This window comes from Rhineura floridana, chromosome 1, assembly GCF_030035675.1.
Source record: "Rhineura floridana isolate rRhiFlo1 chromosome 1, rRhiFlo1.hap2, whole genome shotgun sequence".
Taxonomy (NCBI): Eukaryota; Metazoa; Chordata; class Lepidosauria; order Squamata; family Rhineuridae; genus Rhineura; species Rhineura floridana.
The window spans coordinates 68,722,557-68,794,645 of NC_084480.1; positions in this window are offsets into that span (position 1 = coordinate 68,722,557).

Genomic DNA, 72,089 nt, shown 5'->3' on the forward strand with positions numbered 1-72,089 from the left:
TGTGTGTGTGTGTGTGTGTGTGTGAGAGAGAGAGAGAGAGAGAGAGAGAGAGAGAGAGAGAGAGAGAGAGAGAGAGACTGTGGGTTGGTCACACTACCTTTGTCCATGTTCACTTCTGCTTTGACCATACCTTAGACATCTAGCCAAAAGGGAGTGCAATTCTTGAGCTGAAAAAAAAATGCAACCTCTGTTGTAAAGTAATAATAATAATAATAATAATAATAATAATAATAATAATAATTTTATTTATTGGTGGCCTATCTGTCCAGGTTAATGGACACTCTAGGCAACTTACATTAAAAAACAATACATCATATACAATATACAAAATAAAACACAGTCATAGTCAATTTAAAATCAGTTTCCAATTAAAACATCATAAAACTAACCCTCCCCAATCCCACAGGCCTGCCTGAATAGCCAGGTTTTTAAGGCTCGGCAAAAACCTGTCAGGGAGGGAGTATGTCGAAGATCAAGAGGAAGGGAGTTCCAGAGGGTGGGGGCCACAATCGAGAAAGCCCTCTCTCTGGTCCACACCAGCCTAGCTATTTTAACTGGTGGGACCGAGAGAAGGTCTTGTGAGGCTGATCTTGTCAGGCGGCATAATTGGTGACTCTGGAGGCGCTCCTTCAGATAAACTGGGCCGAAACCGTTTAGGGTTTTAAAGGTCAATACCAACACCTTGAATTGGGCCCGGTAGACAACTGGTAGCCAGTGAAGATCCATTAACATCCATTAAGTATGACAACAAAGAGATACTAGGAATTCTAATTGCAATTTTTCTTCTGTATAAAACATTTTTAAGCTTAGCGACACATTATTGTTGCAACACCTTCAACTTTCACTGTTTCATTGAACTTTTTCCAGTTCCATTTAATGATTTAATGTCCTGCCATCTTTGTGAATGCCCAATAGCTAACCCCATATGCTGCAGACAATCATGTAAAAATATACAGAGATAATTCTGATCATTCATCTTTTGACAAATAGCAACCAAAAGTGTCATTATGATACTAAATATTACTTCTGATTATTTACTGCCTCAGATTTACGAGTAAGGACCCTTCTCTTCTACTGAATTCACTCTAAAAGCCAATATACCTGACGCAATTGAATTAATCAAACTGGATGAAAGCAAAATTGTTGTGTTCTCATCATGGAGTTTGTCATAAAACATGGGAAGTTAGATATCGCTTTATGAAAAGTAATAATAGAATGGCATTCAGAAAAATGGAAGGGATATACTAAAATACTGCAGTATTTGTACACTCAGGCAGAAGTCTTGGAATTATTGCTGACCTCTAAGTAACAGAGAAAAGGACTCATCATTCACCCTTGAATGAGATCCCTGATGTAATTGATGGGACTGCCTGGAATGGCTTTGATCATTAGGATTCCAATGACTAAATTAAGATAAAATGAAGGATGCATGTCATGGTACTAAAGCAATGAAAATGCATTCCTTCTTGGTGACAGATAAAAACAGATCATTTTACAAGGAAGTGTTTTACTGAAAGTGTTGCAGCACTGTAGTTCCCAAGGAAAATGAAGAGTAATATAAAATTGGACAAGATGAAACTAGTTGTTTCATTCCAGATATTGACTGCCCAAGTCATTTTCAATATATCTGCCATTTATTGTACCTAAGGTAGTAGTTTGTTAATGTTACAAAGGCTATACAAAATGTTCAGTTTGGTTAGATCATTTTGGAGTATCACAAAAATCTCAAAACTGCATTTTTGGTATATATGTTTTCCACTTTTTAAAAGGAGAAACATGAGCTAATAGTATCTGTAGGCCTGGATGTGTATAAGTGTGTGTGAGAGAGAGAAAGAGAGAGACAGAGACAGAGACAGAGAGAGTTTGGTTTGCACAATCCTGAAATGCACAGTATCAGTGTAACTGAGAAGTAAGGCATCTCAATATGAAGATGTTCAGCAATCTTTTTGGGATTATGGGAACATTTTCAATCTAGAATAACTGTTTTGGGCATCACACAATCATGTGTATGCCCCCACAACCCAAACCACTCATTCTCATTGCATTTAAGCTTCTACTAGCTATAAAGAAGGCTTCTTTCAAGCCTAATTGTGGTGGGGAGCATTTGAAGGGATTACAGCTATGGAAGGGAAAAATCTTCCTCCATACCTTAATTAGGTTTAGGGAAGGTGTACTACTCACCAAGGGAACTTTATGTTATGGAGCAGACCTAGATTTGAAACATTTGGGGTCTCCTTGATAGATAAGATATTCTAAATGACTATGCCCTAGACCAGTTGGTCATAGAACCGACCAGAGGGATGGCAACCCTGGACTTAATCCTCAGTGGGGACCGGGACCTGGTGCGAGATGTAAGTGTTGTTGAACCGATTGGGAGCAGTGACCACAGTGCTATTAAATTAAACATACATGTAAATGGCCAATTGCCAAGAAAATCCAACACGGTCACATTTGACTTCAAAAGAGGAAACTTCACAAAAATGAAGGGATTGATAAAAAGAAAGCTGGAAAACAAAGTCCAGAGGGTCACATCACTCGAAAATGCTTGGAAGTTGTTTAAAAACACTATATTAGAAGCTCAACTGGAGTGCATACCGCAGATCAGAAAAGGTACCGCCAGGGCCAAGAAGATGCCAGCATGGTTAACAAGCAAAGTCAAGGAAGCTCTTAGAGACAAAAAGTCTTCCTTCAGAAAATGGAAGTCTTGTCTGAATGAAGAAAATAAAAAAGAACACAAACTCTGGCAAAAGAAATGCAAGAAGACAATAAGGGATGCTAAAAAAGAATTTGAGCAGCACATTGCTAAGAACATAAAAACCAACAACAACAAATTCTATCAATACATTCAAAGCAGGAGACCATCTATGGAGGCGATTGGACCCTTGGATGATAAGGGAGTCAAAGGTGTACTAAAGAACTATAAGGAGATTGCAGAGAAGCTAAATGAATTCTTTGCATCTGTCTTCACAGTGGAAGATATAGGGCAGATCCCTGAACCTGAACTAACATTTGCAGGAAGGGATTCTGAGGAACTGAGACAAATAGTGGTAACGAGAGAGGAAGTTCTAGGCTTAATGGACAGTATAAAAACTGACAATTCACCGGGCCCGGATGGCATCCACCCGAGAGTTCTCAAAGAACTCAAAGGTGAAATTGCTGATCTGCTAACTAAAATATGTAACTTGTCCCTCGGGTCCTCCTCCGTGCCAGAGGACTGGAAAGTGGCAAATGTAATGCCAATCTTCAAAAAGGGATCCAGAGGGGATCCCGGAATTTACAGGCCAGTTAGCTTAACTTCTGTCCCTGGAAAACTGGTAGAAAGTATTATTAAAGCCAGATTAACTAAGCACATAGAAGAACAAGCCTTGCTGAAGCAGAGCCAGCATGGCTTCTGCAATGGAAAGTCCTGTCTCAGTAACCTATTAGAATTCTTTGAGAGTGTCAACAAGCATATAGATAGCGGTGATCCAGTGGACATAGTGTACTTAGACTTTCAAAAAGCGTTTGACAAGGTACCTCACCAAAGACTTCTGAGGAAGCTTAGCAGTCATGGAATAAGAGGAGAGGTCCTCTTGTGGATAAGGAATTGGTTAAGAAGCAGAAAGCAGAGAGTAGGAATAAACGGACAGTTCTCCCAATGGAGGGCTGTAGAAAGTGGAGTCCCTCAAGGATCGGTATTGGGACCTGTACTTTTCAACTTGTTCATTAATGACCTAGAATTAGGAGTGAGCAGTGAAGTGGCCAAGTTTGCTGACGACACTAAATTGTTCAGGGTTGTTAAAACAAAAAGGGATTGTGAAGAGCTCCAAAAAGATCTCTCCAAACTGAGTGAATGGGCGGAAAAATGGCAAATGCAATTCAATATAAACAAGTGTAAAATTATGCATATTGGAGCCAAAAATCTGAATTTCACATATACGGTCATGGGGTCTGAACTGGCGGTGACCGACCAGGAGAGAGACCTCGGGGTTGTAGTGGACAGCACGATGAAAATGTCGACCCAGTGTGCGGCAGCTGTGAAAAAGGCAAATTCCATGCTAGCGATAATTAGGAAAGGTATTGAAAATAAAACAGCCGATATAATAATGCCGTTGTATAAATCTAAGGTGCGGCTGCATTTGGAATACTGTGAACAGTTCTGGTCGCCTCATCTCAAAAAGGATATTATAGAGTTGGAAAAGGTTCAGAAGAGGGCAACCAGAATGATCAAGGGGATGGAGCGACTCCCTTACGAGGAAAGGTTGCAGCATTTGGGGCTTTTTAGTTTAGAGAAAAGGCGAGTCAGAGGAGACATGATGGAAGTGTATAAAATTATGCATGGCATTGAGAAAGTGGATAGAGAAAAGTTCTTCTCCCTCTCTCATAATACTAGAACTCGTGGACATTCAAAGAAGCTGAATGTTGGAAGATTCAGGACAGACAAAAGGAAGTACTTCTTTACTTAGCGCATAGTTAAACTATGGAATTTGCTCCCACAAGATGCAGTAATGGCCACCAGCTTGGACGGCTTTAAAAGAAGATTAGACAAATTCATGGAGGACAGGGCTATTAATGGCTACTAGCCATGATGGCTGTGCTGTGCCACCCTAGTCAGAGGCAGCATGCTTCTGAAAACCAGTTGCCGGAAGCCTCAGGAGGGGAGAGTGTTCTTGCACTCGGGTCCTGCTTGCGGGCTTCCCCCAGGCACCTGGCTGGCCACTGTGAGAACAGGATGCTGGACTAGATGGGCCACTGGCCTGATTCAGCAGGCTCATCTTATGTTCTTATGTTCTTATGTTCTTATGTTCTAACTTAACAGGGAGAATACAACTCTAGTGGTATTGTTATAGCATTATATGATGCTACAGTTTTATTTAGTTGTAAACCACTCAGAGTAATGCTTAGGCACTAGAAGAATGGATAGACGTTTCTGTATAAAAAACAGATAAAATGAATGTTTGCTCAGAAGTAAGTTTTCTGAGTGCATGAGATTTACTCAGTAGAAAGTGTGTTGCTACCTTACTCTTTTCTATTTTCGCAATATATAAATGAAATTCAGGGTTTATTATATATTTATGGGGGAAATTCCATACCAGCCCTGATGTTCACTCACCAAAGTCCCATTAACTTTCATTAAAATCAGGTGTCACTACAAAATGCCATTTCTGTTTCTGTGTGCTGCTTTATATCACTTGTTTTGCAGTTAAGAAAATACTCCACAATCTATTTGCCCCCATACCCAAAGGAAGACTCAGACACATGAGTTGGAATAATGTTATATTTATTAAAATATAACAATTTTTGGGGGGGGGAATTGCAGGCCAAATCAATCAAATTAACTGAATTCAAACTGTCCAGGCAGGTGAACTGTAGCTAACTGTGGTGGGGAAATATCCCCCTCCAACCCCCTGGGCATGTAACCTGCCACAAGCTGTGCCTCCCTAGTCAAATATGAAGGGGAAATACCTCCCTCCTTATCAGGCAAGGTTTGGGTGTGAAACCAGACTGCACACCCAGGCACTGCTGTTCTGACATTCACCCAAATGCACAAGCCAGGCCACAAGGGACAACCCCCAGGTCCACCCATGCCTGAAGCAATGGTAAATGCCTAAAAGGTGCCCACAGCCCCATAATGCCTCACCCCAACCTCTTTACCTACCTGGGTTCCACACCAACAGGCAAGCAACCACACCACTCCAAAGCCAAACAAATTAAGCCGCGCAGTATTGAGCAGGCAAAACAAGAGGGAGACTAAAACGCAAATCCCACCAAAAAAATCCTACTCAGCCCCTAAGCGGCAACTAGCAAGCCCATACTGAAAGGGCGAGAAGGTGGGTGCAGCAAAAAGCCAAGAGGGTGTTTGGGACAGAGCCAGCTTTTAAACCTGGTTCAACTGTTCCAAACCTGATTGACCACTGGGTCATGTGACCTCCCCCTCCCACTGGGCTAAATCATCTTCGTCTCCTTCCAAAAGGAGGGGGTGGAGGCAAATGTCCCCGGATAGGAAATGGACTGCTTTCGAGTTGATCCCGACTTATGGCGACCCTATGAATAGGGTTTTCATGGTAAGTGGTATTCAGAGAGGGTTTACCATTGCCTCCCTCTGAGGCTAGTCCTCCCCAGCTGGCTGGGGCCTGCTCAGCTTCCCACAGCTGCCCAAGCCAGCCTCTTCCTTGTCCGGCAACTGCCAGCTGAGGGGCAACTGGGTTCCTTGGGACTATGCAGCTTGCCCACGGCTGCACAGGTGGCAGGACATGTAACGCCTGAGCCACTCACTGTGGGGGTGATCTTTAGCTGGCCCTTGACAGTCAGGAGACACGGGCGGGGATTTGAACTCACAGACTCTGGACTCCCAGCCAGATCCTCGCATAGAATGGGAACCATATTCTTCAATGAAACACCTTCCATGTTTTCTTGAAATAAAGCTCTCTTGCACAGTGATCTTGATGTGGCAGTCCCTAAGGGCTGTCCTTAGCTTAACTACAAACACATTTTTAATCAAGTTTAATTGTACTAGTATAAATCAGCCTTCAACCACTCTTAAACAAGAACTAGCTCATATAGTCACTTCTAAGAAAATGCATAAAGGCAAATGTTATTGTCCTCCTTACAAAGTCACACAATAAATTTATTTGATGTTGCATCAGTTATATTTAAATAGCTGGAAATGCCAGCTTTGTGAATGAAGGAAATGCATGGCAGTGACAATTGGTGTTATCAGCATGACATCTTATGGGAGGCAAATGGAGCAGGTCATTCCCACTATGGTGTCAGTGACTACTAATCTTGTATTTTATGATCCACCTAGGGAACATGCACATGCAGAAGCAGACATCCATGTGTATATCCCCAGCTTGATGAGAACTAATGATGGGTGAACTTCCCTTGGCTTAATTTGGAAATGGCTCGATATTTACAAGAAGTCTCAGAGAATTTTCAGAAAAAGCTTACCTTTTCTGAGAGTTTTCTCCAAGCTGGTAGTGGTAGCACAAGTAAGTTGATGCTGCTGCACATTATTAAATTACTCTCTGGAAACTGGAGTTCCTAGCACCAGCCGTGATTGGAAAACTACTTGGAAATTCACACCCTCCTCCAAAGAACATGGGAGCAAGAGACAATTTGCAACCTCGTAACATCTTTACAAGAAACAATCAAGAGAACTAACTTAAATAAAGACATTATCAAATGAAAAAACTACTTCGTTGGGTGGACTGGTCACATGCTGGCATTAAGCTCAAACTGGTCTCTGATGGGTGGTGCTGGTGATGTTTTATGGAAGGAGGAAAACATTTTTATGAATTTTCTGGTTGTTGGATGGCTTTAAATGGAATAAATAGCTACTAGCCATGATGACTGTACTCTGCCTCCATAGTTGGAGGCAGTATGCTTCTGAATACCAGTTGCTGAAAATAGCAGCAGGGAAGAGTGTTCTAGCACTCAGGTCCTGCTTGTGGGCTTCTGGTTGACCACTGTGAAAATGGGATGCTGGACTAGATGGCCCATTGGCATGATCCAGCAGGCTCTTCTTATGTCATAAGATTTATATATATATATATATATATAATGAGAGGCATGGAATAGCTGGCATTGATTTGATGCTGTGATTATCTATCACCTGAAGGGGCTAAGGAGATGTCTGGTCCAACTATTTATTTATTTATTTATTACATTTATAACTACTAGCTATGGTAATACTAATTACTACTGTCAGCCAGTGTAGTGCCTTCAGTGTTGGAGTGACATGTTCTTGTCTGGATATGCCTGATAACAACCAGACTAAAGCATTCTGCACCTCCTGCAGATACCTATACTGTTTTCAAGGTAGAACACAAGTTTATATGGGTGGTTATTAGAGCATGGATAACTAAGACCAGGCTATTTACGTCCAGGAATGACCATATCTGGTGAAATGGTAAGAGATGGATATAGACGCTTCTCGCCACTGAGGCCACCTGGACCTCCAGTGATAGCTTAGAATCAAGAAACAAACCCAGACTATGAAGCTACTTCTTCAGGAGCCTGATTTATAACAGGCCACCTACCTACTTCCCAGTTCTCAGTACCACCGACTCACAGAACCTCCATGTTGTCAGAATTCAGCCCCAGTTTCTTGGTCCTCATGCAGCCCATCACTGCCTCCAGATACTGGGAAAGCAGCTGCACGGCCTTCCCTGATTCAGATGGAATGGAGAAATAGAATTGGACATCATCAACATACTGATCTCCCTCAGCTCCACATCGCTGGATGCACTACTCAGTAGTAGACAGCGGAGCAACACAGGTGGGCCTGTATTGATGACCTGGCTTCCCAATGTTATGCGCCACTTCCAGTTACTGAGAGAGGGAGAGACAAGTTAGCAGGGATCTCAGTGCATCATGGACTCAGTGGTGGAAGCATTGGATTCATGCCATGCTATGGCCACACCAGAGCTTGGAAAAGTTACTTTTTTGGACTACAACTCCCATCAGCCCACTCCAGTGGCCATGCTGGCTGGGGCTGATGGGAGTTGTAGTTTTAAAAAGTAACTTTTCCAAGCTCTGGGCCACACCACAATAAGCTCCCCACTGCCTTGCCCCTCTTCCTCTTGGTAACTAGCAGCAGTGTGTGGCATTGGGAAGCCAGGTTAGTAACATGGCCCTGCCCATGTTGCTCCAGGATACCATAGTCAATGGCATCAATATCTGCAGAGATGCCAATAACAATCAAAAGGGTAGCACTGCCCTGTGTATGTGCCTACATCAGGGTGGGAAACCTCCAGTGTCCAGGCTAATCATGGCCTTTCAGAAGATCCCATTTGGCCCCCAAGGCCATTTTCCCCAAACCATGCCACATGCCCACTAGTCATGTCAACAGATGGGCGGAAGGACCAGAGCTTGGAAGATTACTTTTAAAAAGTAATAAATTACAGTTACAGTTACATGGCCAAAAACGTAGTAATTACTGTTACAATTACAATTGCTCTGAAAGTAACTGATTACTTTACTTTTCCTCCAAAGTAATCACTACATTTACATTTCAGTTACTTTAAAAAAAACCACCTACAAGGAGCTGGCCTTGGCTGCTGCACATCTAAGTAGCCTAAAACAACATTAAAAATAAACAAACACATACAGAGTTAGTAGAATAATTATTTTTATTCATAAGATAGCAATGGTGGTCTCTCCGCTGTTAAGGGTGGTGGGGAGGGAGGCAGAGGCCACTACTCAGATCTTTGCACGTCAAACCAAGTGCAACCGCCCCCCCCACTCAGCCAGCCAGCATAATCTCTCTCACTTAACCACCTCCCACCAACTAAAGGACACTCACTCAAGCAAACATATTCCCCTGAGATGCAAAAAAGTCAAAATATTGCAAATGCAGCACAGTAGCCAGAGAGGGTGGTGGAGGCCACTTTGTGTGCCAAGTGCAAACACAGTGTTCTCTCTCTCTCTCTCTCACTCACACACTCACACACACACTCACTCACACACACTCACTCACACACACTCACTCACACACACACACACACACACACACACACACACACACACACACACACACACGTCATCCTTCACCTCCACAGTTCTTTATCCATTCTGCTGCTGCCTCCTCCTCTTTTATCCATGTTCTTGACCTCCGGATCCTTTTTCCCTCCACTCCATTCTTCACCACCACTATCCGTTTTTTTAAATAATTGTTTTCTCCACTCCACCCCGTCTCACTCTCTATCGCCTCCTACCCAACCACAGAGCATGAAGGAAGAGTGATGCTGCACAGAAGCCCAGTTTGAGGCACATGATTTTCATCCACAATTCAGAGGAGCAGAAGACTTCCCCTGCTCCCCTTCCCTGCTCTGGGAAGGACATGGTTTACTCCTGCATTTTCAGGATTGTTCCAGCAGGGAACAAGGTTATGCAACTAAGACAGCAGGATTAAAGCTCTGTGCAAAAAGACACTTTGAAGCAGCTCTCATGTGTGAGGCTTTTGAAAAGGCTTTAAGATAGCTCCTGCACTTCCGTTTGCTCAAACAGGAGTCCAGGGGCTATCTTCCTGCACTTTTTTTTTTTAAGACTCCAACTTGAAAGAGACTTTGTATGTCTCTCCCCTCTCCCCCTTTAAGCCCCCATCTCAGGGACTTAAAAGGGAAGTGTGGAGACTTGGAAAAGGCTTTAGCAAGTCTCCCCCCCTTTCCCTTTAGGTCTCCAATCTCAGAGGCTGCTTTCACACATGGGGTTGATTGCATCAGTATTGCCGATTAAAATAGTAGCTCTTCTGTTCCAATTTCTAAAATTCCTCTCACACTGCAGTACCTCTTGTCTTAAAGAATACTGGCTGTTTCAGCTGATGTACCAGCATTTCATACAAATATCTTTCATACTGCTGCAAGGAACAACATCTTGTTTTTGTCCCTCACCTGTTATACACATGCTTACTGTAGTTCCCTATTGTGTAGGAGGTCCAAGATTTCATCCCATCACCTTGTGACCCCTCTCCCTTTAGCATCTGACATTATTTTTGTGAGGTGTCTTGACACAGGGGTGTGGGTAGGAGAATGGGGAAGGGGAAGCTGCTATCCATGCCTATGCTGGAATATCAGTACAATTTTCTGTTGGCTCAAGATGCTGAGTCATTCCCCATGTTGGGAATGGGTTAATTATGCACTGTAAATGTGTGAAGGTCACACAGCTGTACTGCATCAAAGGGCTTGGCTATAAAGCACAAACACAGAGTTCAGACGGGGGGGGGGGGAAGAAAGGAAGAAGTAAATGTTGGTGACTGCTTTGTTTGGCGCTCAGATAAAGTTTGTTTTGTTTGCACAAAGCCGAAGTGTGCTGGAGTGATTTCTTGCTGTCCTACTAGCCAGGCTCACTGCGAAAATGCACATCTCTGTTTTCTCCGAGCAACAAGCATCGAGTGGCCTGTTGGTTCGGGACATGGAGCCTAACATTTTCATCAGACAAAAAAAATGGTGTGCGCCTAAAGGGTAGGAACCTGAGCAACAGCAGCTACCGCAAAACTCCTGCGATTCCCAAGCTTACAAACAGATTTTTTCTGGAATCATTCATCATGGAAATGAGTGCTGTACTTCCACTATATTCCATTAGATTTCCAGAACTAACTTTTACACTGTGTGAAAAATCAAATAAAATACCCATACTACCGGGTAAGAAATGGTCAGAATAACAGAATAAAGTGCAGTGTGAAAGCAGCCAGAGACTTAAAAGTGAAGCACAAGGGATTTTGACAGATGGCTGGTCCTACCAATCATGTGATGTCATCATGATCTCATGTGATTGACTGGTGGGTGACCACACCCAACTGTCCAATTTGGCCCGCAAGGCACATCCTGATAAGAATCTGGCCCATGGAGCCCACTCCTGGCTAGGGATGTGATTCACTATTGTGTAAGATTTGTTCACTGGTTCTTTTGATCTTCTGTTCAGTTCCGTAAGCTGTTCAGCTTTGTAAGTTCATGACCATTTCGGTCGTGTTTGCTGCAGCTTCTGGGACTTTGTAATTGGTTTCATATCCTGTAGTGAATGCTTCTTTATGTTCTTTGTTTATGGTCCTTAACTAATCTTCTCAGGCATTTTATGTGTGTGTGTGATCTTTAAGCAGGAGTGCTTTGTTCTTCTCCTCACTTTACAACTTACTCCCAACCAAACTTTGTAATGCTTGTTCCATCCACATAGTAATTAACTGCTTTGGTAATAATAAATTTCCTTCATTCCCCCTTCCCCTGCCCTGTCAGACTCATCTGTGCTTCTGCAATCCTAACCATTTCTACTCAGAAGTCACTGTTCAATGGAACGTACTCCCAGATAGGTGGGTTTAGGATTGCACCCTCATAGAAATGAGAACCCTGTCAGTGTGAGAGTTTCAGAAATGGCGATCGAAATGATCAAGGGGATGGAGCAACTCACCTGCAAGGAAACATTGCAACATTTGGGGCTTTTTAGTTTAGACAAAAGGCAAGTAAGAGGTGACATGACAGAAGTGTATAAAATTATGCATGGCATGGAGAAAGTGGATAGAGAAAAGTTTTTCTCCCTCTCTCATAACACTAGAACTTGTAGACATCAAATAAAGCTGGAAGATTCAGGGCAGATAAAAGAAAGTCTTCACACAATACATAGTTAAACTGTGGAATTCACTCCCAGAAGAGGCAGTGATGGCCACAGACTTGGATGCCTTTAAAAGAGGATTAGATAAATTCATGGAGGATAAGGCTGTCAGTTGCTACTAGCCATGATAGCTATGCATAGTAGGAGATGGTATGCTATAGTTGCTGGAATCCGCAGAAGGGGAAAGTGCTCTTTGCACTCAGGTCCTGCTGGCGGGTTTCCCATGGGCAACTGGTTGGCCACTGTGAGAACAGGATGCTGTGCTAAATGGGTCACAGGCTTGATCCAGCAGGCTCTTCTTATGTTCTTATGAGTCTTGATAAAAAAAGGCTAGAGGAATAGCAGGCACTGATTTGAGGATGAGATTATCTGTCACCTGAAGGGGCTAAGGAAATGTCTGGTGCAACTATCTATTTATGTATTACCTTTATAACTACTAGTAGGGGCATACACCTAGGAGGACTGTGAGACTAAAAGTATCTACTCAGCAGTAAATCCCACTGTTTAATGGGATTTACTCCTGAGTAAGTGAGTACAGAACTGCATCCTTAAACATCTAAATTCAGTTCTTTCCTTTAAAGATGAGATGATTTCTCAATAAATATAGTATTTATAATAAATCTGTTAAATCTTTAATGTGTGTAATGAATAATTGCTGCCATCCCAACTGCAACAATAAAGTAACTTAATGCCTAGGTAACACAGGGCTCAGAAATGATAGTCGTCAGTAGCTTTGGGCAATCATTATTCCTTGAAGTTGAAATGTGTCCTAACTTAATCCCAAGCAAGTTTACTCAAAGTAACTTTTACTGTTCAGTGGAGGTTATCCTCAAGTAAATGTGCCTAGGATTTCTTCCTTTCCCCAGTCTCCCTTTCTCTGTCTGCTTATCTATGCAAGGGCCAGTGCTAATCATCTAGTCCCCCTACTTCCACTGACATTGGCAGGCAAGATGTAAAACCAGATTTTGAGGTTGCAAACTGGTCTCTCCCCCTCCCCTCCCCCTCCCCACCTGGAGTCTGGCAAATGGAATGTTTAGTCAGGAATTTTTAATGAAACTTCCATGTTCAGGAAGAGACTACCTTAACATATAAATTGTTGATGCTTATAACAGAAAAGGGCTTCCCTCCCAATCCTGCTTTCTTTAATCACCTGCTGCTTGGCAGGATTAAAAAAAAAAGGTGTCTGTCCCCCTCTAACTCTACTCTCTGCACTCTGCGCAGGCACTGGAACACTAAAAAGGATGCAAAGTACATGGGTCCCTGAACTCCACAGGAAAGTTTATATGTCCCTGAACTACAAAATAAACATTGGGATACCTCATATCATATATCCCCATGATCAGTGGACTCCCCCCTCCAAGCATAATAATAAATGTATTCAATGAAAATTATCATGCTTACAAAATGCTCATAAATTCATGATGACATCATAAAACCATATATAAAAACATAGTCTGTCCTTCCCCTCAGTGGAAAAAAAGTGTCTAGATTGTTTCGTCTTCTGAGAAAGAACAGAAAAACATGATATTATTGTATAATGAACTGAATATGAGAAATGGGAGAACATTGAATAAAACTTTTGTAATTTAGAATGAGCTCAGTTTTCTTTAGCAAGCTCCTAGGTGAGAATAATTAAGTGTTACTACCAGCCCCCACCCCATGGAGAAGAGAGCTATATAGGTAGGAGACAGATAGGAAATATAACAATGAGTGTTAATTGCTCCATTAGCACATCAATAAAACCGACTTCAAAGGAATACACATTTCACCAGCACAACAAATCTAACAAGGAGGGGAGTTAGGCAATGGCATTTGAAATTGCCATTATGTTCTTTTTTATTGCTAACATTCACTTCAAGCCTGATCAGTTCGCAAACCGATCATGAACATGCCAACAGGACATATTTCAGTATCAAATTTTATTTTTGTGAAAATTGTTGCCATCCCAATACTTGGCCTACATAAAAGCTAGCTTTGTAGGTCACAATGACTGGTGAGAGTTTCACTGAGTAGGGGGTTAATATAAATACTACTTGTGCATGTATCTTTAAAGCAGTCTGGTTGGCCTCTACCACTGACTGCACATGTGGAGAGTCTCCTGAACTGCTCAAGAAAATGTCTCTTAATCTGTAATATATCTGAGCATTATGAGCTGGGCAAATTCACATAGTGAACCAAGTAACTGTTCATTAAAAACTTTGGCAACATTACTAATGAGGGCATGCACATGTAAACCTTTGGTGTGAGCATGATTTATACCTTGATACAGCTGCCACATTTGTCAGAAAATCAGCAATCGTGCTAACTGGCTATTCAAGACAGGCAGAGGCTAGTTGGAGTTAATATCTCCTGTTCCCTTTTATGTACTGGACAGTTGGGTTAGAACTTATCAGAACTGAGCCTAAGCATTCAATGGTTAAAAGGTATTGTTACTGGCAATTTTAAATGAATTAGCAGCAAAGATATCTTACTGTTTTTGAATATATTGAACCAGAGCAGAGGAGCAAACCAGAATACACTAAAGCAATGATTCCCAAACATTGTTTCCCATGGAAAACTTGAAAATGGTTGATGCTCTTGGCAGACCACTTGATGATTTTTCTGCCTCTTGTAGCAATTGTAATGCACTGTGTTTAGATACTGTGGGTTGTATTCAGTACTAAGTCACTGGTTCCATCAGTACAAAGATTTCTTCTTGTGCAGTGGAACATTATTCTATCTCCTCCCCCGTGCACCCTGTAAATATGTTCTGAATTTCCCCCCCCCCCCAAGCCTCTGGAGCAGATTTGGGGATGGCACGGGACATGTACAGGAAGGGGGAGAAGTCCTGTTGTGCTAGTGCTAATTCTTGTGCTAGCATACTTATTTTGTTGAATACTGCCCTGTAAGACTGTTTAATTGTATTTTTGTAGGCACACTGCGGACCACCTGAGTGAAGCTTGTGGAATATTTCTGGTCTCCAGACCACAGTTTGGAATCCCCTGCACTTAAGCCAAGTAGACTGTTGTTCCCCAGATAAAAATCCTAGTCCAAACAGGAAGCCTTTTCTAGTGCTTTTATTGGGTGAACAGGGCCAGTACAGAGCCTGCATATACTTTCATGCCTGGGAAAATACTCCAAACTGCAGTCCTGGTGGGTTTATCAAACAGAATGGCCATGCAAAGCCTGGAAGGTTTACATTCTAGCCACTGTGATGTCTGACAAAGTGATTATTTATATCAGAGATTGGGAGCCTCAGGCCTATGGGCCAATTGCAGCCCTTTGGGCCTCTATATCCTGCCCTTGAGACTTTCCTAGACCATGTCCCCTATGAAGACCACACCCCTCATTGGTCTTGCCCCACACCCTCCCCAAATGCTTTTGCCTGGCTGGAATGTGTCCTTGAACTGTGATAATGCCTCTTGCTTACCTAAATGGTGGATGGAGAAGTATGGATTGGTTCGTATGACTGAAATGTAGCCTACTGTACAAAGGTAAGAGTCACATCCATTGCCTCTGGCCATGCCCACCATGTGCATGTGGAGCCCTAGAAGGCCACCTAAGAGGGAATGTAGTCCTTGGGCTGAAAAAGTTTCCCTACCTCTGTTGGAATAAAGCAACAATGCTTGTAGTTATTTACTTGAGGTGCCAGTGGGAGGAGCTAGACAGAAAGTAACATTTTGTGTTCCTCTCACTGACCACCTTGTAACTTGTTTGTTTGAGCACTTTCTTCCTGCTTCTTCTCAGACCACACATTCTTCCTTTGTGTCTCTCTGAGCTCTTACTCAGAGAGACGGTTATGTTCTTAGTGAATAAACCCTAACTTTTATTTTTCACTTTTACCCGTGGTCTTAACAGACTGATTTGTTGTAACTGCTGAGTTAACTCTGCTGACCTTCTAAGAACCTCTGCTTTATCTGTATCACCTTCTTGGTAAATTTCCTCTGGTAAATATATGTGCCATCTCCTGCATTTATGTTCCTGATTCCAAGAGTCTCCATCCAAAATCTAGCCCATCAAGCCTCTTAATCCAGCCTTGGCACTTTCCATAGTCCTTGTCCATTACCAACTTACCGTTCCTTCACTAGACCCACCCCAGTCCCTCCACAATTATCTTCGCAGCTGCAGCCTCTTTGTGTGGAAAATGCAGCATCAAAAATGACCTTTAGTCATTCAGAGGTGCTTCTGAAATGCTCAAAAGAGCTCAGCTGCTGTTGGCACTGTTCAGAAGCACTCAGAGTTCATTGGTTGTGCTTAGTCTCTTGGCAGGGCTCCTGGAAGCAGTTTGACCATGTCTTCTTCTCCCAAGATAGTTTTTCTCCTTGGTCATGTTTAAACTTAAAATCAAAATGGTAAACCAGATTAGCAGATGGTAATGGGACCACAAATGGGCCAGAGATTACTGATGGGCCAGAGATTATTGGTGGGCCAGAGACTGACCTCCTCCCCATTGTGTGGGGGGAACATTTTTGTAACTAGTTGTATTTTTCTAGTGGTATTTCAAGGGTGGTATCTAAATTACCTGTGGAGGAAGACAGAATACTGTGTATTTCTTGGAAGTGCAGGATAACTACTAAAAGGAAAAAAAATGGATCATGCATATCTCCCCTTTGCTTGGCTGTAATGTCAACTTGAACTATGGTAACTGAAAAAGTACATACAAAATGCATCTCTGAAGGATAAGGAATGACCTGAAGGCAGTGGGGACTGGTGGCTCTAATTCCACTAGGGCAGTGAATCTGCTCCAACATTTAGTCTGAACTTTCAAAGAGTGTTGAACTTAGTTTGGAAATATGTATCAGCACCTTGGACAGCTCCTTGAATGTTCAGACTAAAATCCAGAGTGGTTTCACTGCCCCACTGACATTGAAGCCATCAGCCTCCACTGCCTGCAGTAAAGGTGGATGTCACACACAGGAGAGAAAGCAGTCTAGCCTACTTGGCAGTGGCCCTATCCACTGCTGGAATGTGGCTTCCAACAGGTTTCCACTGAGGTAATCCAGCACTCATGGTGGGAAAGGTTTCCCACCCCTGCCTTATTCCCATCTATGTTGAGCTAAAGCCATAAGTGCAACAACACTAATGACTGTGGGTGGCACAGTGCAATCAAAACACATTGCTACACAGCATAACATTTAGAATTGCTTTGCAAATCTGCTGTGGAACTGTGGGAATTACCATTATAGCTATGGACAGGTGCTATTCTGCAAGCTTAATTTGAGCTCATGTCGAACTGATGCACTGTTTTCTATGACAGAAATGATATTGCAAATAGAAAATCTGAGTTTCACAGCAAAAGTCAAACACTAAGGAATTATTAATATGGATTCCAGAACCCACTTATAATGCCATTTTATTCTTCCTCTACTAGCATTGTATGAGTATTAGGTATCAATTTAGTTTCAAGGTTAGTGCAGGAAAAAGTGGAGAAGGATAAGCCTATCAGCCTTCCTCATCCTGCTCAACTGAATGAAGGGATCAACTTGCTTAGAAGTCAAATGTCTTTATCCTTTCAGACTGGCAATAGAAACTAAGGAAGATAGTGCCACACAATGTACAGGGGCTTACCAAAAACTTTGAAGTTACCATTCTAATGGCCAAATTCAAAATGATATATTTTGAAGTTCTTTCTCTAAGTAAAATAAATCAGAGGGGATTGTACATGTCACAAAACCTCCCAATTGTCCAGATTTTAACTAAAACAAGTAACAGTTCTGCACAAATTACCAATATACCAAAACGTATGGGGTCTGATGAATGGAAGATTTTGAATTTGGATACTGAAATGCTGGAGCACTATATAAAATTGATGCTGACGTATTTTACAAACTCGTCTATGATGAATTTAATTAAAGTATTTTGTGGTCTTACCAAAACATCTGACAGTTCAACCTACGTGGCTGATGAATTTACTTAGTGGATTACTAGCAGAGTTCATCTGATAAAACAAGAGAGTTATTCTTTCTTTTAATTTTATTCTCTTGTATCTTTCAGTTCCTTTTGTCCCTCTTTCTTTTATTATTTTGCTCTTCCAATTATGGATAGAACCCTAGGGTGAGAAGAAAGAATTTGGGGAAAGAAACAGAATAGGGTGAGAAACTGAAGCCTACCTGACCTCTGTATCTGGTCTTCACAACTTGCCCATGGCTACTCCCCTCACTCCAGGCCATATCATTTACCAGTCCTGCTCAACACCGTCAGTGCTTTAGCACTGTGTTTTGCACCTCTGGCTTGCCTGGGTGAAGCTATGTATGGACAACCCTCTGACTTACAAGGGTAGAGTGCAGCCTATTGCACCAAGCAGTAATGGTCAATGTGGCAGCCAAGGTGGCATTGTGTACCTGGCTTCTGGGTGCCGAGGATCAGTGCCCCGATGGGGGAGGGGCAATACGCAGGCAGTGAGGTGCATTGCTGGTGTGGTGGCCATGCAGCAGAGCCAATTTGATGCTTCTTCTGCTCCCCCTGAACCATGCTTCACTCCCGTGCCTCACCCTCTCCCTCTCAGTAAGTAGCAGCAACCCTTGACATCTAGAACTCAGGTATGCAATGCTTCCCCCTCCTTTGTGCTACTGGTACAAAGGAAAGAGTCACATCAATTGCTCCACACATGTTTGCCTCTGGCTTCACCCACCACTGCCGTACAACCCCTAGAAAGCTGCCCACAGAGTAATGCAGCCCTTGGGCAAAAAAGTTTGATATAACATACAAACATAAGAAGAGCCCTGCTGGATCAGGCCAATGGGCCATCTAATTCATCATTCTGTTCTCACAGTGGCCAACCAGATGCCTATGAGAAGCATGCAAGCAGGATCTGAGTGTAACAGAACTCTCCTCTCCTGCCTCTGGAGTAGAAGGATAAGTTAGAGTGGGATGTGTTTGTTGGAGCTAATGGTTATTATAAGTTTTAAGATAAAACTTTACCAGAAATAAGGTTTTTTATTTATCATAATTCATTAAATTGTTTTCCTTTGGTGTCTTCCATTTCTCCAGCATATAAACCTCATTCTTCTTTATTCCATTTCCAGGTGGAGTTTCTGGTATATGCAGCTATACTATTAACCCACCAAGTAATATTGGTTCTACCTACAAGGGATAATGTGCATGCATTATTTGTACTTCCTTCGTGACGATTTCCTCTTATTCTTCTTGGTCTGTTCATAGCTGTGAGGCTTGAGAAGACCACTTTCTCCCATGCTAGTGTTCCACACTATGTCATTACCAAGTTTTGTTTTTCCTTCACCATCTAACCCAAGTAGTCCTAAAGATTCTCAAATCAATGTTTAGAAACATTCAACTACTGTCATCTCTTTTAAACCTTATTAGTTTTTCCTTTCTTTTTATTTTACTTTTAGCTTCGAACTGTATGTTTAAAAGTGTCATTTATGATAGTTGACTAAATTTGCAAAGCTAGCACAATTATTCTTAGTATTTATTGATGTGCATACACTACTCATTAAGAGGTATGAAGTTTTATGAAAACTGGGTAAATTATTTACCTTCTAACTAATCTTGGTTTTCATGGGGATGAGTGGGATTGTCCTACAAGTTACAGCAATATAACATATTAATACTGATTCTTTTTCTTTGAAATTATCTCAGTTTGTATCTCATATAATCATAGAATCATAGAGTTAGAAGGGGCCTAAAAGACCATTGAGTCCAACCCCATGCTCAATGCAGGAATCCAAATTAAAGCATACCTGACAGGTGGCTTTTCAGCTGCCTCTTGAATGCTTCCAGTTTTGGAGAGCCCACCACCTCCCTAGGTAATTAGTGCCATGGTCATACTGCTCTAACAGTTAGGAGGTTTTTCCTGATGTTCAGCTGAAATCTTCCTGTAACTTGAACCCATTATTCTGTGTCCTGCATTCTGGGATGACTCTTCCGCATGACACCCTTTCAAGTACTTGAAGAGTATGATCATATCTCCCCTCAGTCTTCTCTTCTCAAGGTCCAGTTCTTTCAGTCTCTCCTCATAGGGCTTTGTTTCCAGTCTCCTGATCATCCTCGTTGCCCTCCTCTGAATCTGTTCCAGTTTGTCTGCATCCTTCTTAAAGTGTGGTGTCCAGAATTTATTTATTTATTATTTGATTTATATCCTGCCGTTCCTCCCAGCAGGAACCCAGAACTGGACACAGTACTTAAGATGAAGCCTAACCAGTGCCGAATAGAAGGGAACCAATATTTCACATGATTTCACAGGATTTCTTTGCTGCCTCTATTGCATCCGCAGAGTGCTGTCCCAGGAAGCTGTTCCAGGTGGTCCGAAGCCTGGTCGGTCCAGTCGCTCAGGAACCCCTGGAACATTCTAAGGCTTCCTGTGACAAATTGGCAAAGCACTTTGCGGATAAAGTCGAACATCTAAAGAACTCGATTCCGTACGCCGTGGATGCGGTAGATGATCCTGAGTTGGCCAGCTACAATCCGGTTTCATGGGATCTGTTTCGGCCTCTTCCTTCTGAGGATGTGGACAAGGTACTTTCAACTGTAAAGCCTACCACCTGTCTGACTGATCCTGGCCCATCATGGTTCCTTGTGAACTGTAAAGAAAGATTGGGCGAAGGGATTAGGGTGGTGGTAAATGCATCCTTGAAGGAGGGTGTAATGCCACCGGCCCTCAAGGAGGCAATTGTAAGACCTATCTTGGAAAAGTCCTCCTTGGATCCCCAAGTTTTGAACAACTTTCGCCCTATTTCGAATTTACCATTCTTGGGCAAGATCATTGAGCGAGTGGTGGCAAATCAGCTGTCAGCACACTTGGAGGAAACGGATTATTTGGATCCATACCAATCGGGTTTCAGGACTGGACATGGTACTGAAACAGCCTTGGTCGCTTTGGTTGATGATATGAGGAGGGCTATGGATAGGGGAGAATTCACCTTCCTTGTCCTCCTGGATCTCTCAGCGGCTTTTGATACCGTTGACCACGGTATCCTGTTAGATCGCCTGGGAGGGTTGGGAATAGGAGGCACTGTTTTACAGTGGTTCTGTTCCTTTCTCTCTGACAGGCATCAACAGGTAGCATTGGGGGATGAGATTTCAGACCCTTGGCCTCTCACTTGTGGAGTGCCACAGGGTTCTATTCTCTCTCCCATGCTATTTAACATCTATTTAAAACCGCTGGGTGGTATCATCAGGAAATTTGGGCTGCGGTGTCACCAATATGCTGATGACACACAGCTCTATCTCTCGTTTAAATCTTCACCAGAGTTGGCTGTAGAGACCTTGTCCAAGTGCCTGGAATCTGTGAGTGGATGGATAGGAAGAAACAGGCTGAAGTTCAATCCTGATAAAACTGAGGTACTGCTTGTGGGTGACAGGGGAAAGTTGGGTATTGTTGACCTGGAACTCAATGGGGTAAGATTGCCCCTGAAGGATCAGGTCTGCAGCCTCGGGGTTATTCTTGACTCCAAGCTGTCCATGGAGGCTCAGATTTCGGCAGTGAGCCGGGCAGCTTGGTATCAGTTACACCTGATATGGAGGCTGCAACCCTACCTCCCTGCTCATCAGCTCCCACTGGTAGTGCGTGCACTGGTCACCTCTCGACTGGACTACTGCAATGCGCTCTACGTGGGGCTACCCTTGAAAATGACCCAGAAACTACAGCTGGTACAAAATGCAGCGGCCCGTTTACTTACAAATAGCCGCCGCCCTGATCACATTACGCCTGTGTTAGTTCATCTACACTGGCTTCCAGTTGCTTTCCGGGCCCAATTCAAGGTGTTGGTATTAACCTTTAAAGCCCCATACGGTCTCGGCCCAGTTTACCTGAAGGAGCACCTCCAGTACCACCAACTTAGCCGCCTGACTAGATCAGCCACGCAGGGCCTTCTCTCAGTACCACCAACAAAAACAGCTAGGTTGGTGGGAACTAGGGAGAGGGCATTTTCAGTGGCGGCCCCCACTCTCTGGAACTCCCTCCCGTTCGATCTTCGACATGCCCCTTCCCTGGATGCATTCCGCCGAGCATTAAAAACCTGGCTCTTTGGACAGGCCTTCGGGACCTCCGGGGTGGGCTAAGCTTTTATCACTATTACTGAATGCCCGTTGTTTACATACTGTTTTATGCTGTAATTTAATCCTTTATTGTCGACTGTATTGTATTGCTATGTATTTTAAATCGTATTTTAAATTGTATTTTACTGGAATTTAATTGTGTACGTCGCCTAGAGTGGCCTTGGCCAGATAGGCAACACAAAAATTAAATTATTAATTTAATTAATTATTAATTTGGAAAATATTCTTCTGTTAATGCAGCCTAAAATCTGACCATTTGTTAAGGTTTAGGTTGAGTAAAAACATTTTTAAACAGATGAAAATTATGTTTTTGCTCCTTCTGTTTATGGGTATTCCTGATATCCATTGTAATGTGCAATCCTCAGAGCTGATTGGCTTGAGTTATAAAAGTCCTGCACATTTATTTATCAGATTGACATTCTATTTATTTCCTCTTCTGCAGAAGCAAATCAAGATTACATCATTAACTGTAAATTCCATCCCCTCCCACACATACAGTTAATAGAACAATGTGTGCAGGGCTGAACAATGGAGCACTTTAATTCTCTCTTCCTCATTGGCCATATCTACTCTTTATTGAAGATGGCTGGTATTCAGCCCCAGGGTAGCTAAACCTGAGCAGAAGTTGTTTTGCATCTTGTGGCTGAAGAAGAAAGAGAGTTTTATTCCAGGCTTAACAGACAGCAGGCAGAAATATATGTCATTACCTACTCAGAGCCTAAACAGATAAAATCATACGCTGCTATGCAATTATCCAGGTTAACTGACAGGTGGTAAAACAGTTACACAGTCATGCTGCATGATTGTATACTCATCTTATAAACTGTCTCAGTGCCTATGGGAAAAAAACCCTTCAAATGTAGCCCAAACCCGGTTGTGCACCCTCCTGGGTGACCCCACACTGTCTGCAGGATTACAGTCTAAGTCTGGATTTTTCTTTCTTCCTCTCTTACGCTCCTCCTAAGAAAATGAATTAGTGAATGAATCCTGCTTGCCTCTGCCTTGTTTGTTTTATAGCCGACAAGCCAGGAGCCACCTGACAACATGCTGGCCACAGCTGGTACTAGGTCACTAGGTCACCTGACCTCTCTCTGTAAGACTTCAAAGGCAAAATCATACTTGGTGAATGAGTCATCTTAGTCCCAAAGCTTCAAAGGACAACAGGGGGCTGGCCACAGAGGCAAGTCTGAACATGTTATCCCTCTGTACGCTTAACTTATGGTTCCCCTGTCTGATGCAACAGCCAGGGGGCTTAAATAAGCAATAGCTCTAGAGGGGAGAATTCAGCTCCTCCCCAATGACTGTAAATAAGACCTGATGGGATCTTGAGGAAGGACACCTAATCTCCTCGCCATACAATGTCTTTTCTGCAATTTCCCAATACAGCTGGTCATTATATAGAATCCAGAGTGTCCTTCGCATAGTAGTATCTATAGTAGCCTTAATGTTCTAAGCGCAACAAAGATGGATAATGTCTCTATTTTTTTAATAATGCACTTGGTAATATTTATACAATTTGCATAAACAGAAGTCATGCTAGTTAATGTCATACAGTTAAAATGGTATGATGCTATACAGGAGACAAAAACTTTGCTTGGGCGTACACAAGACATGGTGGTGATGGTATCAAAGTTCAGAATGGTGGTGGATGGGTTGGAAATGAATTCTCCATTTCAGAAAATGCTGAGCTATTCCTCACTGTTCAGGCCTGGTTTGTAATGGGTTTAGCTTTGCGCCATCATTCCTTGCCATTAGATAATCCTTCTAGTCAGCCCTTTCCTCAAACTTACCATATGAAGAAGGGAATCCAGCATCAGGGGAGTTGTGGCCGACGGGCAAAATAAGACGCAGACAACAGCAGTTATGGGTTGAACAAAGGGACACTTTATTAAAATATAACAAAACCTTTAAAGCGACCTGCAGAGGGGAAAACCTAGGTGCGGGAACTAACTATGGGCAAGCAGCTTGCCCTACAACTCTTGGGCGACCAGCCCCTTCTGGGGCAAAGGGCAACCCCCTTTGGCTTACCCCTTGCCCCGGTCACACCTTGTAGGTGAGTAGGGGGGCCTTCCCATGTCACCACCACCCTGGGCCATACAACCCTTGGGTGCATGAAGTAAGTTGGCCCCAAAAGCAGCTCATATTCTGCCCTCAGGCTGTAAAACCCTGATAGACCCTCCGGAATCACCAGTCACCTCCAAAGGTGCCTAAGGGGGCCACCTAGCTGTCCTTACCTACCTCCCTTCCCTCACCTTACCGCATCAGTAACCCCAAACCTGCCCCACTCAGGGCATCAATTTTAGCTGACCAAATTAGCCAAATTAGCCAAAACCACCTATTAATCACAACACCCCTTAACCCAATTCCCTCCCACCCTCATAGTGTGGAGTAGGAAAAAAACTGCCCGCTAACCAGGGTGGGCAGGATAAAAATTCCTACTCAGCCCCAAAGCCACCAAGATCACACCATAAAAGAGGGACGGCGGGGTGGGCATCGTGAGCTGAAGAGGAAGGAGAGTGCGGCACAGGCTTAAATAAGCCCCCTGGCACTCTGCCACTTCATGCAGCACATCGTGTGTGCCAATTATGTGCGACTCGCAATGCTGCCCTTACTTCAAATGGTGGCTGCAGCTTTTCCCTCCAGCCACAATTACCCTCCACCCACCCAGGCTTTGCGCGGGCAAGCAGAGCGGGATAAACCTCTTCAAGACCTAAATGCTATGCAAAATATCTGTGTCTTCTGGGGAACCTGAGAAATAGAGTTTCCAATGCCCTACATCAATGGATAACTTCAATGGGCCCACTGGGAATTTGATTTCCCAGTTTCCCCAGGAGCCATAGCTCCTCCTGAGATGTCTGTTGCTCAGTGTACATTTGGACCACATTTTGCATTTCAAGAGCCTTATTAATTTTCAAGAGGACCAACTAATATAGAGAATGCAATGCAATGTGATATCACCGCCCAGAGAGCTATTGCTAGTCGGGCGGTATATAAATTTAATAAATAAATAAAAAATAAATATAAATAAAATAAATAATAAATATCCGCCTCAAAGATTGAAATAAGTGAAATATTTTCAGAATTAAAAAAGGAACCCCATTTAAAGTTCCACGTCTGTTTTCAAGAAGGCTAGTGAGCAAGTTCTCTCAAACTATTGGATTATGCAGTGGCGTCACTAGAGTTGGTGTCACCTGGTGCGGTAACTCATGGTGTCACCTCCATGGACCTCCTCCTGTATCAGACCATACAGAATCCTTAGTAATGTTTTTTGTACTAATGTTACTCGTAAATCGTAATTCCCGTATATCACTGAATGTAATGGCAATAGTAGTGACATAAACAACTAGCAAAATTAAAATTACACCTTTAAATTACAATATCATACGCACAGCCCAAATTCTTGCTCTTATCACTAATGGGAGTTAATTGTCTTGCATATGCCCATAGTAAATTTTCAGATACTTTCAAACCCTCAGCAATTTTCAAGTGGTCTATGTAGAAGAAAAGTTTGGGACCCCCTCATATAAGACATCTGCTTATGTCCCTATGCTGCTCTCACCCGTCACATTTAGGTGCCTGGGATGCATGCGTGTGGACATACCTCCTTACAGTTATGGAAAGTGATTTTTAATAAGTCTCCAGACACAAAGTTACATAGGTATTTATCAGTTGTTTAGTAGAAAATTCAGAAGTGCAGAGTGCCTTCATGATAGTTGCAGCCACATACACCCTTTTTTACTCCTGGATTAAGAATGAGATCTTTGTTAATGCATTCTCTCACAACAACAATCTCTAGGAGCCAGTCAGCATGTAAGTGGAGAGTGTTAGCAATTGAGAAGAGTCTTCTCAGTGGCTGACTCACCTCATTTCACTCTGATTGGCTCCAATCAGCAGGAAAGGCAAGGAAGCCTTTTAGAAGACTCTTCTCAGTGACTCACACTCCCTTTTCATGCTGACTGTAGGATGTTTGGAGACATAGCGACCCTGCTCCCAAAAAAGCAGAGGGATTAAGATCCCCTGGGCGACTACCCTCCTGGTGCTTATGGACATGACCGTAATAGATTTTGTGATGTGCAAGTTCGATATTATTTATTAAGTGTGTTTAGGATTACACTGATGGCATTCCCAAATATGTACTTTCACACAGACTTTGGTTTTCCATAACACAATGTTTGTCCAAGCCTCCACACTTGGGGGGGGCACTACCTGCACACCCCTTCCATAAGCACATCAAAGTTGGATACACACCTGAACCAAGACCCAGACGAAAGGTCATCCAAAACAAAAAGGTAATTACAGTGGATGAGTAGATCTTGTACAGTGGTTATACTGTCTGGGCAGCCTTCACATTTTACAAAATACTTTTTCCTATACAAAGATTAAATTTCTGGACTTCCGGGAAGTGGTGCTGGCTGGTGGTTGTCTCTGAGGGAGCTCTGCCTCAGAGGAAGCTTTTTTCAGGTTAAAAGTCAGCCAAGAGGAATCTTGGACTGGCTTAAATGTTCTCCAAGGTACAGGAGAACCGATCAGATCTTCCACAAGACTTCGTTGAGCTGTCGGCGGCTGGAATTGATCAGGAAATTCCTGAGATAAGAAGGCAAGCCGATCGGCTGAAGACGGAGTCAGGATTTTCACGCAAGCTGGACTGGAATGAAGCGAAGCGTTTTTTCTTTTCTTAAAAAAAAAACGTTCTTAACCAGCGAGCCCACTTCTGCCTAAACCTTATCATTTGGCTTAAATTACTGCAATAAAAGGGATTTGTTTATGAATCAGCAATTGAGAAACCTGGGTGAGTCATACTTTTTCTCTTTTAAATATAATTAAGGAAGAAAGAAAATATAAACAACTTATTTACTTTTCTACGACAAAAAGCTGGCTTGAATTTGGACTTTTAAAGTTTAAAAACGGATGAGAGGTAATTATTATATTTTGGACTATTTTTCTCTTTGGACTATTTCTTGTTGGATGAATCCGCTGCTCGTATATGCTACTAATTGTTTAGTCTTGGCAACCAGAATTGTTTTGCATTCTTGGATGCAGATAAGGACTGTGTTGTGCTGGCTGGATTCCAATTACAGGCCTGGAATATTAACTCTTCTTTTTGGTGGAGGGAAAAAAAGAAGAAATAGACTGCCCTTAGGTTCTGAAACAGTGATTAATTTTAGAAATTAAAGGCCTCTTTTTGAAAATGACAACTAAAAAAACAACTAAGGCCCAGGGGCGAAGAGGTTCTATTGATACACAGGAAGAGGATATACCCCCAGAAATGTTTCAAAAAATAATGGAAGGGATTAATGCTATAAAACAGGAAATTAAACAGGAAATGAAAATTGAATTGACAGATATAAAAGACTATATTAAAACACAAGTGGATGAGATTAAAGGGACAATTGGGCAAATAAAGGAGGAAGCAAAAAATACTAAAGAAAAGGTACAAACCTTGGAGAATAGAACAGATATACTAAATCTGGAACTAGAAAAAAATTTGGACTATTTAGCTATGACTGAAATGAGAAATAAAGAGCATTGTTTGAGATTCCGTGCAATCCCTGAGGAAACAGGTGAAGACATTAGAGACAAAATTGTTAATGCTTTAGTAAAATTTCTGGACTTGAATGAAGATAGGATGGAATTTGAAATAGACAAAGTTTATAGAATTAACTCCAGATATGCAACAATGAAAAAAATTCCAAGAGATGTGCTTGTTCACTTCGTAAAGAAAACGACCAGAGATATGGTTTTACAGCAACACTTTAAATATACCTTTAAAATTGATGGTAAGGAAATACTGGTGATGAAGGAAATTCCTATTAGACTTTTACGTAAGAGAAAAGAATATGCTTTCCTTACAGAAAAACTTAAGCAATGCAAAATTCAATTTAGGTGGGACGTTCCAGAAGGAGTGATTTTTACATTCAGACAACAGAAATATAGATTGAATACTGTTCAAAAAGCAAGGGACTTCTTGAGAAAAGCTTCAAAAGATATGGAAGAAGATAAACTCAAAGATATGGATACAGTTCCTGGGAAACAAAGTCAACAAGGATACGCAGAGGAGGGGAAGGAAGATGATGGATCAAAAGGAGCATCAGGCAAATTTTAAAATACACGCTTAACGATGGATTACAAATACCTAACTTGGAATATAAATGGAGCCAACACGGCGCAGAAGAGAAAGAAAGTATTTCATTATTTGAAAAAATTAAAATTGGATATAATTTGTCTACAAGAAACTCATATTCAGAAGAAAGATTCTAAATATTTGATTTGTAAAAATTTGGGTGAAGAATTTATTTCAGCTGGACCAAAAAAAAAAAATGGAGTTGTTCTCTATATTAACCCACAATTGCTTCCTAAATTGGTATTATTGGACGATAGTGGTAGATTTGTGGGGGTTGAAATTACTTTACAAGGTACAAACATTTTGATAGTGGGTATTTATGCCCCCAATGAAGATAAAACAAGGTTTTATACAGGACTTATGGAAAAATTGTCAGAGTTTTCATATGAGCATTGGTGTGTCATGGGTGACTGGAATGGGGTAATCTCACCAAAAATTGATAGGCTTTCCGAAAAAAATATCAAAGAGACACAAGGTAAATTACCGAAGATTTGTTTTGAACTCATGGAACATCTAGAATTGGTGGATACCTGGAGATATATAAATGATAATGCAAAGGAATTTACTTATTTTTCAGAAAGACATAAAACATTTTCGAGGATTGATATGATTTGGATGTCAAAAATTTTAGCGAAGGATATTTTTAAAATGGATATATTACCAAAAACTTTTTCGGACCATAATCCTGTGATATTAACTTTAAAAAAAAAAATCTTGGATTTAGATGGAGACTAAATGAATCTTTATTACAGAATGATAAAGTAGTACAAGAATGTAAGAAGAAATTAAAGGAGTTCTTTGAATATAATTTACATAAAGGAACAAGTGAAAATATTGTTTGGGATACAAGTAAGGCATTTATGAGGGGATACTTTATTAAATGTAATTCTGAATTAAAAAAAAAGAAACAACAGAAAATGCAATTAATTTTGGAAGAAATAAAACAAAAAGAGGAAGAATTGAAAAAGAATGATGTTTTTGTTTCAAACAATACCTGTAATATCCTCTGATTTACCTTTTAAACAATGGCAAAAAGATATTTCTAAATTTGTATGGCAAGGAAAAAAACCAAGAGTTAAATTTAAATTACTTCAAGACGCTAAAGAAAGAGGAGGACTGGGATTACCAAATTTGAGACTTTATTTTGCTGCCTGCTGTTTAGTCTGGATAAAGGAATGGATCTTATTGAGGAATAAAAGACTATTGGATTTGGAGGGCCACAATCTGAAGTGGGGATGGCATGGATATCTATGGTATGACAAAGTAAAAGTAAATGTAGACTTTAATAATCATTTTATAAGACGTCCTCTGTTGAAAATATGGAATAGATACAAACCAAGGTTTTATTCGAAAATACCATTATGTGTCTCAAGTCAAGAAGCGTTTTATAGAAGAGAAATGTCTGGAAAAGAGAAATGGTTAACTTATCAAGAACTATTAGAAAATGTACATGGAGAATACATAATGAAAGAGAGAGAACAATTGATAAAGGAAGGATATAGTTTTCATTGGTTTGCCTATTTACAATTGTTAGAAAGATATAAAATGGACAAGAAAATGTATGGGTTTGAAATAAATAAATCTGATTTTGAAATAGGTTTGTGTACAAATGATGAAAACATAATTGCAAAAATGTATAAACTTTTATTGAAAATGGATATGGAGGAAGAACAAGTAAAAGAGTGCATGGTAAAGTGGGCAAAAAATTTTGGTCATAACATACAAATGGATCAATGGGAAAATATGTGGAAAAAAGGCTTGAAATTTACATTATGTTATAATCTTAAAGAAAATTTTTATAAAATGATGTACCGTTGGTACATGACTCCAGAAAAGCTGTCAAAAATGTATAGTAATGTCTCTAATGTTTGTTGGAAATGTAAACAACAAGAAGGATCTTTTTATCATATGTGGTGGTCATGTAAAAAGGCGAAATTATTTTGGGCACAGATAGGTAGGAAGATGCAAAAAATTCTAAAGATAAATATTCAGTCAAAACCAGAATTTTTTTTATTGGGTTTTATGGATAAACAAATAGAAAAGAAATATGGAAGAATAATATTATATATGATTACGGCAGCAAGATTATTATATGCACAAAAGTGGAAAATGGAATCAACACCAACAATGGAAGAATGGTTATTGAAATTAATGGACTTAGTAGAAATGGATAAATTGACATGTTTACTTAGAGAAAAATCGACAGATACATTTCTTAAGGAATGGAAACCTCTCTTAGACTTTTTGTTGAAAGATCAAAATAAAATGATGATACTGGGATTTGACGATTAATTAAGACAGCCTATGGAGAAAAGGGACTCTGTATGTATACATTAAGGGACAGGTTTGATGTATATTATATACTTATAGCTGATCTGCGACAAATCGGAAGTCAACTATTTTATTTTCATTTTTTTGTTGATGTATTGTTATGTCTTTTTGACTTTGTTTTGTTTGTTTTTGGAAAAATTTGAATAAAAATTATTAAAAAAAAAAAAACAAAGATTAAATTTCTGTGTATGAAAAAGTAATATATGAAGTGGTCTCAATAGTGAGAAAAGTAAACAAATGAATGGTGATCCAAATGTTTTCCATTCTCACGTTATGAAGCTAGCTGCCAGATGATGTATCACCTTCCCTACGCATGCAGCGTAGACTGAAAAAACAGCACCCAAGCCACCATTCAATACGTGCACGTGTTCTTTCCAACATGAATCTACAGGTCTCAAAAAGTAATGTGTGACAAAGTCCTCAAACACCTTATAACATGCCTCAGACATGGTCTCTTGTTCTACCAGCATGCCTTCACACCATCACTTTGCCAAAACATAAGGATAGGTAAATTGCTTTTACGGAGGTTCACAATTATGATTTCCTATTTATTTAATCTAAAAATATTTAAAATACATAAAAACAGCCAGGGGAAGATATTGGAGAAATATAAAATAAATACAAATTAAAAAGGGGGGGAGGTTAAGAGACCTTAAATGTGCTACTCACCATCTCTCAGCCTATCCTCCCCTCAGGATGAAAACAATGGAGAACCATGACCACCACCCCTAGGAAGAAGGGCACACTTAAAATGTAGAGGAAAAAATCATCTACAACCATAGTGTGAAATCAAATACTTGCTGGGACACAGTATGAAGAAATATTTATATAAACATGACTCTCAAATATGTTTATGAATTACACAATCTGTAAATATATTTATAGTGCAATCCAATGTTTGTTTACTCAGAAGCAAGTCCCAACGTATTCAATGGGGCTTACTCAAACTGGGAAGTGTGCAGAGAACTACAGCCTCAAGTGATAAGGAACTTGTTCTTTCAACTTGTTCTTTTAAGTTGAGACCTTATCCCAGTCTGAGTCTGTGTTGGAATTGCTTTTTAATATGTTTTTAAGCCTTTTCTTTTCTTTTTTTTAAAAATGTTTTTTTAAAGCTTTTAAAAATATTTTCGAAGATTTTAATATATTTTAAAGTCTGTTTTTATGATGTTTTAAAGTGCTTTTAGTGCTTTTGTTTGCCGCCCTGGGCTCCTACCGGGAGGAAGGGCGGGATATAAATCAAATAATAAATAAATAAACTTCATTCACCCAACCCAAAATTCAGAATCATGCCTCTTTAGGCTGTTTTCCAACTGTTTATTCTGGATTTATGGTTATTGGATTTTAAATGGCTTTATTTCTTGTTGTGAGATGCCTTGGTTTCCAACCCTACCTCACAGGTTTGTTGGAAAGACTACACACACACACACTGCAGATGTATAAATACATACAGCCCATATAATAGTTTATTGTCAAACCAGTTGGTCATTGCAGAAAAATCAGTATTAGTATTTTTAAAAATCAGTATTAGTTTCCTACAGAATACAAACTGTAATGCCTAAGTAAGCCCTGCCTACTTGCTTTAAAATAGGACTGGAGAGGAAACAGAAAGAGTTAGAACACAAACACAATTCTTTTTTACATTCACTCCAAAGTCCCATTGATTTTCAGCACATTCATAACCATGTCTACTCAAAAGTAAATCCTATTGAATTCAATGGGATTTACTCTAGAGATATGGGATTAGCAATGTTTTTACCCCCACAAAAGCAAGTATTGGGAAGGTTTTCAAAACACTGCCCAGGATCTGACTCCTACACACAAGAGGGGAAAAAACTGAAATGCGTATATTTACCCAATTTATGAGATGTTCAGATAAACGGGGGGGAAACCACCATTTTCTGGCCTTGCAATGAGATTTACTAGACACTGCCACAGGTCAAACAAACACTTCACTGATTGGCTGCAATCCTGAATGGGCGGGGTTAAAGCTACGAAGTGCTATACAGTAGTTTAAAAAAAGATTTAATGGGGGCGGCTGATGTTTTTATGTATATCTCGAGAACCGGACCACCTAGAAACTTTTTTTAAAAAAATTAAAGCTGAGAATCACCCCCCTCTGATGGTGTCTGTGACGTCCTTCCCTGGCTCTCCCTGTCAGGTTCCCACCTGCTTGTGGTTACTGCCTTTCACTAGGCACCACCAGGGACACCACCAGGGACACCACCAGTCCGGACCGTCCTTTATATGGTTTCTCACTCTGCTCTAGCACAGATCTCACTAGATCCCCCTGCTAGGCAGCACCACCAGTCACGTCCTATAACCAATACTCCCAGAGACTTTGCCTGAGTCTCTCTCTAGCTGGTTACTTTTGTGACTGCATGCTTATGCTGTTCCCAACCCCCTTGTATCTTTATAGATAACGCATACAACTCTGGGTTGCTCTGGATACTTGAATTGTTATTATTCCTCCCTTCACCCCTGCCACCATTAGACACTGTTTCTGTTCAGCCTTGGTAATTACTTTGCCCTCCCTTCTGGTATGTATATCCCCCAGCCAAGGATCAGGCCTTTGGTAAACCAAATAAGTATTTATTAAATATCAGAAATAACAAGATTAGTTTTAGAATGTTTCACAAGCGTATGGTTTCATCTATTCCTGTTTTGTACTTGACTTATTATTAATCAGAACTCCAACTCCCTCTTTCTCCACACTCCTGACCTCCACCCTCAAACACCTCTTTCTCCACACTCCCAACATCCACCACCAAACACCTTCTTCTCCACCCTACTAACATCCACCCAGATTCAACTGTCATTCTTCCATTTATACTCCCAGCCATTCAAACGGTCAGCCAATCATCCAGCATTCTACTGCTCATGTACTCCCCCCTCCTCTTTCACTCCACTTACTATATGTCTTCTATATAAACAGCACTTACCATATTTACACTATAAGCAGGAACACCACAGCGTCACCTGGTGCGGTCCACACACCCCGCACACCCCTCGTGACACCACTGGGATTATGTCTGAAGACAACATTTAAGGGAAGGGCTAGCGGTCTGTGGCAGAGCAACTGCTTTGCATGCAGAAGGTCCAAGGTTTAATCCCTGGCATCCCCAAGTAGGGCTGGGAGGGACCTGTCTGAAACCCTGGAGAGCTGCTGCCAGTCAGCACTGACAATACTGAACAAGATGGACCAATGGTCAGACTCAGTATAAGGCAGCTTCCTATGTTTCTGTTGTGTATTCCAGAATCGTTGACCACAGTTCTTCACAGAATGGCCTAGTTAAACTCATTTACTTCAGCAGTCGAATTTAACCAACCCAGCTGTGAGTAGCCATGCAGCCTTTCACTCTTTCTTTCTTCTGCATCATGTCTTTCTCTCCCTGATAATCATATCTCTGAATTCCTTATGCTACCAAGTCTTCTGCTGTGAAACATCCCAAATTCTCATGAACTCATAAGAAATTATGCAAATAGAAGTATGTAATGCAAAATTTTTGTACACAATTTATCCCTAACAGAGACGAGAGAGGGAGGGAGGGAGAGAGAGGGAGACCCAATACCAAACAAATCCTGGTATTGTTTGGCTTGAGACATGAATATATTCTGGGAGATGGGCTCACTGAGATCTTGATGTAATAATTGTATTCTATGGACCCAGTTTTAATTTGAAAGATTTAGTCATCTTTATCAAATGAAGAAAGTAAGGATGAAATCCAGTGCTTCCTAATGCAGGAAATAGATAATGTCATTTGATATTGTTGAATGCCTTTTTGGCATCCAATAGAAGGATCACAGCTGGAACATTTAGCTTCTTGAATTGCTGTATTATACTAAAAATTATCTGTATTACCAGTTGTAAATCTTCCATTTTCAAAACCATCTTGTCTCTGAACGGAAGAGCAATATATTGGGGATATTTCTCAACTTTAATCTATTATTTATCCAAGTCATCATTAATCAAGAGAACTGCTGTCCCAGTTTTGCAAACAGCAGGTATTTGTGTGAGTTAAATGCTTGTCGTTAACATTCTCTTTCAGAAATCAGCTTTATCTCTCTTAAAAACTGGAAAGATCAATGGCCATGTTAGGGACAAAACACTATATGGTATCAGACACTGCTGCAAATTGTTATGGAAGTTAAAATAGTGGTGTATCTTATTCAGCAGTTCAATTTCAAGAGAACATTTTAAATAATTTAAATTTATACAAGAATGTAAGATAACAAATGCTGGATCAGACCAAAGGCATATCTAGTCCAGCATTCTGTTCCCACAATGGCCAGCCATATGCCTATGGAAAGTCCACAAAGTAGGGCATGAGTTCAATAGCCATCTCCTGCTTGACTTCCTTAGCAACTGGTGCTCAGAGATAAGCTGCCTCTGTCAATGGAGGTAATATAGCCAACATGGCTAGTAGCCATTGATAGCCGTATCCTCCATGAATTTATCTAATCCCCTTAAAGCTGCCCAAGTTAGTGGCCATTGCTACATCTTCTGACAGAGAAATTCCATAATTTAATTATGTGTTGCATAGGGATGGAATTATCTGGCATTTTAGTTTTCTCAGTTTCTCATTTTTCTAATCTTAAATGTGGTTCTCCACATTTCTGCAGCAATTAGGGTTTTTTTAAAAAAAATCTTGAAAATTCTTGAGCATTTTAGTGTGAATTTCTCCTAATACATTTTTGAATGTAGTTTGGGGCTAGTGTACACATTTTTGCAGCAATTTCCCCTCATACAATGCATTTTGTATGTTATTTTCAGCAATATATTCATTTTCTGCACTCTTTTGCCTAATATATGCATTTTTTAGACATTGCTTGGTTGGACAACTGCATCACAAAATTACGAATTTCAAAAGATGGCTGTGTTTCAGTTCTCATATTGTTTTGGAAAGTGTGAATTTGATAAATTTGGCTTTAAAGGTGAACAATTGAATTTTCCCCCATTCCTAGTGCTGTGTCAAGAAATACTTATGTCTGTCTGCATGAATAAACCTTATTTAATTCTCCATGAGCTTCTTTAACCTAGTTTTACATCCCAAACTGGATGCAGATATGGGGGCCCTAAATAGAGGCAGCCATTTGGTTGAGGACGTGGGCCAAACCGGTTTCCCAAGTTCAGGAGAACCCTCATAAGGGAAGTGATTCCTCCCATCGCTCCTTCAGAATACAACTATCCTTTGTTGTACATTTGTGTGAAGAAATGTAATTTGAAAATTGTGCAATCACAATGGAGGAAATGCAAGTGGGGTGGAAAACTATTTAATGAGCTGAGACTAATGGGCAAGTCATGTAAGATGTTTTCTTGTACTCCACATTCATATGAGTAATGTCACATGTGAATTAAGAGTTCATAGATTCCATCAGCAACAATTTCTGAAAATAGGGTGGTGTTTTGCCCAGATCCCAAAGTCATGGGACACTGCCAGCTATGTATGTGTGATCCTGCAATTGACACATTATACAACCCATGAAAATGCTAGCCTTTGAATGCGTGCCAGTGGAGCGGAACAAAACCTTGTGTTAACAGACTGTTATTCTTACTGCCTGTGCTTGTAGTTTTCTACTAGTGATACATAAAAATGGCAATGGTTGGAGAAGAGCACCTGGCTTCATGAACAGAGAACTTAGCTACGTGGAGGTATGGTATGCTTCCCCTATGGTTGGAGAGAACAATACAATTGAGGTCTTTCCTGGAGCATTTCTTGGAAGCTGTAGTAATTAGGGTTGCCAGGTCAGAAGCATCCCAAACACTGAGATTTCAGGGGCCGGCACTAGTAATGTCAGGGGGGTGCCCTAGTGATGTCATAGGGGCAGACCCTAGTGATGTCGTTAAGCATGATACATTAAGCATCAATAACAGTTGTTTGGAGCATACAATTCAAACAAAAGCATTTATCTGATTGGAAATTAATATAGAAATCTTAGCTAAAAGATGGAGCCTGATTAAGGAACATTTAACCTAGCCTACTTGCTTTTGGCAAGAAGGATTTAAATGCTCCCAGGCCAGGCCAGTCACCAGAAGGCCATTGTAGGAAGAAAGGAGCCTAGTGTTGTAGAGATGTTAGATGGGAGCACTCGGAAGTAAAGATGGATGCCCCTGAAGGCTGCAATTCTAAACTCACTTACTAAGGGACTAAGTTCCATAGAACTCAACGGGACTTACTTCTGGGTACATATAGTTTGGATTGTGCTGTTGGACAAGCTTGACTAGGGATCCTCTGCAAAGACATCCATATCCAAGCAAGGTTGGCAACCCCCTGCCTGGAATTCCCTGTAAACATGGCTGCTCCAAACTTCTTTACAGATTTGACCCTTCACTTCAGAAAGATGTCTGAGAAATGAGTAAGAGTAAGAAGATTCTCTACCCTTTCTGTCTACCCTGTGGGCTGTATAAACTCACTTTGTCAGCCAACCCAATTCCAGTGAGTAATAACTGACAGAGAAAAAAAAAATGGTTTGATCTACCTTCACAGGCAGCAGCTTGGGAACAACAATTGCAGCCACACTTCCAAATATGTGAATTCTCTTTTACCACTGTTGGGCAAGAAACAAAGCGTCATGCAACCAACAAGGTACATCAGTGGGTTTAAGGGAGTTGAGCTGAGCACACGGAACCACTGCTGTTGCTTCTATGGATGTAAGGGATTGATGTTAAAGATAAGTGAAATGCAAATAGAAAAGAAAAACAAAAGACAGTGATGTTTTCCTAAATGCAGTACCATACCAAGCACAACAAGATTCCTACGAGTAAGGCAGACAACTCAGCATCCCACAACCAGTCAGGATTCATAACCATAAACCAAAACTAAAAAAATCCTGGCACCAGTCAGCCAAGGTCACAGAAATCCCCATGCAGCACAACCTGACCTGGGGGCTGCAGTTAATGCAGAATGCTGCAGCACAATTGCTGACATGAGTGAGGCAATATCAGCACATAATACCTCTGTTCTGATATCTGCATTGGTTGTTGATTTGCTACCAGGCCAAGTTCAAGGTGTGCTTTTCATGTTATGGGTGCCACATAGTACTTGTTCTGCTCTTGTAAGAAATCAGTGCTGTAATGTGGTAGCACCTACACCTTGGAACTCCTTGCCTATTGACATTAGGCAGACACCTCTTTTCAGCACCTGCTAAAATCATTTTTATTTAGGCAGGCCTATCTAGGCATGTAGAAGCTTTCTTGTTTTTAAATGTTTTTAACTCATTGTTGGTTTTATTATTTTGAATGTTTTTAAATACCCGTCTTTAACTGTTTTTGCCCATAATTTTATTTTATTTTTTTCTGTAAACTTCTTTGAGATTTTTTACAATAAAGCGGTATATAAATATTGTAAATAAAATATATAAATAAATGTTGGAGTCACTGTGGCCCTTGGTTCTCTTCCCACTTTTAGGAACAAAGGAATCTGCCTTATACTGACTCAGGCCATTTGGTACCGCATAGCTCAGTACTGATGACATGGACTAGCATTGGCTGTCCAGGATTCCAGGCAATAGTCTTTTCTAGAAATTGAATTTTAGACCTTTGCATGTGTTACGTATGGAAATATTATTTGGGTTTGATATAACAGATATCGGTTTATTTCCTGGTGACCTGACCTCTTGGCATTCCAGTGGCTAAGCAAATAAAAGCCTGATTGAGCTGGAAATGTACTCCCCTCCCCATTTCCTTTTTGCATACCCATACTCAATGTCTCATATTGATGTTACCAACTGTATCACAAAAGATTGACTGTGCTTCATTTACATGGTTGTAGACCTTAATAAATAATAAATAAATAAAATTTTATTTGTTAGTCGCCTATCTGTCTGAGCTAACGGACACTCTAGGTGATGTACAACAATATAAATACAATATACAATCAAAAAGCCACACGCATACTCTTGACATGCATACTCTTACAAATGTAGAAACTATAACTTGAGGACATACTTGATTTAATGATTCCCCTTGTAACCGAACCTCCCTTTTCCTATCTATCTTTTGTACCTCTGGCTCTGAGTGCTTATCTCAAGGTCGTATAAACTATGCAAGCCTATGCCTGAAAGAAGACAAGATGTTTCTGGCTTTTGTTATCCTAAGCACCCCTCTTTCCATATCTAAGAAATTACTATGTCTAGCTATGTTTTTCTACTCTTTTATGACGTCCGCTCCCCACTTATGTAACCATTGGGGAAACTATATAATCTGCCGTAATTCAATAAATGGGGTTCCCACTTCTGAAAGGCATCTTGCTAGCAGGTCTTGGGACCCCTTTGCAAAGGTAAATATTGTGTGTTATTTCGTGGCCTCTGGTAATAGGTTCTTGCTCTCAACTCCACACCTTCCCGGGTGTATGTGGGCTGAGTAGACAGTGACGGCCCGCATGTTGGGTTTGGACCTAACACATGCAAAGCATATGCCCTACCAATGAACTACAGCCCTTCCCCTGTTTAAAAAAGTATCTTTTAAAATTGTTCTTTTCAATTCACTCTTAAATGCACATCATACTTGGGCACATCCACACCGTTTATTAAGCACATTCAACACCCATTTGAAGCACATAAATCCCACCACTAAATCATGGGAACTGTAGTTTGTTAAGGGTGGTGAGAACTATAATGGTGAGGGGGAAACTATACTTCCCAGGATTCTTTAGGGAAAGTCAAGCACTTTCAATGTGAGTTGGATGTGCTTTAAATGTAATGTGTAGATCTACTTAAACTTTGCCTGCGTGTAAATTGTTTTAATTAATTTTTCAAAATGGAATGAGCTATAAAGTATACTGGGTGACCATGGGCTATTCACCATCTCTCAGCCTAATCTGCCCCTCAGAGTGAAAACAACAGAGGACTGTGACCATCCCAAGGAAGAAGAGCACACTTGAAATGTAGAGGAAAAAATCATCTACAACCATAGTGTGAAATCGAATACTTATTGGGATACAATATGAAGAAATATTAGCATGACTATCAAATGTTTATTATTCACACAACCTGTAAATATATTTATAGTGCAATCCTATGTTTGTTTACCAAGAAGCAAGTCCCAATGGGGCTTACTCAAACAGGGAAGTGTTCAGAGAACTGCAACCTCAAGTGGTAAGGTTCTTTCAACAAGTCTTTTAAGTTGAGACGTTATCTCAGTCTGCCTCTGTGTTGGAATTGCTTTTTAATGTGTTTTTAAACCTTTTCTTTTTTAAAAAATATGCTTTTTAAAGTTTTTCTAAAAATGTTTTTAAAGATGTTTTGTTTTAATATATTTTAAAGTCTGTTTTTATGATGTTTTAAGTGTATTAGTGCTTTTGTTTGCTGCCCTGGGCGCCTACTGGGAGGAAGGGCAGTATATAAATCACATAGCCAATAAATAATAAATAAATAAACTTCATTCACCCAACCCAAAATTCAGAATCATGCCACTTTAAGCTGTTTTGTAACTGTTTATACTTGTTTTATGGTTATTGGATTTTAAATGGATTTATTTCTTATTGTGAGCTGCCTTGATTTCCAATCACCGACCCTACCTCATGGAGTTGTTGGAAAGACTCCATATATACACACACACTGCAGATGTAAACATATATATAATCGTTTATTGTCAAACCAATTGGTCCTTGCAGAACATTTTTTTAAATCCGTATTAGTTTCCTACATAATAAAAACTGATACCTAAGTAAGCCCTGCCTAATTGCTTTAAAAATAGGATTGGAGGTGGAGAGAAAGATTTACAACACAAACACAATTCTTTGCTATGCTTACTCAAAAGTTCCATTAATTTACAGCACAATCCTAACCATATCTACTCAAAAGTAAGTCCTATTGAATTCAACGGGGTTTATTTCAGGTACGTGGGATTAGCATTGAAGCTTTACTCCCATAAAAACAAGTATTGGGTTAAAGCTTCATATTGGGAAGGTTTTCAAAACACTGCCCTCTTGAACAGCTCAGGGTTTGACACCTGCACACAAGAGAAAAAACTCTGAAAGCTATATACTTACTCAATTTATGAGATTTTCAGATAAACAGGAAAAATCAACCATTTTCTGGCATTGCAGCAGGGTCTAGGCACAGCCTGGAGGTGAACACATCACAACCCTGACTTCACTTATTAGCTACAATCCTGAAAGGGTGGGGATAGTGCAGCCTGCTAGAGTTGATTTAACAGAAGTTGTGGGGGGTGGGCAGCTGACGTTTTGGTGTATATCTCGTGAACCAGACTACCTAGAAACTTAATTTTTTTAAAAAAAATTAAGCTGAGAATCCAGAGATTAAGGTATCTCACCCGGAGACCTGGAGAGGACCCCCAAAAGCCAGAGTATGTGGCCAAAAACTGAACACCTGGCAACCCTAGTGGTAATTCCTGACTGCCACCCTAGATCAAAGATAGTGGATTGCACTGGAAATATGCTTTGTTGTGTTACTCCCCCTTATCTTTCATCAATGTCAGTTAAGGATGAATGATACAGCAATAGGTTAAGGTTTTAGATTTTACAAGCCATTTTAAGAATTTGATATTGGCATTGCAGATAGCCCACAAAATGCTAAAATGTGTTCAGCCACATGTTCGACAACCTGAATACATTTTGTGGATGGTTTGATTTAAAACTCTAACTTTTAGAAGTCCAATGAACAGAAGCCAAGTGGGCACCAATTCTATTCAAAATGCCCATCTGCTGCTGTAAGACTTGCGTGAATGGTAACATAGCAACCTATATTCCTGTAGTAGCTGGGATCTCTGTTGTTTGCTCTATGAGTGTGTTGCCCTTGATAGAAACACAGTAAATCCTGCAGTGATGATGCCAAAGCTTTGCTACAGTTCATTGTATACTGTGCTTGGATGAAAGCAATTTTGCAGATGGCTATTATGGCAGAGAATATGTACCTAAATATAGTAGGACTCTTTGTTCTCTCACACAACCATTTTGGAGCATAGTTCTATTTTTCTCCCCATAAACCTTTTTTTTTTTCCAGAAGGGGATGTTTAAGGCAGTGAAAAATTTAAAGTAAGAAAATATTATAGGGAATAAAATAGAATGAAACCATTTTCTTGATGATAAAAAGTATGTTTTTGAACAAAATACAGACTGAGATTCCAATGTTATGGTTAATATTTAGGAAATGTAAGCAAAGCCAGAGGTTATATGTGTATTTACTGAATGGTTTATCACAATTACTGTAAGTATGAAGTAGATCCCAGATTCACTTTAATCAGTCCTTCTAGTTATGGCTCTTTCAACCTTGCAATCTACTAAAGAAGTTTGATAAATTATTTTAAGAAATTGGATTAGAAAATAGTGGTTCTGCTGGCAAGGTTAAACAACAAGATATACCTGGTCAAATACTTTAATAGACATTTAAAATTAACCAAGTACACATTGTAGGTAATACTGAATGTTAATCATATTTATAGTAGATCTAATGAAATCAATTAACTTAATTGTTAGTGTCCATTGATTTCACTGGGTTTACTCTCAGTATGACTTAGTTGGATATCACTAGGGATGAAAGATCAATCAATTTTGGCTCTAATTTTTCCAATATTAAATTTAGTTCAGATTTCTGCAGCAATTTGCAAATCATCATGAAAATTCTTCAGCATTTTGGTTCTGATTTATCCTAATAAACACATTTATTAGTCAAAACAGTTTTGACTAATGTACCCATTTTTGTAAGCCATTTCTCCTAATATAATGCATTTTGTATGCTATTTTCACTATTGCATTCGTTTTTATACACATTGTCTTCTAATATATGCAATTTTGTAAACACTGTTTGGCTGGAGAACTGCATTGCAAATTCAGATAAGTGTGAACTTTGAAGGATGGCTGTGTTTCGATTCTCATATTGTTTCGGAAAGTATGGATTTGATAAATCTGGCTTTAAATACAAACTGAATCAAATTTCTCCTCCATCCCTAGATATCACCCTATATTTGAATAAGAATCATTCAAACAATTCAAATCCCTTGATATACTGTACATGAGAAAAAAGAAAGAAGCCTTCTACTAGGAAGCCATGTTATTTATACTTGGCATCTAATATGCATTCAGCCAGCTGGAGAGCATCCATTACTTTCCACAAGCCAAATCTTGCATTATAACCCTAATCAGCTTTAGCAGTCCAATTTGTCAGGACCCAAAGCAGATTTCTGGGGTGGCAACTGCCACTCCCTGAAGTTTTCACAGAATCTAAGAAATAGAGACAGCAAACCATATTCACGTTTCACAGATTTCACTGAGTCAAGGTTCTTGGCAACTTTCATACACTGGCAGCAAAGATATACAACGCTCTTAAACTGACAATGGCTAATGGTATATCTTTACTGAACCGAAAAAAAGAAAGGACAAAAACAGGATAATAGTTTAGGAGGATATTTTAAAATAATAAAATAAGTAGCTTTCTATCTAACTTTAAGTGGGGAAGTAGTTAGGTAAACCACAGTATTTCTGTTTTGAAAAAGGGAATACAGGTTGAAGCCTAGTAATACATATTTCTTTTTTTTCAAGCAACAGCCACTAAATCAGATAAGTTATTTTAAGGTAGGGTTGCCATATTCCAGTTCCACAAATCCGGGCAGGCTAATTTGCATATTTTGCATATTATTTGCATATTAATATTTGGATTGTCCAGTTGTTTTGTTTTTGTGCCTAGGAATTACCACCCAAAAACTGGGGAAAGATGTGAGAAATCTTTTTTTAAAAAGCAACATTTTCAGCCTTAAATGCCTAGACTCTAGTTTCCAACACTATGGAGTATTTATTGATTGATTAAGAGGATTTATATCCTGCCCTTCTGCTGTTAAAAACAGAGCTCAGCACAGCTTACAAATATAATAAAAACAATAAACATACACAATCAATATAAAAACATAATAAAAACACAAAATAGCAACAAACATAAAGTAAGTCAGGGCAGCAGTACAGTTAACCATTACATATACAATATATTTCAGAGATGTGGTGGGTGGAGAAAAACAAGAAGCCAAAATGTTAGGAAAAGGAGTCTTTCACACCACATGCTCAGTTATAAATACTGTTGCAGCAAGTTTTACAAGTTCCTCCAGTATTCCACTGGTGCAGGTACTCAGACATTCAAAGTATCTGTATGTTTCTTAGGTTTTATAAAAGCAGAGCTTTGCTTAACTCAAAATTTCTTCTCCCTTTGATCAACCACATCTACACAGGTTGCACCTCCATACTCAAAATGAAACTGGGCCTGGAAGTGTGCAACAACCCCACACATACCTTGCTAATTAGATTACCAATGCCAGGATGTCTGTCTTATCGACTACTCTCCTGCTCCCCCCCCCACTGGGCATCATGAAAGACCCAGTCCTGAGCTCAGAAAGAAAATAAATATCTGGTCCTCTTCAAAGTACTGATAAACCTCTTGTTTTAATTAAAATAATAATTATAAATTCTTGCTCTTATCACTAATGGGAGTTAATTATCTTGCATATGCTGCTGTTGCTTCTATGGCTGTAACGGTTAAAGATAAGTGAAATGCAAATAGGAAAAAACAACAACACAAAAAGCAGTAACACTTTCCTAAATGTAATACCATACCAACCACAACAAGATTCCTATGAGTAAGGCAGAAAGCATCCCACAACCAGTCAGGATTCATAACCAAAAAGCGAAACTAAAAAAATCCTAGCAGCCAGTCAGCCAATGACACAGAAATCCCCATACAGCACAACCTGACCTGGGGACTGCAGTTAATGCAGAATGCTGCAGCACAATTGCTGACATGAGTGAGATCCTATCAGCACATAATACCTCTGCTCTGAAATCTGCATTGGTTGCTGATTTGCTACCAGGCCAAGTTCAAGCTGTGCTTTCCATGTTATGGGTGCCACATAGTACTTGTTCTGCTCTTGTAAGAAATCAGTCCTGTAAAATGGCAGCACCTATGCTTTGGAACTCCTTGCCTATTGACATTAGGCAGATGCCTCTTTTCAGCACCTGCTAAAATCAGTTTTCTTGAGGCAAGCCTCTCCAGGCATGTGGAAGCTATTGTGTTTTTAAATATGTTTTTAACTCATTGTTGGTTTTATTATTTTGAATGTTTTTAAGTATCTGTCCTTAATGCTTTTGCCAATAATTTTATTGTTTTAATTCTTTCTGTAAACTGCTTTGAGATTTTTTACAATAAAGCGGTACATAAATGTTGTAAATCAAAATACATAAATAAATGTTGGAGTCACTGTGGCCCTTGAGTCTCGTCCCACTTTTAGGAACCAAGGAATCTGCCTTATACTGATTCAGGCCATTTCGTACAATGATTTCTTAAATGCAATACCATACCAACCACAACAAGATTCCTATGAGTAAGGCAGAAAACTAAGCATCTCACAATCAGTCAGGATTCCTAACCAAAAACCAAAAATATGATAAATTAAGAAATATTTATATAAGCATGACTATCAAATATATTTATTATTTACACAAACTGTAAAGATATTTATAGTGCAATTCTAGGTTTATTTATTCAGAAGCAAATCCCAGTGTATTCACTGGGGCTTACTCAAACAGGGACAGAAATGCAACCTCAAGTGATAAGCAACTTCATTCACACAACCCAAAATTCTGAATCATGCCACTTTATGCTGTTTTGCAACTGTTTATACTTGTTTTTATGGTTATTGGATTTTAAATGGCATTATTTCTTGTGAGCTGCCTTGGTTTCCAACCCTACCTCACAGGGTTGTTGGAAAGACTCCATACGCGCACACACACATACACTGCAGATGTATAAATACATACAGCCCATATAACAGTTTATTGTCAAACCAGATAGTCATTGCAGAAAAATCAGTATTAGTTTTTTTAAAAAATAGTATTAGTTTCCTACAGAATAAAAACTGTAATGCCTAAGTAAGCCCTGCCTACTTGCTTTAAAATAGGACTGGAGAGGGAACAGAAAGAGTTAGAACACAAACACAATTCTTTTTTACATTCACTCCAAAGTCCCATCGATTTTCAGCACATTCATAACCACATCTACTCAAAAGTAAGTCCTATTGAATTCAATGGGATTTACCCTGGGCATATGGGATTAGCACTGCTTTTACAAAAGCAAGTATTGGGAAGGTTTTCAACTCCTGCACACAAGAGGAAAAAAACTGAAATGTATATACTTACCCAATTTATGAGATTTTCAGATAAACAGGGGGGGAACCACCATTTTCTGGCATTGCAATGAGGTTTTCTAGACACTGCCTCAGGTCAATCAAACTGAAACACAGCCCTGGCTTCACTGATTGGAGGCAATCCTGAACGGGCAGGGTTAAAGCTACGAAGTGCTATACAGTACTGTTTAAAGAAAGATTTAACAGTCTGGGGGGCTGCTGACGTTTTTATGTATATCTCGAGAACCGGACCACCTAGAAACTTAATTTTTTAAAAATTAAAGCTGAGAATCCGGGCCACCTAAGGGGCTAAACGGGTGCTGGGTGGCATGCAAAGAATCCAGGTAAAACCCGACTAACCGGGCAATATGGGAACCCTATTTTAAGGTCAATATCTATGCATCCAAGTTGCATCTGTAGTTGCCCAGCTTCCTAATATTAGCTGGGAATTCTCTTAGCTGACCTCAGGCACAATTTAAAGAAGGCAAGCATCCAAATAGGTTTGCTAGCCTTTGTTTCAATGTGTTATTCCTGTGGAAGTCTCCACAGAGACGACAAGTGGGAAAGTTGTATCCTGCCACCCCCACACATACACACACACTGGACATAGCTTTTTGTTCACTACTTCAGTAACAAAATATGATTACTAGAATACATTTTAGGTGTGGCTCCCTATAAAGATGATTTAGAAATAAGTTCAGAATATTCCTGAGATTAATAGACTTGATCATATTTCATTATTGCCTAAATATCTACACAGGTTTCCAGTTTATTTCCAGGTATAACTCAGTGTTGGTTTTGACCCTTAAAATCTAGGTGAAGTGTGGAAAACCATTGGCCCACCAGATGTTGCTGAACTACAACTCCCATCATCCCTGACCATTAGCCGTGCTTGTTGGGACTGATGGGAGATGTAATTCAGCAACATTTGAACTATGGTTCTCTATGCCTGACCTAAGGACTAGGATATCTGAAGGACTTTCTCATCCACATAAACCTGCCTGTTATTCTCTACAGAGGCTCTGATCCGGGTGCCCCACCAACAAAAGAGAGGCAGGCGGGCATATGAAATACCACTTTTGTAGTAGCAGAACCCTGATTTTGAATTGGCCTGCCTGGAGAAATAAAATATTTATTTTCCCAGGCATTTAGAGGCCCTTTGTTGATTGATTACTGTTCTCTGTTGATGTTTATTTTTATTGTTTGCTGAGGAATTTAGCTATTTACTGCTTTATATTTATTTTTCTGTAACAAATATATTTAAGTTATGTTAATGTCATGGATGTCTAAATTACAAAAAATAAAAGTAGGATACAACTGTTTTAAATAAATACATCATGAGGCTACTTTCAGCATCGCTATGGAGCAACAGATGTGAAAGAATAGCTGAAAAAGGCATTTTGTACTAAAGAAAAATTTAGACAGATTTTTCAGGAGGCTGGGATCTTAGGATAGGAGAAGTAAATCTGGCCCACTTCTGCAGGTGAGACTTTTTTTCCCTTAAAACATGAAGATTTTGTAACCTCGAGTAGCATCTTCAATGCGTATTATTCAACAACTATTCCTTCATAATTGAAAAATCTTACTGTGGAAATTTGCCTCTATGACAACTGTTTAACAAAATAAGATTTGCACTTTAGACTGAAGAAACTCTGTTGAATATGGTTTGAATCCTAAGATAACTTAAGGAAGTTCTCAGAAAGTTTCCCATCCTCTCCCCCCCTGCGACCATCCATCATCCACAAAGCCTCCAAGTGGGATTAAGTCAGGGAGTTGCTGATGAGGGAAGGAGGATATGGGAAACTTTCCTTCCATAAACTTCCTTAAGTTAACATACCTTAGGATACAAGCTGATATATGTGTGTGGGTGTGTGCATCCGCAGGGTCTGAATAACAAGGTGAATTGGGGCGATTCTAGCGATGCCAGGTCTCTGGCAAACAGCTGGACACTCTGGTCCTACCCTTGCTTTTCTCACCTCTGGCCAGAATTGCCCCCATGTTGTTTAATCTCCGGCTTTTGTGGACTCCCAGGAGCCAGGAGCCAGACATGTAGATGCCAATTTTCCCCTTGCTTCTTCTATCTGCTTTGCCTCCTCTCTCTCTCTCTCTCTCTCTCTCTCTCTCTCCTTTGCATGCAAACATGCACACCGCAGGGGAAGGACTCAATTTGCCTTCCCAAACACTATCTCGCATTCTCATTGGCTGCCCCTGAGACCCAATGAGAGCCGAGCCCAGGCTTCCTCTGTGGCGTGGAGCATAGTGAGGGAGGAAATTGGAGCAAGTAGGAGGTGAGTTGGCTGGCTGGTAAATGCCCCGGATTTGAGGGTTTTAGGGAGCTCTAGCTGCTTTAGAGCTGATGAGCAGCTGTGGCTGGGGAGCAGTGGCATTTCAAGCGCAGGCAATAAGAGGATGACACATCAGGCACTGCCTCTTTTACAGCTCCAGCTCACCCATCTTCCCCCCTGCATTTAGAGGCATCATCTCTCCCTGTCCCTGACTCCCCTCCCTTTTCTTCCCTCCCCCTTTGATTTCTTTGTCTGTTTATTTTTTTATTTTTATTTTGCATGAGAAACATTGGTATTTCTTTCCCTCCTCCTTCTCTTCCCCTCTTCTGCTTCTTTCCCTCACTGATCCCAGGGCTCCCTCACCTCTTCTCTTGCATGTTTGGGAGCCTTTTTTCTCCCAAGCACCAGTAGCCTGTAGCAGACTCACTAACTGCTCGGGGTGGAGATACGTGGGCTGATGAAACTAGAAATTGATCTCCATCCCTCTTTCTTTCTTTCTTTCTTTCTTTCTTTCTTTCTTTCTTTCTTTCTTTCTTTCTTTCTTTCTTTCTTTCTTTCTTTCTTTCTTTCTTTCTTTCTTTCTTTCTTTCTTTCTTTCTTTCTTTCTTTCTTTCTTTCTTTCTTTCTTTCTTTCTTTTTCTCTCTGTAAGTGTTCATTTACTCAGAAAAACCTGCTGCAGCCTTGTGCCCCCTTTGGGAACCTTCCTATGATAGTTACTTCCAAGAAAGCATGTTCTTCCTCCAGGATGAAGACTGCAATCCTAAATACGCTTGGGTGGGAGAAAGCCCACTGAATTTCGTGAGGATTGCTTTGGAGTAACTAGGCTTGGGATGGGCTTTAGAGTCTTTCCCTCTAAAACGAATTGGGTCAACCAGAAAAAAACCTTCATCTTATTTTTCTGTTCTAAACATCTGAGGGCAGAGACCTGTCTTTTTTGCTTGCCATACACTGCATTAATTATTATTTTTAATAATCTGCAATCGCTAGAGGCATTATCAAGGGAGGTTGAGCCCTGGGTCTTTTCTGCTAGACCCAGATCTGCTACTCCCCACTTTTTAAAAACACATGTTTATTTTTATTTTGCTCATAGGGCAGCAAACTGCAGTGCCAGTGAGATCCCAGGCTGCATACATAACATGCATTTAAAATGTGCGGCTTCCCACAAAGAATTGTGGGAAATGTAGTTTACCCCTCACAGCTAAAATTTCAAGCACCCTTAACAAACAACAGTTCCCAGGATTCTTTGGGGAAGGAGAAACATGCTTTAAATATATTGTGTGTACACACACTACTTTAATTTGCCCAGAAGCACTGTATACATTTATGCAGATTGTTGCCCAGAGTCTTTCAAGAACCTAGCAACCAAGGGTGTAGTCATCCAGGGTCTTGGGGAGTCTTAGATACCTTACTTTTTTGGGAGCAGGGTCTCAGCAGAACCCCTGTGTTTCCAGCATTCTATGAGCCAATCAACATGACAGGGGAGTGTGTTAGCCACTTAGAAGAGTCTTCTAACATGCATCCTTGTCCTTTCCTGCTGATTGGAGTCAATCAGAGTAAAAGGAGGTAAGTCACTGAGCAGACTCTTCTCAGTAGCTAATACACTCCCCTTTTATGCCTATAGGCTCCTAGGGACCTCTGTTGTTGAAGAATGCATTAGCAAGGATCTCATTCTCAACCCAGCAGCAGAAGGGGGAAAGGTGGGAGGGGTGTGGCTGTGACTATCATGAAGGGACCCTGCACTCCTGAATTTGCCACTGCATTACTGCTAGCAACACCCTTGGCCATTATACAGCAGACACAAGTAACAGTCTCCCAGCCCTTTTGGCTAAAGGGTGGGGTATAAATGCCTTTAATAAATAAACACAAAAAGCAGCTACTCAGAGGAAAGCTTCAGCAGAGGATTAAGGGTTGTTTTCACCACTGCCATCCAATATAACCATCCCCCACTTCTTGCTACAAACCAATACATGTCTACTCAGAAGTAAGCTCCATTGGGTTCAATGGAACTTACTCCCAGGTAAGTGTGTACTGGATTGTAGCTTTGTTACATGCTTTGAACTAACTTCAGCTATTTAATTGTTTACACATGATCAGGTGTGTAGGTGTATAAATTCCTTTAAAATGTTGTGGGTTTGGCTCTGGTAAGTTTACCACTGGCAACCTTATGTTCTTTTATTTCAATATAAAAAGGGGGGTTGCTTTTTTTTTTAGGCCTTCTGGATGGTTCTGAATTGCAACTCCCCAGGACCAGAAGCATAACTGGAAGTCCTATGGTTCCCTATGCCTGCTGTATTCCTTCCATGTGTTAATTTTTATGTTTTTGTTTTGGTACTGGGGCCCTACTTGTTAGCTTCCAGAGGAAGCTAAGGCAGCTCACAGCAAGAATTAATGCACATCCAACTCACATTTAAAGTGCATGACTTCCTCCAAAGAATCCTTGGAAGTGTAGTTTCCCCCTCGCAGTTAGAGTTCCCGCCACCCATGACAAACTACAGCATCCATCTGTGCTCCCATCTAACATCTCTGCAACACTAAGCTCCTTTCTTTTTTGAATGGTATGCTCCAAGCAACTGTGGTTGATACTTAATGTATCGTGCTTAATGACATAATTAGGGCCCGCCCCATAACATCACTAGGGCCTGCCCCATAACATCACTAGGGCCCACCCCATGACATCACTAGGGCCTGCCCCTGTTTTCTCAGGTTTTTCGATGGTTCTGACCTGGCAACCCTAGGTGATTCCCAAGTTGAAGCATGGTCCACTAAGTCCCCAAGTTAGATCAAGGACCCCACAAAGCTACAGAGCATACTGTCACTTTGTTTTTCTGTACATGTTTGCACAGAATAGCTACAGTATATGTTTTTGTTTCTGCATGGCCTTTGAAAGAAGTTGCCTGTGGAGAACTGAACAGCTCTGGATTTATTTATTTTTGATTAAAGTGCAGCAGAACTTTTATTTAAGTTAATAGCTTAATTTAAGTTTTTTTTAAAAAAACCTACATTGCTCTGCTTTAACTAAAGATGAGAAAAAAGAGTTCTTCAAAACTGTACAGGAGCATTCCAGACAGAATCGTATTGTAAGGCCTATATCAGAGGTCTGGGGCCTATTGGAGGACACAGACAAAAGCTGCTTTCACACTGCATTTTATTCCATTATTCTGATGATTTCTTACCTGGTAATTTGTGCATTATATTTGATCTTTCACATGACATACAAGCTAGTTCTGGAATTCTAGTGGAATATAGTGCAAGTTTTATGCTAATTTTTGTGATAAATAATACCAGAAATAATCCGTTTGCAAGCCTGGGAACCAGGAAAATTGCAGGGTCTTGTTTCTTTTTGCTAGCGTAGCTGCTCACATGACAGGCATTCCAGCATGCAGTGCATTCCCACCCTTTAGACGTGCAGGGGGGGGTTGACTGATGAAAATTGTACCGGTATTCTGGCATAGGAGCAGATAGCAGTAGCATTTCCCACACACCCCCGTGGCTATACAACTAAAATAATTTTAAAAGTCAGATGCTAAAGGGAGAGGGCTTGCATGTTGACAGGACAAGATCTTAGACCTCCTATACAGTGAGGAACAGTGTGCATGCATATAATGGGTGAGGGATGACAAGATGTTCACTGCAGCTGTGTGAAAGACATGCTGGCATATTGGCTGAAAAAGCTACTCTTCCTTAACGCAACAGGTACTGCAATGGGAAAGGAATTTTAGAAATTGGGACAGAAGCGCTACCATCTACATTTGTAAAATTAATACAATAAGCCCCATGTCTGAAAGCAGCCAAAGCCTGTCAAGCCTATCAAAAGCCATCAGAAATATACATAAAGCTGGCATAAAGCTACAATGCTTTTCCAAATGTACAAGGAAAAATATTTACCATTTAGACACCTCTTGATTACTTTAGTTAAGAAAGAACAAAAGACAAACTCCTACTCCTCCCCTTAAAATCAAGAGAAATATTCCTCCATTCCTCCATAAGGGTTTATAAAGAAAAAATAATCCCTTTTCCATCCCCCACAAAAGCCCTTGGATCTATCTGTCTGAAATTTGAAATGCTCAATCCACTCTGAAGGGGCTCCTGTGCCTGTAAATTCCATCCACTTTGGCCAAAAGGAGAAAAGCTTATAGCCAGTTTTAGATTCCCCATTATAATGGATGGAGAAACATAAAGCTTTGTTTTACACTCAACATCTCATGAGCCAAATTATAGATCAAAGCAGAGAATACAAAGAGTGACTCAGAAACTCTCTCCAATCACAGTGCTTTGGGGAAGGGAGAATCTTTGGAAGAGTGAAACCTATGTCTTTAAACTTAAGGAAGAGAACAGGCTAGGGAGTGGGGAGGGAGAGCTCCTCCATGACTAGCTTATAATAAGCGGAAATGATTTTAACAAGAAAACTATTTCCTTTTAGTTTTTTCCACCTCAAAATCAACTTCAAGGTTGCACAGCATAAGAGCCCCTAGACCTATTTATCTGTAGTTAGCCAGGTTTCTTATCCAGGGGTGCTTCTCTCATGACTGCAATTTTTGGATCAATCACCCATACCTTTTTTATTCAACTCAAACTGAAATCACTGAAGATAATTTGCCAGGACCTTGCCTGTAAATATAATCCAATTCTCCTCCCTCTGAAAAAAGTTGGTCTTTTTTGGGGGGGGGTGACATTTTAGAGGTGTTCAGCACAAAAATCCTAAACCCATTTGCCTGTATTTTGGCAGCCTTTATACAACCTGGAAGGGCTATCATGCCTGCTAATTTCTTTCACTTCTGTCAAAAGGAAAATAAAAGTAATGGCCATTTTTTAAAAAAAGAATTCCATCTTCCGGTGCAAGATGGAGGCAGGTACGCAGCTTGTTTTACTGCTCTCCTAATAGTTTGTTTTAAGAGTTTAAATAAGGGCTTAGGCAGCTGGCAGTCAGCTCACTTGGCAATTCTCCTGTTTTCCCTTCCTTGAATTTTCATTTGTCGGCTAGAACTTTATTACTAAACGGGTGTAAATCTGCCACTACTAAACATAGTGTTTGGGAAGTATCCAGCGTTTGAGTATCCTCGCAAGCAGAAGCCTGAAGAGCCCAAGACGTCTCCTTATCTTATCTTAAAGCCATAAATCAAAATAGAACATCTCTCCTCCTTTGATTTCACGACATGATTTTAACAAGGAAAAAGTGTAAAGAACTGGAGGCGAAACCTCAGCTAGACGAGGCTCCTTTAATAGACTCACAACCGAAGATTACTCAATTCTTCCCAACTACGGTAACTGACACCCTCCTCCCTGGAGTGGAGTCTTTTACATCACCTCCCTCTTCGACCCCAATTTTGGACTGGTCCCTAGACCACATAAATGATATTTATGACCTGAAAGGAGACTCCCTCCCTATCTCTTGCAAAGGAACTTGCACTTGCAGACCGCCATCTTCCTCCAGTTTCTATGACGCCCATCACGGAACCGGCACGAATAACTTCATCCCCTCCTGATACAGGCAGGACTGTTAGAAACTCCTCAACTCCTCCCTCGGCAGTAAAACTCAATAACAACTCCCTGATAGGATGGACTCTCTTGATTTTAGAAGAACTCGAACATATCGAAGCCTTCCTTTCTGAGTGGAACGCTCTCCCGAACACTCTGGCGACAGCTGCCAAGAAGATAAACCTTGGCAATGTGAATCAAGCAGGGGATGCCAGTGAGACACTCCCAAGGAAGCTGAATGTCAGGTCAAAGAAGACCTCTTCCCAGCTCCCTCAATCGAGGACAGGAACGGCTAAGCAACATCCAACCTTCAGTCGTCGAAGGAACGCTCTACAAAAGAAGCCAAAGAACATTAAGAATTTCAAATTACCTTACTATAAGAAACTAAATTACAAGCCACTTTTCGCCCTGCTGAAATCTTTATCTAATGAGCCCCCCCGCCCTTCTAGAGGGAATCGCCCTCCAGTGAAATCTAAGGAACAGGAAAAGGCTAAGGGGAAAGAACTGGCTGAGTCTGCCCCCATTAATCCTCCTTTGTGCGTGTGCCTTTCCCTCCAACTGCTCGGTCCCTGCTCCATAACCCGGTTCCCTGTTCTAACTTTTCTAGGGCTTTACAGAAGGAGTCTTCACACATTTTTCCAGCTAAATCACTCTGGAATCTGATCTTGATTCAGAATAAATTGGTTTTCCTTAACTATCCCAAGCCTCCTCGAAACCAATCGCAACATCTTTGTAAATTTCAAGCTTGGGAATTTTTGGAGTCCTTTTTTCCAGGTCAGCTTCACCCTTCTGATATCTCACATATCTATTTCCTCTTTAACAACTATAAGACTGTGAGTGCAATTGTCTCTTTCAAGAAGCCTTCTATTGTAAAAATGGTTTATGGTCTAAAGGAGCGGCTAGAAAGTACCGGCATATATATTCGGAGGTATTTTGAAAATGTGGCCCCACTGCAGCCCCTTTATCCTCTTTTCCAGGCACCTCTGATTCATAAGAGAAGGACTATTCTTCATTCGGCTAGATCTGAAACAAGCACGGTAACCCACTCTCCAGTCACTTTTCACTCCATTATTCTGCTCGAAGTTCAAGATCCTCTAACTGCTTCTCCTGAAGATTCGTTTGAATCAGAAGACCTACAGCTGCTGGAAACCTTTGGAGATCTACCTAGAGAGGAACAGCTTGCAATAGTCCAAAGATTGGACCATCTCAGAATGAAATTGTCAGCCCTGCAAGCTAATAATTCTAATCAATCTAAGCATGGAGGGTCGGACCATAGGACAGCCCATCCCAACAGGATTACAACCGCTGCTAGATTAAAACCTTCTAATGGCCCTTCTTGGACAGACATGCGTCGCCTAGACCCAGAGGAATTGGGCTCCCCAGGAAAGCCCTCTTGCGTACCTAAAACCTTGCCATGCTACATTGGTCCACCACTTTCCAACATTTGCATTCGGAGATCGGAAATAGACCAAATTACTCCCCTACAGAATGCTATGGAATAACAAGAATGGTACTCTGACAAGGCGACCCCACCATCGGTAAAGACTCTTGCAGGCAGTGTAGTTCCACCCTCGCCCTTCACAAATTTCATTTCCTGGAATATAGCAGGCTGGAATAACAAGGTGGTTGACCTGGAGTTTGTTACTCATCTCCAATCATTTGATATAGTTTGCTTGCAAGAGACATGGTTACTTGAGGAAAGTCCCATTTTAATTGACAGCTTTAAATCTTGGTCCAAACCGGCGAAGCATTCAGCCAATATGGGACGTGGTAGTGGCAGCCTCGCAACCTTGATCGCCACGTCCACCGACGTGCATGTTGTGGAATTACCTTGCTTGGCTCCTGACTTTTGCCTGGCTCTTCAAATAATACCATCTTCTGATTTCCCACCCTTCATTTGTATTAATGTCTATCTCCCCCTCCTTATGGTCTTCACAAGTGATGTTGATGTGGCTGGAATTGGATAACTTTATTGACAATCTCATATGTGTATACCCTTCATGCCCACTGCTTATAGGAGGGGACTTTAATGCCAGGATGGGTGCTAGCTACCCGAAAATCTATGATATTCTTGACTTTTCTCCCAGTGATGTAGCGCTTTTGCCCCGAGTTTCCCGCGATAGGTCCGCCAATAAAAATGGCCTTGCTTTGTTTAGAATGTTGATCAAATTCCAGTTAATCTGCCTTAATGGTACCTACCTGGACTCCTCCAACGGCTTCTTTACTTACATCTGTGGCAAAGGAGCTAGTGTGGTGGACTATATACTGGGGTCTTCCTTATTGATTGGCCTTGTAAGCGAGTTGTCTGTGGGAGATAGATCAGATAGCGACCACCTCCCCCTGAAGCTATCTTTCCATGGCCCTCTTTACTATGCTAACCCACAGTCATCGGTGCCGCTGTTGGGCGATCTGCAACGGATTAGACGCCTTAAATGGTCTCAAGACATAGAGACTATTATAAGACAGTCTCTGGCTGCTCCCAAGTTAACTGAGTTACGCCAAAAGGCCCTTTCATCCCCTAATGCTATTCATTCGATGTATGAAGAGGTTATTGCAGCCCTTAAACCTCTGGTCTCCTCATCAGCTACAACTAGATCCCATCAGGGCTCTAAATTATGGTACGATAAGGCCTGCCAAACTAAGAAACAGGAATTACGTGCTCAGATAGGACTCACCAGACGTAACTATTCAGAAGCAGCTGTTTCACGTCTCCTCTTACAAAAAAGGGAGTATAAGAAACTACTCAAAGAGAAAAAACAAGCCTTTATCGCCAATAGTTGGCGCTCCCTGGGCCTAGCCGTTCTTCAAGGGAATGATTCAGAGTTCTGGAGATTAGTTTGGGGAGGTCTGACACAGAATGTTTCTGTGCCAGTCCCTCCTGTTCTCCCGGAAGCCTGGATCTCCCACTTCCATTCAATCTTTGGGAACATGGATTTAACATTCCCCAATATTAATGTAGTCCCCTCAGACCTGCCCCCCTGGCCACCAGTCACTTGTGCGGACATTGGAGATTTAATATCCTCCCTTCGCTCGGGTAAAGCCCCAGGAGAGGATATGATACCGCCCGAATTACTCCTCCTTGACCCTTTATGGTGGAGTCCAATTCTTGCAATACTTTTTACAAATATCAATTCCACCGGTATCATCCCCCCTGGTTGGCGCACCAGTATAGTGGTGCCCATATTCAAGAAAGGGGACCCCACTGATCCACACAACTATAGACCCATCAGTTTGCTCGATGTGATATCCAAATTATATGGCCATTTTTTATTAAATAAACTATTAGACTGGGATAACAATCACTCCATCATTCATGAAGAACAGGCAGGGTTTAGGAAAGGTAGAAGTACACTCGATCATGCGTTTGTGCTTTACCATCTTATAAATAAGACCAAAACAGGGGCACTTAAGTCCCTGTATCTGGCATTTATCGACTTTTCCTTTGCCTTTGATTCAATTGACAGGACGATATTGTGGCAAAAACTCTACCAGGCGGGTATCGAGAAGAGATTGTTGTGGTTACTTCAAGCCTTACACCATGACACATCTCTAAGGATCCATTTAGGCCTGAATGGATCCCTTTCTCGCGAAATCCTGGTTAAGAGAGGCGTAAAGCAAGGATGTATTTTGGCCCCTTTTTTGTTTATTTTTTTTATTAATGATATTATCCCCTCAATGGTTTCTCCTGCTTTTTTTTCCTCCATCACTGAGGCATAGGAAGATCTCAGCATTACTCTATGTGGATGATCTGGTCCTTCTTTCTTTAAATAAGATTGGACTAAAAAGAATGCTATCTCACCTACACGAATATAGTGAGGCCCAGCACTTACAGGTTAACTATTCCAAATCTAAAATCATGGTTTGCGGGAAAAATTATAGAGTAAAATCTAATTGGTCACTAAACGGCCAGCCACTCGAGCAGGTGAATGCCTTCAAATACCTAGGCATATGTTTTAGTAATAGACTACAGTGGACTTCCCACCTGGAAAGTATTAAGCTTCAGGCCTCTAGATCTAGTGGCCAATTAAAGAATTTTTTTACTCACTTGGCGGCCAATTAATAAGACCAATGATTAAACTCTATGTGGCCAAAATTCTCGCCAAAATCCTTTATGGGGCAGAACTGTGGGGCTACTCTGCACGTCTTAGTCTTGAAGTCCTTCAAAACACCTTCTTGAAGCAGCTCATGGGGCTCCCTAAAGGCACCCCATCAGCCCACATTAGAGCAGAACTTGGTCTCCCTTCCTTAATGGCCAGGATTGACCTCGCATACCTAAGATATTGGAAAAAGCTATCTATGTCAGAGGATTTATCCCTTGCAAAACTGTGCTGGAATGACCAATTGGAGAAAGGGGGCTGGGCTTCTAAATTTGATAAATTAGCAATTCTTTATGATCTCACCCAAAGTAAACTTTTCAGCCTTAATCACATTGAGCTGCGTAATAGAATTTTTGATTACGATGCTCAACAAGATAGAGCCTCGATAGTAGTCGCTTCCTTTTCCCCTTGGTTTTCCTATATTAAACCCAACCATGTTCTGGCTCCCTATTTTGACATCTTGACTTGCGCCCCTCTTTGCAGGGCCTTTACTGAACTGAGATTCCAAACAATGCCCACTGCATTCCTCGAAGGCAGGTATGCTGGCATCCCACACGCGGAATGCTATTGTATCAATGGCTGTATGGTTCCTGAAGATCTAGTTCACTATATGTTTATTTGTCCCTTATATCATCTCCCAAGAGAGAAGTTCATAGCTCCTTTCATAAGTTTGAACGAGGGGATCCCCTTCCATCAACTAGTAATTAGTTTATTGTCGGCCTCACAAAAGCACATTATAATCTCTGTAGCCAACTTTGCATTGGCCGTGAAAAAGATAAGAGCAGCACTTGTTAAAACTGTCTAAATTTGTATGGAGTCTTGCTTACGTTTTATGGTTTTAAATATTTATCCTGTATAGAAGATTTTAACCTTGTTTGTTTTATATTTCCTCTTTCCCTGTCTATGTTGCACCGGCTTATTGGCTATATGCAATAAAATTTACTTACAGTGAAAAAAAGAATTCCAACAGTGAATGGAGATGGGGGAGGGACCAAGCAGATTTGGAGCCCTGAGCAAATCAGGCCACTTCTGAATTCTCCCAGGCAGAAGAATTTTTTAAGAAGAACCAAACTGAAGTTTTTAACTGAATTTTGTGGTCAGAGCACAGCCTTAGTAAATTCTGCAATGAAATTTGCACTTGAGTATAATTTTATCCCCAAAAGGACTAGATTAGAGTTTTAATCCTGGCACGAATGTATCTTTGTCATTGTCATATCCAATGTTTTGGCTGTTTCTGCCAACACACTAATATGAACAGTTGCAAAGTGACTCCTAAATTGACACATATATTTTACTCTTTGCTCCTTTATTATATTATTTTGATAGACACAGTGACATGTTTATAAACAGATATACAAGTTTTGATAATTTGGATTTTAAGGAGGGAAAGACATTTGGGTAAACAACCAGGTGCATCCCATCAGCAGCCTTTTAACCAGCTGACAGACGCATTAAGCCTGGACTGCCAGTTGTCTGTTGATTGTGCCAAAGAGCCAGATGCTAGGATTGCTTAACATGGTGCTCTAATTGATTCTCTAAGTTAAAACAGAGAGATTAGAGTAATGCTAGTCAGTTGTGAAATAGTTTATAACCTTCTTGCTTGTACAAAAGTGTTACTATTGAGTGTTTGTTTTGAAAAGCAAGAACTGTCATTGGTAAAGAGTGTGTTAAATTAATATTTTGGAAAGTAAATGGACACTTGTTTTAGAACTGAGAGTAGTTTAGTTATCTGGGCATTAATTTCTTTTAGATTATTATGACTCAAGGCAATCAAAGGTCAATGGAAAGATAATTTCCCATACATTCGTAATAAGGTTTTAGTCTCTGTTAAATGAAGAAAGCTATGGAAACCTTCTGTGTAATTGTTCCATTATGGTTCTACCCAGCCCTGGCCTGCTTGGCTGATACACTTTTCTAAAAAAGCCCACAACTGGCTCTGGCAGTGTATCACATTGGGCTTTGTGGTGGCAGGTGTTTGCACTCAGTAGTGGATGTTAAAAGCAGTCATCAGGAACATGCTAGATCAAACAACAGCTGCGGGGATTATTCACTAGTTTGGGGGGGGGATTTCCCTCCTGAACTCCCTGTTCTGTCCTGGCCTTGACTCATCACTCTCCGCAGGACAGGATGGATCTTCCCATAACTTATTTCCTGGCAGTTGGTTTGATTCTTACTGGTACACAAGAGGCTGCACACACAGAGGAGTGCATCTTTGAGAAACTACACAATGAAGACAGCCTGTTTTGTAGAGGAGATCTAGAAGTTCTCTATCCAGATCTGGGAGATGTTGGCTGTACTTATATTCCAAAATGCAACCTGTACCGTAAACGAATCAGCATGGAATGGACCAGTCCAGATGTTATATACCAGCAGGCAGATGAGCACCCCTTGCTGCCACTGCCGTCCAGCGTGCGGCCCCAGGCTCAACAACAACAGCTGCTGCCATGTCCACTCCTCCTCTAGGCAAGGTCCAGGCCCCTGAGCCCAAGCTGCTGCAGCCACCGCCCAATATGAACCACCACCAGCAACAGCAGCAGCGGCGGCAGCAGAAGCCCGGGGAGCAGCAGCCAAGCGAGCCCGAGGACATGGTGATGGAAGCAAGCCTATCTGGACACTGGGGGAAGTCACTGCTACAAAGGAATCTGTTTCATCCTTCTTTGGAGGATACGGACTGTTATACAATGATGGGCTTTATTGTATATTTGTTTTTCTCTCTCTCTCTTTTGAAGATTAAATTGATTTGAGATTTCAGACTGTTTTGTGATATTTTGTGGTGTTATTTATTGATACTGTTGTAGTTTTTTATTATTATTATGTTCTGATTTGTTTTTATTTTATTGTATTGTTCTTGCTCTGGAAGCCGCTTTGAGGTCACCTAGTGATGAAAAGCGGCATACAAATATACCAAATAAATAAATAAAATAAATAAATTCCGCAAGAGAGGGTTTTTTGCTCTTAAGTATTTCTACCAGAGAGAGAGAGAGAGAGAGAGAGAGAGAGAGAGTAACCCATAGTTTAGAATGTGTTATCAGTGTTCTGGACCTATTATGGAAGAGCAGGATCACAAAGAGGGCCTTTCTTCTGAAAACGTTTCTTTGCTTTAACAGCATATAGAAAGTAGGCAGTGAAGCTTATACCATAATTGTATCTGCATTCCAGAAAAAGCTACACTTGCTTAATTTCTGTTTGTTCTGCAGCTTTTAAAGGTGAAGGAGACCAGTAAGAGTAAAACATGGCAGCTAGAAATAGTAAACCTGGGTGGCAGAAACTGTACTATGCTGTCCAGAAGATGGAAAATACCTAGGGGGGCAGGGCTATTATAATTTCTTCCCTTCTTTATGTAGTTGATATGAGCTCTGTTTGGACATTCCAAATCATGTGAGCAACACTGCATGGAATGGGAGACTGGGCCACACTTCCAGGCCCTGACATCATGTTATGTCATGCCACAGCTCCTTCAGCCCCACCCCCTGCTATCTACACATTGATGAGGAAGTTCTGAAGAGGGCAACCAGTTCTACTTATGTAGGCTCTCACCATCACTGAGAACGCTGCACAATCATATCTTTCCCTCACCATGTGGGCAGTAAAGGAGTGGGGCCAGTGGAGACACAAGGATGGTGGGTGCAGCCCCATAGTTAATTGCGCAATTTGGAACACCCAAATAGGAAATTCCATCTGGTGGTTTGTCAGAGGAACATTCAATGCTGTAGCATTGTTGAAATTAAGCAGATGTAGGATGGATCAGTGTCTGAACAGAAGAAAGAGCACCACTTAAACAGTAGCAGTAAGCATCACTGCTGCTTATCTGGATTGAACTGGGCTGCGGTGGTGCTGAGATCAGGTCCACATGGTTGCATCGGTGGGAGTGATGCCACCAGTCTACATCACCCAAACATCAGTTCTACTTTGCCCTATTCTCAATCCATCCTGGTAAGTAGCAGTAGTGCCAGTATTGGGAAAGCAGCTCCATCTCATCACATACACTGCTACTGTATGTGAGCTATGGATCTCCCCTCTCTGAAAGAATGAGGTATTATAAAATCAGTATAGATTTTCCTAGTTCATGTAACTGTTTCCCAATATAAGGCATTTAACAAGCAGTCATTAGTATGTTGCTCACTAGGCTTCTGAACATGGCAGATCGTTAGCTGGGAGGGGCAAGGCATGGGGAGCTTGGGATGATGTGCTGGAGCTAATCTGATGCTTCTGCCTCCATGCACTGCACCAAGCTCTCTGCAACTCCCCCTCTTGATCAACAGTAGTGCCTCACATGTTCGGAAGCCAGGGGAGCGATTAAGCCCCACTCATGCTGGTCCTCACATAATCAAAACCCTTGCAAGAGTACAAACCACATGCTTGGCCACAGTTCAAAATAATAATAATAGAGGGCAGGGCTTCTTTAACACTTATTTTCTTGTTTTAGATATACACAGCTTTTAAAGATATAGGAAGTCATTTGTGCCTAGCTACCCTATTATTTGGTGAGTTCATTCACAATAATAAATTCTCTTGCAGAACTGCATCAGAAGCTGCCTGTTCCAATGTTACTTCATAGTGAAAAAAACTGGCCATATAAATGGGTCATTTTAGTAGTTCCTTTCTGCTTCCATGAAGTTGGAATTTTTGTGTGGAAATTATATTAATGAATATTGCTTTTATATCACCAGTGAATTAGGGTTGCCAGGTTCATGGCCTGAGACTGATCCTGTATCTTTAGGAGAAGAGAAAGTCAGCCAAGTGCAGGTGTTATTGCAAGACTGTAATGGGGAAAACCACAATTCTCCCTTCCCCCTGCACAACTTTTAAAGATACAGAAGACCTCTTGGAGGCCGGGCCTGGCAACCAAGAGGTCTTCTGTATCTTTAAAAGTTTTGCAGGGGGAAGGGAGAATTCCACCTTGTGGTTTTTCCCATCACAGTGTTGCAAGAACACCTGCACTTGGCTGACTTTCTCTTCTCCTAAAGATACAGGATCAGTCTCAGGCCAAGAACCTGGCAACCCTACCAGTGGTAGTTTAATCTCTTTGGGAATGTTTCCAGTAGTGGCATTTAGAAAAGGAAAGCAAAGAGATCTGAATTCATATATTATTTACAGCTAGCAATTAGAATATATACTGTGAAGCCCTATTATTATTTATCATATTGTCTCCAAAGAAGTGCCCTTGGAGAGTGCCTGACAGTCAGAAAAGACTGTTGTGTGTTATTTGGACCAATATTCTGATTTAATAAAAAGCACTGTTGATGATGATGATGATGATGTTGGAAAGGAACTGTAGTCCTATAGTACAGCATGTATGTGATTCAAGTTTCAATTCATACTTTCTCTCCCTAAAAGATAACAGGGCTAGAAAAAGCCTCACTGAGAGATTGGATAATCACTGGCAATCAGGGCAGCCATTACTAGACAAGATGGGCCAAACTTCTCAGTCTGTATGGGTCAGTAGCTCTCCTCCCAACAACTCTTTGGCATACATTAGAATGAAAAACCAACAGGATGTGCATACTGAGAATATTCACTTGACATACTTATTTTGCTTTCCCTCATAAGAACAGCAAAACCACAGAGGTAGTTACAGAAAGTCAGACTGCTGGCCCATCTAGCTCAGTATTGTCCACACCAGCCGGAGGAAACCTCTGGCCCACAGGCCTGCCAGACCTCCCCATTTGGCTCATGAGCCTGATATGGCCAAGCCATGCCCACTGGCCCTACACCTGATGCCCTTTATGATGTGGCTGGGCTGAAAGGGGGTGATCAGCTGCGCATGATTGTTTCAGCATGTATGACTTAACCTCTTTGTAGCATTCCATCCTCAAAACTCTATAACTGCCACCTTGGTAACAGCATTTGTATGTTAGCAGCTGATGAAGGTGGAAGCCGAAACATTTTGGTATTACAATAAAAACCTCTGTTTTGCTAAACACAATTACGTGCATATATTTTTAGGTGATTAACGGAATCCTTATAGGTTGTGTGGAACCACTTTGAGGTGAAAGAAGATCCTAGCACTGCCATCTGCCAACACTGTATGTGTATGTGTATATATCTAGTCCCTAGTCAGCAGGCACATCTGATATTGCTTTGGGTGAGTTATCGGACTTGCTGCTGTCTTCAGCCTGAGAGGACAGCACAGGAGTACTGGGGAGAAAAAAGTTAGTGGTGCTATGATTGTTGAGTATGGATATCACTGATGGAGGGTGTGCCTGCTGACTAGGGACTAGATCAGCCTTTCCCAACCAGTGTGCCTCCAGATGTTGTTGGAGCACAACTCCCATCTTTCCTGACCATTGGCAATGCTGGCCGAGGCTGATGGGAGTTGTGGTCCAACAACATCTGGAGGCACACTGGTTGGGAAAAGCTGGACTAGATCCTCTTCAACTAAATGGAGAACATTGGACGCCACCTCACCAGGGATATCAAGCTGCAATGGGCTGGGCTCCCTTCTCCCCTCTCCTGCCCCTGATTGGCTGCTGCAATCAGCACCTTCTGTCTCCTCTAAAAATAACTTCCTTGCAGGAGCATCTTTGCTCCTACCAGCACCAGCACCAGATGTGCCTCTGCTACTGCCAGCAGAACCTGTGCTCTAGCTCTACACATACTGTATCACTCTTTTTTATTGTATGGAGCAAGGGTGTGGCTGCTAGACTGATGTAAAATTCAGATATTTTTCAGTTGAGTATTTTAATATAACCCACTAATGAACTGACAAAGCGATCCAACTCGTTGGAGGCTGGCAGAAGCGAAGCAAGTGGAGGAGGAGCTGGCGGAGAGGCCACCACATCCAGTTGTTGCTCAGAGCCCCAGCTGGGGTCCATCATGCCCAGCTCCCCTCAGTCTATCATATAAAGCAGTTGGATTGTGCCCTAAGCTGAGATAAATGAATTTGGGGGGGGGGTTGTCCTTCCGTATGCCTGGCACAAATGTGGGTGAGGTTTTGTTATAACACATGTGTTTTCAGTAAAGTTGCCCTGCTGAATGCCCAGCACAATGTGTAGGTGAGTTGTTTTTAATTATTATAGCACCCTTGGTATGCTAAAGGGTTTGAGAAAAAGATATAAAATGCTGCTGCTGATTTCAAGATAATAAAGTGTAAAAAAAAAATCACAACACAAGTGTGGCTAAAATATACTTCTGAGCACTGAAATAAAACAAGAATGAATACTAGTCTGAGTCTTAACATGGCTGCTAGTCAAAATAATTTCTGAGATAATCAAGATGGTGTCAAACAAAAGACCGCACAATTGTCTGGATGCTGGGCTGTTAATAAACTCCTTAGCACTGACAGAAAGACAAGAATTCTAGTCTGGAAAATATTGGAAAAAAGTATGAAAATGGCTGCTAGTCAAAATAAACTCTAATCAAGATGATGTAAACAAAAGATGGTGCAACTGTGGACGCTGGGTTACTAATATACTTTTCGGTAGAATACTAGTTTGTTTGGAAAATTAAAAAAAATTGAAAATGGCTGCTATTAAAATATATTCTGAAATTCAAGATAATGTAAGTGTGAAACAAACACATCTATGAATGTATGTGGCTGGCTGTGTAGCTTCCTAGAAAATAAAAATAAAAATTAGGCTGCAAATACAGAACAGCAAATTGTAGGGGTATGGAAAGAAAATGAATGGAAGTAAGTTTATGAATCTTCACAAAAGCTGCACTAACACACACACACACACAGAGAGAGAGAGAGAGAGAGAGAGAGAGAGTTTAAAAGCCCACAGCTAGTCTTTCCAAATAAGCGTTCTGCTCAAAGAACTAACAGAAGAGTGAAGCAGAGAGAAAAAATATCAGTCTTAGTAACATCCCATCCCATCCCACAAGCATGATTGGAAAGCAAAGCCCCCCTCTTCTTCCAACCATTTTTCTCTGTGCTCATTTGCAGAAATAGCTGTCAATAAAACACAGAGAGTCAATGTTTTCCTCACATGCTGTGTGATCCCACCCCAAGCACTATGATTGGAAGCAAGCAGAGCTTGGAAGATTACTTTTAAAAAGTAATAAATTACAGTTACAATTACTTGGCCCAAAAAGTAGTAATTACTGTTACAATTACAATTGCTCTGAAAGTAACTGATTACTTTACTTTTTCTCAAAAGTAATCACTACAGTTACATTTCAGTTACTTTTTAAAAAAAACTCCTACAAGGTGCTGGCCTTGGCTGCTGCACATCTAAGAAGCCTAAAACAATATTAAAAATAAACACACACACACAGGGGGTAGTAGAATAAAAAAAATTATCCATAAGATTAACATAATGGCATAACAGAATCTCACATCCCCCCAAGCAATGAAGATACCCCAACTCTTGAAATCAAATTTTACACTTGAAATGCTTTTATAATATGTTTCTGTTCTGTCTCAAAAGAACAAGATGCTCAAAGAGCATGTCAGACAAAGAATGTCTTTTTACAGTCATTACGTTGCCACCAGTACTGAACAGGCGTTCTACTGCGGCGCTTGAAGGCATGCCTGTGTTGTGCTGCAAAAAACACCGCAGCACACGTGGAAAGCCATAGAGTGATGACACTTCCCTGCTGGGAGACCTCAGGTACCTCACCAGTTCCTCCTCAGCTGTGTCCACTGCTGACTTCTTGTCCTGGGGCAGAAAGTTAAAGAAGTCATCTTCTAAGTCATCTCCTTCCTGGTCTTATCTGAAGACTGATCACTGTCCTCATTAAGTACACCCATCTTTATTTCAGCTTTCAACAAGGCTTCCATTGTGTATCTAAGAAAGAGAGAGGATATGTTAACACATATATGTTAGGAAACCATCATCTGCTGTTCATTTTCTGATGCTTGTCATGTCCCCTGGTTCAGGGTCCAGCCTGAGCCTGTAGATGATGACATGGAAGGTAGGAAGGTGACCAAGTCACCACACTCATGGGGCAGCACAGCAGACCCTTAAGGATTACCTGCAGCAACCCAAGGTTGTGATGAGGAGCCCCAGGAAGAAAAGGCCCAGCCCCTGCCTACCACCTTAAGCCCTCTGATGCCTCCCTTGAGACAACATTTCCCTTGGAGTAATCCACCCAAAGGGCTTCCCTAATGTTCTTACTTGTTGGTATGGGTGGTGGCCTGACACGATTCCAGCCAATCTAGTTTGAAGCGAGGGTGTAGGCAGGCTGCCAGAAGAAGCCTCTTGTCCTCCCAGATAGCTGCAAACTGCTTTCTTAGGGCTTCGCGCACACCTCTCAGCAGCTGAAAACAGTATGTGTACCTCTCAGGTTTGTTTTCCAGTCCTTCTAACTTGCGGTCCAGATTGCAGAGCGTTGGTAGCAAATACCCCATGAACATGCCGTTCTCCCGTTGCAGGATATCTAGGGACTGGGCTAGTGGCTCCATAATCTCTGTGTATTCCTGTACCACTTCAATCTCAGCAGCTGTGATCCTGGACAAGGAGCAGCGGTCCATTATGGCATGCATTTTTAGTGGCACAGTTGACAGGAGCTCATGTAGTTGCTTCAACACATCAAAGGTGGAATTCCACCTGGTCTTATTTGGTACCTTCAGATACACACCACATTGCGCATGGATATACTCAGCAATCTGGGCTGACTGGTTCTGCTTGGACCACAACTTGCTGCACTTTCCCATCAAGGAACGAAACTGTTTCTTGAAACGACCAAGAAGACTACTTTTGGAGGAGTCAGAAAGCATGGCCTCTATGTCTTGTGTTGCCACAAGGTTGAGGGTGTGGCTAGCACATCTCTGGTGTGGTGGTTAAACAAAATCCTCTCCTGAGTCTGCAGCTTCTTCCTCTGCCTCAGGTCCTGTGTCCAGGATCTCACAGATAGGCACAAACTCCACCTCAGCCTCCTCCTCCTCCTGGTTATCACCATCATCGTCACTGGTGCCTGCAGCTTCCACTGGTTCTTTGGCCATGAAAACTCTGAACGCTTTCACAAAGTTGGAGCCATTGTCTGTAGTAGTGCACATAACTTTGTTGTGGATCCTGTACTGCACATGTACATCATGCAGTGCTTTTGAAAGGACATCTTATGTATGGCGCCCCTTCAGATGCTTACAAGCCAAGGCCCCGACCTCACGTTTCAGGGTAGTTGGGTTGATCCAGTGCGCTGTTACCCCAAAGTAACTCTTCTTGCCATTGGTCCAACAATCTGCAGTGGTTGCTATATATGCCACAGCACCCATTTGGTTTGCAAGAGTTTCTCTCATGTGGCATGCTCTCTTCTCAGTTCTGTCTCTCAGAGTCTTGGCACATATGATGGTGAGATCTTTGGGGAGTCCAATGCGAACCAGATTAATGAATGATGGTTTGTCCACAGTCTGAAGTAGTAATGTCTCCTCTACAATGAAATCAATGATTCTCCTGTCGAGATTGCTCTGGGTGACAGGCTCCCTGCCAGATCCCCACCTCTCAAGGGTTGTCTGCTGCTGCTTCAGCATTTTGGGAGGAGGGGTGTCATGCATTGGTTCAGGAAGGCCACGTCTCCATGCCTTTATTGCTTCTTCAATTGGCCTCAGCTTCTCAGGGTGTGCCCTCTGAGGAAGAAGAACAAAGCATGAATCCAAGAAAAAATGGAAGAGGAACTTCACAATTTAAACGTAAATAGACAATGGACACTCTTTGAGGACCAGCATGACAAAGGCTTACCTCAAAATGTTTCTTCACATTGGATGAGGAGGAAACAGCTGATCTCAGTTTTTTCATCCTTGGAAGGCAGTAATTGCATCGTACAACAACATTTTCCCCACTCTGGCTCACAAATGTACAAGCTTTCTCAAAGCCAAACCATGGTACTTGCTGTTCTGCAGATGTGGCTGTGGGCAACTGGCACTGCTTCATGCCCTCCTCCTCCTCATGCACAGGGCCTCCTTTCTGAACCTCACTTTCTAGTTTTGCCTCCTCAGGATCAACAAGCTGTGACTCAAGTGGCCGCACTAACTGACTGCTGCTCTCAGCAGCAAAACCTGCAACAGGCGTCTCTGTAATAAACAAGAGATAATGCTCCTATATGGGTGAACTTCAGCTGTGATGTGTGTGATGTTCCTATATTAATGTATATATGGTAAGTGTTGTTGTTTAGAAGATACATGGTAAGTGGAGTGAAAGAGGAGGGGGAGTGAATGGGCAGTAGGATGCTAGATGATTGGCTGAGTGTTTATGATGGCTGAACATATAAAAGGAAGAGAGACAGTGGAATCTGGGAGGTGGTGGTGGTGAATGAGGTGAACTGAGTGGGTTGTTTGGTGGGGTTTAGAGAGTTGTTTGCCAGGAGAGAGTGGAGAAGGAGGGGGGTGGAGTTTGGATTAGTATTGAGTAAAACCATATGCTTATGTGCCTTAAGAAGAAATCTTGTTAATCTTGTTAGCTTTGTTAGCTTTAATAAATACTTAATTTGGTTTACCAAAGGCCTGATCCTTGGCTGGGGTTTCACAGACCAGAAGGGAGGGTGAGGTAAATACCGAGGCTGAAGGATAATATGGTGGCAGTGCGGAAGGGAAGAATAACACCACAAGTATTCAGAGCAAACCAGAATTATAAGCAGTCTGAGTAAATCAAAGGGATTGGGGACAGCTTAAGCACTCAGTCACAGAGGTAACCAGATTGAGGGAGACTCAGGCAGAGTCTCTGGGAATGCTGGTTATAGGACGTGACTGGTGGTGCTGCCTACCAGGGGGATCTGTTGAGATCTGTGCTAGAGCGGGGAGAGAAACCATAAGAGAGGACGGTCCAGACTGGTGGAGTCCCTGGTGGTGCCTAGAGACAGGCAGTAACCACGAGCAGGTAGGAACCTGACAGGGAGAGCCAGGGAAGGGCGTCACATGTGGTAGTAGTGGTGGGATACGAACAAAGGAGACTACGTCACAGGTGGTGTCAGCAGCGGTGGGATACGAACAACAGAGAATCCAGATACGAATACTAGAGAATCCAGAACAGTGGTGTGGCAAACAGAAATAACAAAACAAGATTTCTTGTGAGAGTGACTGGCAAAGAGTGCGTGGCAAAGAGTGAGTGAACTCAAACACCATGGCTGAATACATAAAAATGAAAAGAGAGGAGCTGATGAAGAAGTGCATAACATTCAATTTACCTCACGAGGATAAAGGGGTAGATGAATTGAGGGTAGCACTTATAGGATTTGCTACTGCCCAGCAAAAACAACCTGTCAGAGAAGAGACCCCAGAAGGATACTTAAGCAATCCCGCTTATATAGAGTACTTGAGAGAGAAGTTAAGATGGGAGGCTGAGGAAAAAGACAAGCAGAGGGAGTTGGAAACTGAGAAGTTGAAGATGGAAACTGAGAGAATGAGAATGGGGTTTGAGGAGAGGAAGAAGCAACGAGCAGTGGATGCCGAATTACAAGTAGAAAAGTTAAAATTTGAAAGAGAGAAGTTTCATTCTGATGAAACAAGAAAGGACAGAGATGGAGCAAAAATAAAAATTACTCCAAAGGACTTTGCTGTCTATGAGCCTGGTCAAGATCCTCAAATTTACCTCAGCACCTTTGAAAAAGCAGCTCAGTTGTGGGGGCTACCTGAAGATAAATACATGCAATATTTATCAAACCTGATTAAAGGGGAATTGGCTGAGGTATACCAATATTTCCCCTCAGACAGGCCCGTCACCTATGCTGAATTCAAAGAAGCAGTGTTTAAAAGATTCAGACTGGGGCCTGATTATTTTAGAAAGCTTTTCAGAAACTGCCAGATACAGACAGGGAGGTCTTTCGTGGAGCTGGGGGCAAAACTGATGGACATATTTGGGAAATGGCTGACAAGTGCAAAAGCTCAGTCTGTGGAGGAGGTGAAAAACCTCATGATATTGGATCAATTATACCATCAGTTACCACCAGAAATAAGGCTCCTGGTCAAAGACCGTTCCCCTACATCGGTGCAGGAGGCCGCAGAGATGGCGGATCACTTCGCGTCCAACAGAACTGGCTGGGTGGGGAAAACATCAAGAGATTTTAAACCCAGACCATATAATGCTGGCAGAAGGGATGTGGTACCACAGCGAGTGAGTTCTCCAGTAAAATCTGAAGGGCACAGGACACCCCAGAGTGGATCTGTGTACCCTAAAAGTGAGGAGAAATTATGCTACAAATGTGGTAGACCGGGGCACCTACATTTTCAATGTGAGGTTGCCAACCCCATTAGTAATCCTGCTCAGACAAGGGCAGTGAAAACAGAGCCCAAGGCTTTAGAAACAGCGAAAAAGGTTCAGTTCTGCCAGATAAACTGGACAGAAGTAACAGACCTTGATTCAAGTCTGAGAGAGGAAGTGAGTGTACAAGGGGCAAATTATTGGGCATTGCTTGATACTGGTGCCGCTCAGACATTACTGAGGACAGATTTAATAAAATCTGAGGTAATATTACCTCAGGAAACTGTGACTATCCAAGGAGTGAGGGGTCAACCAGAAAGCTTGCCTGTGGCCCTGGTGAAAATGGCGTGGAGAGGCCGAGAGGGCCGATATAAAGTAGGCATTAATGCCCAGCAACAAGAACCAGTAATACTGGGAAGAGATGTTATGGGAGCCCAAGGAAAAATATATGTAGTGACCAGACAGCAAATTGGCAGAGAAAAAGAAGCCATATTAAGGGGGGCTGAAACAAACAGGGTGGAATCTGTTAACCAGCCTCAGGTCACCATAGCAACCACTAGCAGGCCTGCTGAAGGAGACAAACTGTATCAAGTGGTCTCTGATAAGAAAGAAGCAGAGCAATTCAGGGAAGAGCTGCATAAAGATATAAGTTTGAAGCAGATAAAAGAACAAGCTCTGACCCAACAGATTCCTTTCACTGACAAACTGAGGAATCAAGTTGTGTGTGAGAATGGGATTTTATATAGACTGTGGATGCCCGCTGAGAGAAAGGATGAATGTGAACCAGTGAAGCAATTGATAGTACCTAGCAAATACAGAACCAGATTGCTAGAGGTAGCCCACGATGTCCCATGTGCAGGACATCTGGGAATAAAAAAGACCAAGAGGAGATTGGCTGCACACTATTATTGGCCAAACATCTCCAAAGATGTAAAACAACATTGTCTATCTTGTGGAATATGCCAAAAGGTGGGAAAAAGTGGAGTAAAGACTAAGGCACCCTTAAAGCCCCTTCCTATAATTGGACAACCCTTTTATAGAGTGGGAATAGATTTGGTGGGCCCTTTTTCCAAACCCACAAGGCATGGCAAGAAATATCTAGTGGTGGTGGTGGATTTTGCCACCAGGTACCCAGACGCAGAAGCACTAAGATCTGTAGAAGCCCCTGTAGTGGCAGAGGCTTTATTAAAAATCTTTATGAGGCTGGGTTTCCCTCATGAAGTGCTGACGGATCAAGGCAGTGTATTCATGGGAGAAGTGATGCAATGTATGTGGAAATGTTGTGGTCTAAAACATCTAAAGACCACTACTTACCATCCCACCACTAATGGGTTAACAGAGAGATTCAATGGCGTTTTGAAGGGCATGATCAGAAGCTATGTTCAAGATCACCCACAAGACTGGGATGAACGTTTGGGATGCTTCTTATTTGCATATAGAGAAGTCCCTCAAGAGTCAACAGGCTTCTCACCCTTTGAACTCATGTTCACTAGAAAAGTGAGGGG